Raw genomic sequence first — 72,089 nt, 5'->3', positions numbered from 1 at the left:
ACTGAGACCTCTGCTGTCACTCTCCTCAGTCCCTCCCCCACCTCCAGTACCAGAAGAGCCGTTGTAACCTAGTGAGCAAGGACGGAGGAGGGAGGACAAGAACTTGGTGGGGAGCTAAAGGAGGACTGACCATGGTCCTCTACCCTCCATGATAGGCTGGGACTGAGGGGAGGAATGTTTTATTTGTGTGATAACCTGGAACACAGCTTCCAGGCTTACTCCTGCCCAGGACTAGACATTTTAATTCCTAAGATTAGGCTGAGTAAACTTACCCAAGAGTGCCTGGGGGAACTGAGACATGCCTGACTGTTCACACAGGAGAAAGGAGAGTCAAGAACACAGAGGGGATGGAAAAGGTCTAGGACCAAATCTTCACTAATTGGCTTTTAAGAGGATATTTTCATTTTTACCAAATGTGTTCTGATGACAGCTTATGGGAGGATTTGCTTTTAATTTTGCTTCTGAAAGTTTTTGTTGTTGTTGTTAATCCTTACCTGAGGATATTTTTTCCCTTTTATTCTTAGAGTGAGTGGAAGAGAGAAAGGGGTGGCGGGGGGCAGGGAGAGGGAGAGAAACACTGATGTGAGAAAGACACATCGATTGCCTCAGGCAGCTATGTGCTCTTGACTAGAGTAGAACACCAGCCAGGGCTTAAACATTTTTTTTTCAAATTACTTTTGATTGGTCTGTGAAGTAACAATTCTTTCAGATTAAGTGCATATTTTTTCTTCTAATGTTTTATTCGTGTGATAATCTGATGGTGCTTAAGCTTATGTGTAGACTTATCGGGTAAAAACAAAATCTTGATACACAGCTCACAGGAAACAAAAAATAAACATAATTTCAAATTCTACTATCACCTTGAAACTTCTGAGATGATGAATCCTCATAGAGTTGGAGCAAGATTTTAACAATTTCATTTTCAGTTTGCCCCTCACTGAGCAAATAATGAAGTTCCCCCAAGAAGTCATTTGACTCAACTGTACCTTCTTTTGTTTGTACTGAGATGCTATATGTGCCATTTATATTACAGATTAAATTAATTCTAATTAGATTTCCTCTTAGAATGTGGATGAGGGAGGGTATGCATTCAAGTGTTTTTGCACACTTGTTTTTTTTTCTCTTTTTAAAAAGTTCTTTAAAAGATTTCATCATTCTGATGCAATCGAATTATATGGCTGAGAGGCAATGCTGTGCTTGAAGCCCACCTCCAAGATGAGATTTTTCAAAAACATCAGTTTTATTGAGGTATCCTTTACATACCGATAAAATGTACTCATTTTAGCGCACTGTTCAGTGAGCTCTGACAAATGCATGTACCCACTTGAGCATCACCACTTCTGAGACACGGAATCTTTTCACCAACCCGAAAAGTTCCCTCAGACCCATCCAGTCAATCCCCCTGACACCCGGGAGTAGGCAAAAACTGATAAGCCTTCTGTCACTCTCCGTTAGTTTTGCCTTTCCTAGAATTTCAAAGAAACCGAATTGTATACTCTTGTGTGTCAGGCTGCTTTTGTTCAACAGGATGTTTTTAAGAGCCTTCTGTATTGTGATGTACATCTGCGGTTCATTGCCTTTGGTGGATGCCTCACGATTCCATCTCCCTCCCTCCCTCTCTGCGTTGAGCTGTGATCGGTGCCTACACCTGGAGGATGAGACAGAGTGTCTTGGTCCCCAAACATGCCCTCTCTGAAATGTGTAACCTTGAGCCAATTCCACTCGGCCAGACTGTTCGCTTCGCTCGGTGTGGGTGATGATGGAATGTTATTCTGTACACCCAGCAAAGGTTTACATAAGAGACACCGGAAGGCAAGTGAGGGGAGTGCCCTCTGAGCATAAAGATGCCACAAGTAGCATGAGGAATAACAGCCCTCCCTGTGAACCCAGACATCTATGGTTTGAGCCTGATCAGGGAAGCCACCATCACTGTGCTCTATTTTTATTCTTTATGTCCTCATTTGTGGGAGGGTAATAATTCCAGAATTTATTGCTGTGAAAATGATGATTCTCTCCTTGATGGAGGGTTGTGTTTTCAAATAGGGACTAGGCAGCTGCAGCAGAAAGGGTCTTTAGGAAACATATTTTTTATCCCTAAGCAAGTATATACTCATATTTGTGTGAAGTCAAATGAAAAATAAATGGAGAAATAAATAATAGATAATAGATATGGAGGCAGTCTAGTAGCACACCTTTTCCAAAGCGCTCTAGCTGCCCTTAATATATCATTATTACGCTCCTTGTAGATTATCATTTGCTCTTCTGTGCTCTACAGTGATGTTCAGGGAAGACCACATGTCCCATGTTCGAAGGTTTTGTCTGGTTCATGGACTCAGCTTTGCCCGGTGACGTGACCTATGCCAGAGCCCTGCAGACTAGTTGGACATGGAAGGGGGGGGGGTGTCAGATGACCAAGTGTGCAGGAGTCCTCCTGTGGAGACTCTCAGTGATACAGAACCCACACACACACCAGGATTTCCCACACCACAGCAAGGCATTAGCATCTCCTGGTGAAACAGGTCCAGAGGCGTCTCCAGTGCCAGTTCCCTTGGTGACAGGAGCCACAGGTCACCATGGGAACAGTGATGCGGTGCCCTGACCACAGCACAGGGACACGATGCCCCATCACCACCCCGGAAGAGGATGTCTCAATGCGTTCCCACCACTCCTCCTGCTGAGGTCATCTAGGGTCACCTAATGGGGTTACTAAAGGCATGATTTCACTTTTCTAATTTGTTGTTCAACCAGAGGTTACAACTGTCCATAACTATCCCACTTTGGGGGAGAAAGTGACAGATGGTTTTGTACGTGGGAAACAAACAACTAAAAATATTCATAGTGTTTCCCTTTTGAACAGTAGCTCACAATAATCGCCAGCTGTCCCGTATTTGTCACACTCCAGGAAGAATCCATAACAATAGAGTGGGGTTTATCTTTTGTATTTTTTTAAGTGGACGTATCTCAATTAGTACAGTACTTCTCATTGTTGAAATGATTATTTGTAAAAGTGTTTTTGATAAGTACATCTGATCTTTTCTCACTTTAATTCTGTCAAGGGCTGGTGCAAAAATGAATCAAATTCTGCATTTAGTCCCATGAATTTTGTATTACTATCATTTCAAGAATGCCTCTTGTCACAGTGATTCCTGAAGGAGAAACTTCTTTTTCTCACAATTAAATGACAGCAAGTGAGCTCTTAATACATCGAAACAATGCAGAATGTTGTGTCTCATCTTTACTTCAAAAGATTGGTCCCTATGCATAGTCTATGCATATTTACTTCTGTGCACACAGCGTGGCCTTTTGGTCTATGCAGTCTTCATGACTTTAAAATGTTCTCACCAAATACGCCCCATCTTAGGACCCAATAGATGTCAGTGATTGCTGTCTTTTTGGAAACAGCTTATAAACAAAATATTCCTTGAAACTGTTAGTCATGAAATAGGCTATTCAGAATCTCAACAATAACCTTTCAAAACGTTTGTTTTACAAAATATCTGAGAAATACCTCTTCTACCCATTGTATATTCTCTTTGATAGTTTGTAAATATTACTGAGGACATGATTTTTTTGGGGAAAAAAACTTTTTCATATAATAGCGTTGAGTCAATCTCATCTTTTTCTATGGTTTACCCTTCTGGTCCTATTGGAATTTTGCCATGATTGATAATGTTGGGGGGAAAAAGTCAATATTCATCTGAAAGTTAAGCATATCTTAAAATAGCTACAGCTTCTTCAAAATCCCCTGACAGAGGATAAACGTGGGAGGGGGAAGTAGAAAGAGAAACCAGACTTCAATAAAAATGCCCTATTTTTACAAATTTTACAGGAACGCATTTTCTCAGATCATGTCCAGGATCTTCAAAGCTGCAGGTGTAACTGAGGCACCCAGAAGTTCAGGTCTCTTTGAATCTTGACAGGAGACTCTTCTCTTTGATAATAGAAACCTCTGCGGCTCCCTTAAGGTATAAAGAATAGCCTCCTTTAAGGATTGAAGGTATATAGTCAAAAAAGATGAACTCTCGCCTGTTGTTGGCTTCTTCCTCCAGGTGGGATGATAGACGTGGGAATCTGGGACATGGGAAGGGATGGGAGCAGCCTCTTTTTGTGCCACTCCTTCCCCCCCCCCCACCCCAAGACTTCTAGCCACCATAGAAGGGGAGCGGGGACAGAAACAGGTGGCAGGAAAGTTGCTCGTTCACTGGCACTGTTGTGTGTTGGCTTCATTCTCTCTAGACCCGGGAGGTATGGAAGGCAGGCTCTTGCTCCTGTCAGGGTGTTTTCATAACTTCTTCAGAGCTCCCCGCACCTGTCCCTCTGCTGGTTGCCCAGAACTGCCCGGTGATGTTTGCTGTGACGCCTGTTGCCACTCCTCTCTTCACCCCTCGTTTCAGGAACTTCACACATCCACTCCCATTGTGTTCTGACTTCTCTCCAGGTGCCTTAGTGGCACAGATTTCTCTGAAGAAATCGTCTTCATTAAATCTCCTTTCTATTAGCCACATTCTCCCCTCAAACTGAGTGTAGTTCTTCGAATTCCCTTTTGATATCTACATTGTAATCTGACTCACAACACACTGGATTATGCAATGTCTTTTAAAAATATATATTTTTATTGATTTCAGAGAGTGAGGGAGAGAGAGAGAGAAACATCAATGATGAGAGAGAATCATTGATAGGCTGCCTCTTGCACACCCCCTACTGGGGATAGAGCCGGGCATGTGCCCTTAACCAGAATCAAACCCTTCAGTCTGCAGGCCAACACCCTATCCACTGAGCCAAACCAGCCAGGGCTATGTACTGTCTTTTATATCTGGGTGCTTCCCTCCAAACCTTCCCTGAAGCATCATTACTTTTAGGTGATCTTAAAAGATTTGGAAAGTCTGTCTGATTATATTTCTTTGGGTTGCAAAAGATCTCAGAAAAGTAGGCTCTAGCAGATCAAAATGGGACTCAAATCAGTTATTGAATTTGTAAACACAGACTGAAGAATCTCAGAGGAGCCGAAGCTGGTTTGGCTCAGTAGTAGAGCGTCGGTCTGCGAACTGAAGGGTCCCAGGTTTGATTCCGGTCAAGGGCATGTACATTGGTTGCGGGCACATCCCCGGTGAGGGGTGTGCAAGAGGCAGCTGGTCAATGTTTCTCTCATTGACGTTTCTGGCTCTCTATCTCTCTCCCTTCCTCTCTGTAAAAAATCAATAAAATATATTAAAAAAAAAATTCTGAGGAAAGGGGGAAAGGGAGGAAGGGAGGAGGGAGAGATTAACCAAAGAATTGATGTGCATATATGCATAACACATGGACTCAGACAATAGTGCCCTGAAGGCCTGGGGGAGGCGGGAGTGGGCGGATGGGGTCAATGGAGGAAAAAGGTGAGGGAATCTGTAATACTTTCAACAATAAAGATTAAAAAGTCAATTATAAAAACTTAAGAAAAAATAAAATATTACATTAAAAAAAGAAAAAAAGAAAACACCATTATGATGTTGAGGTCTCATTAAATAGACTCTTTCTTCCAAGCTTAACTTCCTTATACACATAAGTAGAACATGAAAGCTTGTGCTTTTCAAAGCTTTTTCACAGTTTACATTACTGTAATTTCAGGAGCTAAATGAGATCCTTATTTTTACTTCTGTTCAAGTAGGGTTTTTCTTCCTGCCAGCCCCTTCATTCCCGTCTTGTTTTCCACACACATGCGGAGACACTTCCTTCTTCTGTGCCCTGTCCCAGCTGTACAGACTGTTAATTATTTGGGCAAGATTCAGAGCAAGGCTGAACCTAAGTGATTTGCAATTTCTATTTACCCTAGACAGCCTGCTTTCTCCACAGTACCTTCAAGCTCAGTCGAAAAGGCAGGCTTAATTATAGAAGTCACAAATAACACTGAACAAAATAATCTTTTCCAGCCTTTTGTGAATCTTTAAGAGATGATGAAAAAAAAAAAAAAAAAAAAAAAAAAAAAAAAAGGCGCCAGTTTTGTTTGCAAGAACTCCTGCCAGGAAAGGCTTTGTTATTTATTCAGCATGTTTCTACTCTCCCCTGTGTCTGAGCTAATTTTCCTTAAAGTCTTAAAGTGCTGTCGGCAGTGGTCCTCCTTTGGGCATATGGTAAATACAGTCATTCAATGTGTAAGCTCTGTTTGATATAAAACACCAAAATATCTCTGTAACCCCCCAAAATCTAGACAGAATGTGTGGTGATGGCCAGAAGCAGTGGGTGGGGCAGAGTGGAGGTAGGAAAACAGGGAGAACATAGAGGGAATCTGTAATAGTGTCAATGAAAGAAATTTCTTAGATAAGACTTTTCTAGGAATTCCATCTTCTGTTCCTCCAACTTAGCGATGTCGAACTCAATCAGAGAAGGGGCCAAAATCTAAAATCCAGCCTAAATCGCGGGCCGAATGGTTTACTGAACAGTCATAAACTGACAATGTCATAAACTGACAGCTTAGTGCAGTGATGACAGCGCAGTGCGGGCCACATTGCAAGGCCCAGCGGGCTGGATTTGGCCCGCGGGCCTTGTGTTTGACACATGTGCTCTAACTCTTCTCATTCCTCATAACAACCTTCCTTACTAGTGTGTTTCCTTTTTAAATAAGTCATTTTATGGAGTGAGCCACATTTTTAATTTTACACGTGGGCGGTATGTAAGCTGATTCGTTCCTCCCAACATGAGTCCTCTTGTTTCTTCACGATAGATCCCAATATTTAGCTGCGCCCTTGCCAGGACTGCTTTCCCCCGCCTTCTTGTCAACGAAGTATAATAGCTCTGTGTTCATTTTGAGCTGTGTGGAGATATTCCGTGTGGTAATTCCAAAAGTCCATTTTAAATGGGAAAGACTCTGCATTTTAGAGGAGGTAGCAGGCATCTCCACGTAAGATTCGAGAAGGCCTGGGAACTGTGGCTTCCATTGCAGCACTGTGCATAATAGCTCAATTTGAGAGCAAGCTCAGGATTCAGCAGAAGGAGATTAATTAGCTAAATTATTGTACCACCACAGCACCAAATCCTCTGCAACCAGTCAAAGCAGGTTTTTCAAGGGTACTTAATATAGAAACATATCCCATTGTTTACATTCCGTGACAGAATTAATTACACTATGTGTTTCCACATAATGGAAAATTACACGTCCTTAACATATTGTTTCTGAAGATTACTAATAACATGGGGAATGTTTATGATATTGTGTTCAACACAAAAGCATAGTGTTCACTTGTAGGGGAATGCCTATCTATGCCCGGAACAAATCCTGGAAAGAGGTATGCAAGGATGTTCACCGCTGCTTTGATATAGATGGTGAGGATACGCACATGGTTTTGTTTCCCCCCTTTCTTTAAATATAGTTAAAACTTTCTACAATGAAAAGCATAATCTTATAAGAATCAAAAATGAGACAAGCAATAATCGTTATGCTGAAAGGCATATGAATCAGTCTGTAGTGAGTTTCTTTCTGGGCCACCAGTTCTTTTGAGACCCAATTTCAATGTCAAACAGTTCCTTATGTGTACTTCCAGTAGGACATGATCTCACCCATCTAGGGGAAATGGTGATCAGCATAGACTGATGAACAAGAACAGACCCAGAGATAAGGAGCCATGGGTCAGACTGTTGGACCTCAGAGGGAGGGTGGGGATAAAAGGGAAGAGATCAACCAACGGACTTATGTGCACATGTATGAGCCTAACCAGTGGTCAAGGACAATAGGGGGTTGGGGGCATGAGTGGGGGGTGGGGAATTGAAATGGGTTGAAGACAAATATGTGACACGTTAAATCAATAAAGAAATTTAAAAAAATAAAAAAGCATAATCTTTATAACAGTGATACACTTAAAACTTATATTTCTAAGAACAAATACGAGGGCTGTAGAGATTTCACTCGAAATGAGAGTTGAGGCGGTTTCCTTGTTTGGCATTTCGGAGGTAATTGAAGAATTTTGCCGGAAGATTTTCAGTGAAGTTGACGGGGGTGAAAGTCAGTTTGCAATAGATTAAAATTTAATATGGGAAACTAAATATGCTAGTGAGTTTAAATCCTATTTTCAAACAACTCGCCTAGGAGAGGATGGAGAAAGATAAAACAGTAGCTAAAGAGGGACTGGAGGTTAAAAGGAGGCTGCATTTATATTTTATTAGGAGATGGCAGAGGATACACAGGCAAACGCTGTGAGTGCAGGTTAAAAGCCTGCACTTTCTCTGCGAAGAAAGAAGGGGAATTATCAGCAGAGGGACATGGTAGGTGGCAGGGTGGACCCTGTGAGGAGAATAATAAAGAATTGAAATCGTCTCTGTGAGGAACAGTGCAGGGAGTTGACCGATGGGCTGACGGTATTGCTGAGCCACATCTGAGTCTGGCTGCCACGGGGGCCCGGGAGGCGTGATGACACCAATCTGCTCAGAGGTGTGATCCAATCTGAACAGCCTGCGGGAGGCGGGATGCCCAGTGGGGAAGGTGGGTAACCGGACTGATCCAGAGCTGAGAGATTAGCAGTTTGGGTGGGGAAGTGGGACAGAAATTATAACTTCAGTGCCGGGAGCCGAGGGAGTTGGAAGGCTTTGTTACTTTTTGAAGGAGTTGAGGGGGTAACACTCAGATCAGATCATTCAGAGCAGGCCGTGGAGCAGTCATGGGTGTGTTAATTGCTAATGGGTTTCGCTTATCATCATGGCTTCTTGGCAGGATTTTATCATAAAGTTGGTCTGACCAAGGAATATTTTCCAGGCTCACTTCCTTGTGTTTGCTTCTCTCAGTTTCACAAAGGTGTTTGAATGGAGAAGCAGTAGCATATAGCACAGAAAGATGTGGGGTCATTGGCTCCTGAGAATCGAGTTGCTTAGATGGAGCTGGTGAGGTTTGCCCCTACAGGTAAGGGAGGCTTCCGGAAAGAGAGAACTCCCCACACATCCCCTTATGCTGGCTCCCAGAAAGCTGTACTTTTATTGAGCATCATCAGGATAATCAGGTTTTGTATCAACCATGAGCAAAAATGTGTGTGAAGACTGAAAGTTGATTTTCTCTCTCTGATTAGAGGAAGTGAGGTAGAGGCATAATGTATTTTTAAAATATATATATATATATATATATATATATATATATATATATATATATATATATAAATATACATTTTCTCATTAGTGTGATACAATAATTCACTGAAATTGTCATCGCATGCTTTTCCAATTACATTAGAAAGCAGACATTATTTCTGTTCTGTATCATCAAGAAAATTACTTTTAATCATTACTACCATTGCCTCTCTCGGCTGTCTGGTTCTTTCTAATCACATAGTCAGAGGGTTGCAGTAAGTCCATCATAAACATATACATGATTGGTGATGAGATGGAATGTCAGCATCTATGAAACAATGCCCAGATAACCAGTGGGATAGATTATGACCTCATAATAGGAGAGGGGCCACTATAACATATATAGTGATTAGTATTATAGATTAGTTCTTCCACATCTAATTATGGACTCATCTACATCTATTCAGTGGTATAACGAATAAGAAGACCTTGTGGATTTCAAAACATCAGCCACAAATAAAATTAAAAAAATGCTTCATAAGCAAGTGAGGAAAGTACACGTTAGCGTTTTCAGATCAATATTGGTACTAAATTTCCACAAATAACTACAATGTGTCTTAGAAAATGCCCCCAAAGGCAAGTACTTATTAAGAGAGTTTAATAATGATGATGACACTTACTGAGCATATACTCTGTGCCTGGCACTGTTCTGAATGCTTTATATGCATTATCTTATTTTTTAAAAATCAGATAAGTATTATGATTGTCATTATATTAAAGGAAAATAGACTAAAATCTTAGTAAAGAGAGGTAAGCTCTCATGCTAGAGATTCTATACCTGCCAGTACTTAACTATCACTTACCTTATGCAAGATTTTATATATCACTAGTGGCCCAGTGCACGAAATTCATCCATGGTGTTGGGGGGTTGTCCCTGAACCTGGCCTGTACCTTCTCCAACCTGGGACCCCTCCCTTTGGCGGATGTCCAACTACCGGTTCAGGCCGCATCCCACAGGTCCTCTCTCAATCCAGGACCGCTGGCTCCTAACCACTCACCTGCTTGCCTGCCTGATTGCTCCTAACCACTTAGCCTGCTAGCCTGATCACCCCTGACTGCCTCCCCTTCTAGTCTTTTTGCCCCTAACTGCTCCCCCTTCTGGCCTGCTTGCCCCAAACTGCCCCTCCTGCCATCCTGCTCACTCCCAACTGCCCCCCCCGCCCCCCCCTCATGGCCTGATTGCCCCTAACTGCCTCTGCCTCAGCCCCCCCTTCCATGGCTTTGTCTGGAAAGACATCCAGAGGTCTCTTGGAAGGCCTCCAGGACTAATTAGCATACTACCCTTTTATTAACAGATTATTTGTTACACTTACAATAAGGTGAAGTTCAATTTTATGGTTTTAAGAATTATCAGACTTTTTATGTAGTTATCCAATGGGATTGATTATTTTTGCTTTCCATGTTGTTATTAAACTGAGCTTTTCTATTTAGAGGCATACCATTTCAAAAATTGGATTGCTACAGGCAGGAAAATCTATGACTGTGTGACAGTGTCATTAACGGAATGATAAATTAACCTTATATATCTATCTCCTAAATACAGAACAAGAGACCATATTAAAACTTATTAATGCTATATATTAAAAAATATGATTATTAGTACATCCCAACGTTGACTGTAAAAGGAGGATGGTGTTGTTGGTTCTGATTTCCCTCTTCGCAGTCCTCTGACCTGTGAGGCTCCATGGAATTTTAAGGCACATTCGTCTAGTGAAATGCACAAATCATTGTCTCATCACCACTGAATGTAGCTGTTGGATATTTACAAATGGATCTAAAGAGAAACTTAAAGAAGGCTGTGTTTATTTTTATTAAAACTCTGCCTGCCTGCTTAAATTACTCTCCTAAAAAGCTCATGGAAAATATATAGAAGAATTTTCTTTAGGAAGCTTTGCAATACCCATTAAGTATTATATTATCTCACACAGGCTAAAGGAGTTTTTTATTATTAACATTTCCCCCTGGGGAAGGGGGTTGCAATAAAGTTTATCTAAATGGGGAAAATTGAACTGATGAAGCCTGGAAAATTACAACTGGCCCATTATTTGGAAACATGGAATGATTTTCCTGCCAAACCTTATGAATTGGTGGGACTGAATTGGAGATGACAGGGCATTTGTGGGAAAACATGAGCTCAGGAAGCATGGCTCCCAGAGGAAATTTTTTTATATTTAGTCCAAGGAATTATCAGTTGAACTCATTTGTAGCAATAAAACCTACAGTGGTGAAGAGGGTAGCATTTCCTGACCCACCCATCATGCCTTTCCTACAGCAGGTCCCCACCAGAAGACTCAACAGGGTTTCCCTGTATATACAACCGGCCTCTGCATTGATCCCAAGAGGGAAAGAAATGTTTTAAAAAATACTTTTCTCCAGAGACCATTTTAATAGGGACAGGACACTTGTTCCCATTTGTTTGGAAAGTTTTCGTTCACAAAATAATAATAATAATAATAATAAAGCCATCCCTCAACTTCCCGTGACCACTCACATTCACTGGTCCAGAGTCTTACTCTTACAGTGTAGTTCTTTTTGATACAGTTGAGTTCAACTTTATCCTCCACAGGACAAATTATATTCATGAGCACTGGTTATTTTGCTCTCACTACTTTCATTTATATTTATGGAAAATGGAAAATATAAAAATCGACTTATCCTATATAATAAAAGGCTAATACTCAAATTGAAGGAAAAAATAATCTCATGCTCCCCAACCATTCTTCCTCAGTGAAGGCTCCTCATGAAGGTTCTCTCAGCTCCCACTCAGTCCTATCCATCCTGCCTCCTGACTTGGACACTAGCTTGGCATTCAACTGACCAGAGTTTAGAGTCTAAATTGGTCCCTCTCACTTGTCTGATGTGGGACATGTTCCTTAACTTCTGTGAACCTCAATGTTCATGTCAAAATGCAGTGTTTGTAAAAATTAAAATAGATATTGTGTGTGAAGGTTATTTGTTCACACATTCTGTCATAATTACATATAATTAGGGAAGCTAAATAATAAATGCAAACTTGAAAGGACCAATATGCCAAGTTGTAGTTTATAAGTATTATATTAAAATGTTTTAAAAATGACAAGCAGGATAAGGTAAAAAAACAATGAAGTTTATCATAGGGCTGTCACAAGTAATATTTTTTTTAAAAGTAGAGTGTCTTTCATTTGCTTTCAAATGCAGGATGGCAATTCAAGATTCAGACGTTATGCTGTGTAAGCTTCAGCAAACTAGGATTGATGTGTATGTCACCTTTAAGTCGGCGAGAACTTATTTTTAAAAGCAATCTGATGAACAGAAATGAAACAGGCACATTTCAAGTTAAAACATAAAAATGTAATGGCTCTAATTCTCCTGATCATAAATGGAGCCTTACATGTATGGGCAAGAAATACTATTAAGAAATTACTCTCTGTCACACATTCTTCTAAATGTTTTATAAGCTTCACCTCATTTAATCATCACACAACCTTATGAAGTTAGTAATATCATTAGCACCGTTTTACAGATGACAAAACTGAAGCTCAGTGAATGTATGGGACTTGTCCGAAGTAGTAAGTAAAATAGGTAGCAAATCAGAATTGGACCCTCACTTTCTCACTGCAAAGTAAGGGTCATTGTCACCAGGAGGGCTCCCTCCCTGTGCCCCTGTGGTTATTAAACACATTAAAGCTGAAACCGATTTGGCTCAGTGGATAGAGCGTTGGCCTGCGGACTGAAAGGTCCAGGTTTGATTCCAATCAAGGGCATGTACCTTGGTTGCAGGCACATCCCCAGTAGGGGGTGTGCAAGAGCAGTTGATTAATGCCTCTCTCTCATGGATGTTTCTAACTCTTTATCCCTCTCTCTATCTCTCTGTGAAAAATTAATAAAATATATTTTTTAAAAATAAGATAAACACATTAAAACTGGCCATAGAGGGGATATTTACACCACAGTAATTGGTAGATGTTACCAGTCAGAGACCCCCTCCCTGCCACCAAAGCCCCTTGCCAAACATTCACCATTATAGCACTGAATTAAAGTCTTTTGCACCCTAAGGTGCACCAGTGTTCTTTGTAGATTTCCCTTAAGCCTGTCCTTGTGTTGACATCTCTTTGTGAGTCATTCTTCAGTTAGTCCTTTTGAGTCTGTCTCCCTTTTCCATCCTAAGGACACATTTAACCAATATTAGGGCAAACAGTAACTGAGCCTAGATTTTAATACCTTAAGTGATGCTTAAGAAAATTGAGGAATGAAGGATGCCTTTACATCAGCTGAATCTGTAATGTGAGTCATGAATATGCTAATGTTTTCCCCCTGCCTCTGACATTTTTAAAGGATTTCCTAGAGGAGACTTTTTCCAGGTGTTGAGGCGAGTTATTTACAATAGCTTGATTTTTAACTGCATATTTTGGGGTGACCATTGAACTTGAAAGCAGGTGTCTGTAATAATCCAGAATGCTGTTGCTTTTGTAATTTATACATTCCAAGCTCATCTCACATGTATACATCGGCAAGGTTATTACCTCTAGCAGGAGTAAGAAGTAGTCGTCATTGTGGTTGATAGGCAGATAGTTTATTAAAGCCGCAGCTGCTTTTTTATGCTGCCCTGTCATCCGCTTTCACCCGCTGAATTTATAGACTGTCCCATTTTCTCTGTCCAACTTCTGCTGCAAACACTATTCAATTTCTAAATACATGCTTCATGGCCCATCATATATTAACACGGATAAACCAACCACTGAGAGACAAAAAAAGAGAGACCTACTTTAATAAATTGAACTATAAACATACACCCAATTGGTTAATATTTATTCCACGAAAATTGATCTTCACTATCTAAGGAAAAGGACAGAACAAAGACAGCGCATCTGCAGGGAACAGGTGGCAGGAGTTACGGAACCAATGTCGGCGATGTACCCGCTTCCTTCTTATTCTTCCTGTTTCTTCCGTGAGACGAACTGGTTGGGGGAACCATGTGCCTTTGAAACTCCTCCTTGGTAAACTGCAGAAAAACGAGCCCTCACGGTAAATGTGCATAAGGGTTTTGCTCATAAACACAGGAACCACAGAGGCCACAGAGAGGTTTATGGGAAGAGAAAAGGCATAGCAATGTTTGTTTTCTCAAATAAGCATTAGGAGGAGAGAGATGAATTTGCACAAATACCACGTCCCACGTAAAATTAGCTTGTTTAGTAATTGTATTATTACTGAGTGAGGTTCAGAAAGCCATGCCGGTCCTTGAGCTGCAGCATTTTAGGAGGTTTTATCTGAGAAGAAGACCACTTTGTCTTCCCAGATGACAAACCCTCTACTTTGCTTTCCGAGGCAGTTAGCAGCCCCAAACCATGGACAGGCTGGGACCTGTGCAGGCCTCAGGGAGCTGCAACATTTGAACAGCACTGCTACCAGAACTTACGTAGAAAGACTCAAGACCGTGTGCCCAATTAATTTTTTTTTTTTTTTTGTGTGTGTGTGTGTGTGTGTGTGTGTGAGCGTTGCAATTTCAGTTTTGAGGGAAACGTCTGGAAATTGTTTAGCTTTGCCTTTTTTCCCTCCTTTCCAAATGTGCGAACCATATTCTTGGAGAGAAAAAAAAATCATCAGGATATTCATTTATCATCTTTACCAATGCTGTCTCCATATCCTTTTAGCTTCTGTTGATGGCTAAGTTTAAATGTTTTAATTCCCTCAAAAGCAAAAGAGGAATCTAACCAGAAAGAATCACAAAATCTAAACCAGGAAGCTACCCAGGTCTATAGCCAGATTTCCATTAGCCAGTTCTGGGTTATGCTATGTCCATGTTTGGAACTTCTGTAGAGATGGGCCAGTTTTTAATGTTGCAAATTTTAATATAAAGTTTGATCCCTCGGAATTTTTTTCTCAGTAGAACTGATCACTTCCATGAAATGGAGCCATTCCTACTTTGCGTAGAGAAAGAGCTGTAGTGTTTTTGTTTGTTTGTTTTTTACTTTTTAATATTCTAAAGAAAAATTTTTTTATTACAATATGAAGAGTAAATATTTGGGTTAACCTTTCTCTCCTAGATGTGTTCATCTATCCTGGGCAAATGCCAATTCAAAATATCATCCATTTTTCCTCTAAGTTTAATATTTAGAAATGCAAATAGAATAATGATTTTACTTTTATTTAAATTTATTTTATTTAGGGACTTGATTTTTCATTAATATCAGTAAGATTACATATACCTGATTTAAATAAATTTCAGATACCAATATTTATTAATTTGCATTCATGATTGACTTTAGATGTGAGACCTCAAAGCCCTCTATATTTTAGAATCACTGAAGTTATTTTTCTCCCTGCATGTGACCTTTACACATCTCAATTCCAATGTCCCTTTTTAAGTGGCTTAACCCTTTTAGTTCCTAGGAAAAGCCACTGTATACTGTAGTATGTATTTGTAAAGACATTTCTGGGTGAAATCTTGATAACCATGAATCCAGTTTTTCCAAACCTGTTAGTTGTCCCTTTATTGAGTCTGCTGGATCATCCCAACCCTGACTTACTGGCAGATTGACGGGCTCTTTTATGTTTCTCATTATGTAGTAGAGGTTAGACACACTTTACGACCAAGTGATTGCAAATTGCTGTTTTATTGTAATGGTTACCATTCACATGAGAGAATCTATGTGATTACATTGTTTAAACATAGTCTTGCCACTAGTATTTATTTTACACACACACACACACACACACACACACACACAATTTAATCTTTTGTCATATGTGTTGCAAATTATTCCTGGTTTATTATTTATCACTTAAATTTTTCTAGTTTGTAATTTGGCATTTAATAGATGTGTGTGTGGAAAACAAGACACCTCTGGATTTTAAAATAATTTTAGTGACTCTAAATATTTTGCATAAGTTTATTGATTTTCTTCTGAGTGTGGCTTTTAGTTCATTCCCTAATATTTTAAAATTTGAACAAGTCTAAATTTGTAAACTAATTATGGAATAGTAAGTTGGAAATGTCACACTCTGAAGTGATTCTAGATAGATATTAAAGAAGAGATTCAATAAAGGCCCCCATTCCATAAAGATATTAATGTTTTAAATTACAAAGAAGAGATTAAAAGCCTTCCGTTTCTTGAAGGTATTAATTTTTCAAGTTACATGTTTTCCTTATTTTATCTTACATCAAAGCCTATTGCATAAAGGACTAAATCCCAACATAAACACATAAATATCCTTGGAAAAAGAGCGAAATAGAAATAGTGAAATGCTACAAGAATAGGAGTTAAACTATGATTTTAGTGGTGAAGTAGCAGGATTGGGACGCTGGACCTCAGAAGCTGGTCGCCTTATTGCGTCAGTCACTTAACCTCTGGGTCCTTGGCTCTACCACCAATAGAATGAGTGTAGGAGTGTCTCACTGGTTTCCAAGCGATGCTTGAAAGACTCTCTAGAGCTTAGAAAAACCCTGAAAGGGTCTGTGAAGCAAAAAATAAACTTTGACTCAACCATATCTACCACAAGAACCTCCAGTTAACACTCTGAGAGCCGGAAACTAAAAACAAACTTCACCTTGTCAGGTCGCCTCTTCCCACCAGGGAAAGCCAATATGCACTATGAACTGTGGTTAGGTGTGTACACTTGTCTTTGATAGATCCAGGTCTTCCACAAACATCTGATTATAGGACGAATGTTTTCAATTGCACACCTGGGAGCTAGGACCAGCCTTTGATGCTGCTGTGGTTATTTATATAAAGGAATAGATTGGCTTTGCTGAATTCACCGACTTCCACACTTTGCCTCTGAGTTTCTGCCATTTCAAGGCCGTCTTGATTAAGATGTGGGAGGGAATGAAGCTTATTCATGTTGGATTAATGAAACACTGATTCGAGTCGAGTGTTCCCTTGCCGTTCCCTTGAGGACTTCTCCGCTTTTCTAAAATCCTCGTCTTCACTCCTTCAGTTTAATATGATTATTTCCCAGGCAGTACTCATAGAGTGTTTCAAACCACGCATGTGGCCATTTTATATCCGTTGCAGTATCGGGAAATTATGGTTTCATTATCTCTCGGACTGTTCTTTTGAAAGAAAAATGTGTGTGTGTCTCCCCCATTATACGTTTTGGAGGCTTTGGGATGCTATTGAGATTGAAGTTCTGTGCTTAAAAAAAAAAAAAGTTTCTAAGAGAAGGCGTGCTTTGAATTTTCCTTTCTACGGCCTTTTTATTCTTTTCTTTCTTTTTTTAATTTCTCACATGGTATTCTGAAGCAGCTACAATGACTCTAGGGAAATGGATTCAGCTTTGTGAATATGTTAAAAGAAATTATCAAGTACTGCCCTTCATCTAGAAATATCATTGGGGAGAGGGGGGAATAAACCTTTGCTAGCTAGCGTGGCGCCATGAGCAAAAGGAAGTAACCAGCACCATTGCCTTCCACTGAAAGCTCCAGACTGTGCTGTCTCTGAGAAAGGAGCTCTTTGTGTACTTCTTTCACACGGTTCCCTCTGTGTACACCCCTTCCTGAGGCCCAGGGCACCTCAGTGATGGCGTGCAGACACCCGTGTGCCGGAACATGCATGATGTGCCGTGTTTAAAGGCTTACACTTGAAACCCGTATGATGTTTAAACATCCGCTCTGGAAAGCTGAGTGGCCGCAGGTACCTTCATTGAGATCCAAAGATGGTTGAGACTGCTACATGCCACCCAAAGGTGGCCGCCAGGGCCCGCCGTCATCTTTGGGGGCAATGAGATGGATTGTCCCTGTGGAGTTTCATGGATGGCTCATGGGTCACATGAATAAATGATGCTTTAGAATGACTCCACCACCCCACCGGTGGTAGCTTACACATCATTGCTTATATGTCGCTTTGAGCTCTCAATGTTTTAATCAACTTGCTAAGTAAGAAAAGCTTTCAATTGGGGGTCTCTTCCTGATAACATGTTCTACAAGAACTCTGAGAAATATCAAGCAGGTTATCCAGAGACTGGCTTTTCTATATTTTTGTTATGCACCATTTTCCTATAAACCATCACACTGAACTCTTGTCTTTCAGTCAAAAAATGGTGAGGAGAAAGGAGGGAAGAAATTAATGAAGAAGTTGGTGCCTTGGTTTCCCCTCCTTGAAAGTTTATGAGAAGGTAGGTGAGTCACTGGCTATGTGAGTTTTGGGAATTACTTGTCCATTAGTCTAGCTATACGTATTCTAAAAATATATTCCTACTGATTTCAGAGAGGAAGGGGGCAGGAGAGAAACATCAGCGATGAGAGAGAATCATTGATCAGCCACCTCCTGCATACCCCACACTGGGGATCAAGCCTACAACCTTGGCATGTGTCCCGGCAGGGAATTGAACCATGGCCTCCTGATTCATAGGTGACACTCAACCACTGACCCACACTGGCCAGGCAATCTAGCTATATTTTTAATGAGCACAAATAGTAGGAAACCACATTCTGTGCTATTCTGAAATAGTGGAATCCTTTTATATCTGAGTGAATGCAGAATCTGACTACATCCTGCTTATTTATTTAGGTCCCTGTTTATACTTTTTGGTATTTTCTTTTTATATAAATTATTAATAAATTCTGCATATTCAAAGACAATAGCAATGTAAGTAAATTTCAATGAGTTTACCAAACCTCTTGCTTAATATTTTCACTATTTTAATAAATACATTATCCTATTTCTATTGAGGTCCAAGTTTCAAATTAAATAGGAAAAATAATTCAGTAATTACTTTATCTATTTTTTAGCCATATAAAGGTAGGTAGGTAGGTAGATAGATGATACAGATATGGAAGACATTCATGTATATCTTCAGGATAATATAGATATTGTTCAGTTGAGTCATTTTTTTAAAACTGAAACTGTATATTTCCATAGCTCTTATGCAAACTTTGAAAGCTACCTTCTCTGATTCCTCCATGTAGGGTTTGAAATGTCAACACTCTACAAGGACTCAGACACACTCCCCATTCCCTTCACGATGAGTAGTGATTGCAATGAGATTTGAGATATACCAGCTTCTCTTCTCTCTCCAAAGAAATGGGGAGATAAAAGCAAACAGACAGCTGACATTAAATTTCCAAATTAAAGGTGAAAATGGGAACTTCTTACCTGCCTAAATATTGTTTTTCATAACATTAAATTTAAATTCTCTAAGAATAAGCTCCTTTTTAAAAAAAGTGCCTTTAAATCGTATGCTTTCATGCCATTAAACATTTATTTCTTTCAAGTACATCAGGAATGTCATTCATACTAAGCCCTATACCATTTTTAATCATAAAACAACAACTGGGCTTATTGACTATGAATGTCTTCTGTAGTGTGATGTATTATAAAATGCTGCGCTCTGCTTTTATGGAAAAGAGTCTTTTCAGTGGAACTCTGGCTTCTGCACATTATGGCAGCTCTTTTCCGGTCACATCCAGTGAACTGAGACACCTTCACTCTGGTATCTCTGGAGTCTCCTCCCCTGAATCTGTCCTGTGAGCATGCATATTCAGTGATTGAATGTCCCTGAAGAAAAACCAATATGGAAAGTGCATAGCCTTTATGAATACTCTGGGTTTTGGTTGTTTTTCAGCATTTATGTATCAGGCAAAAAAATCTTCATATGTTCACTTCTCAAAGAAAGGTTAAGTAGACTTCACAATCAGAATAGAAGTGCTGCTATTTTTCTCAAGGAAGTTTTATTTTGGCATATGACGTACATAATAATTATCTTCCTCAATTAGCAGCCCATTCAGGGTATCATTGCTACTAAGCTTATGTCACCACTTGCCTTCTGAATGGTCTGAATATCTGATCCAGAAAAATAGTAAAAGGCTCTCTTTCAAGTCACTGAATAAAAATGTTTCTTTGTTAAACATCTGAATTTATAAATTGTAAATCAGAGCCTATTCAAATGGTAGAAAGTATTGTTAACTCCAGGGTGAAGAAAGGCAAGAATTTTTATTATGCTTGGAGAACTCTCTTCCTACTTTTCTCTTGTCACTTAGTATACAAATGCTAAGTATAAAGTCACCATGAAAGGAGATGATAGCTACTTAAGAAGCTTTTATTGGGGCAAAATAGTTCTAGTCCAAAAAAAAAAAAAAAAAAAAACAAAACAGAGTAAAATGGGATCTGGGCCTCCTGTGCTGAGGGATGTGCCAGGAGCTTCCAGCAACCAATATTCCCAGCGCTGAGGTGTGGGCACCAGGGCCCCGAGGGAGCACCCTAGGGGCAGTGCTCCCACTTCTGCTCCTCGGGAGCCATATAACTCAGCGGCAGTTAGACAGCTCCCAAGACCGTGTGCTGTGAACACTGGAGCCCAAAATGGGAACAGATGCACATGGTCGGATTGTCCGTCTTCACTCCTGTGTCTCTTGCAGGAGGAAACTACCCATAAGGCCACGGGCCGGAGGCCATCCTGGTGCATATCTGGCTGGCTGCGGGGCAGTTCCAGCTTTCATCCACTTCTCTGGCTGGACCTGTCACTCCAGGTTTGAGAACCTTAACATTTTCAGCGAAAGCCTCCTCTTTCAGCATCAGCGGTGATTTATGGGGGTAGACTTTTTCATACGGACATATTGAGGAGCTGTCAGATGGTGTTGATTAAGTACTTGGACTCCGGAGGCACACTGCCAAGGTTAAAAACGAGAGGGGAAAGCATGCCACCTTGGAGACTGTCAGCAGCTTCTCTGTGCTTTTGTGTAGTTGCCTACAATGTGAGTCGGGGATGATGATGATGATGATAGCAGCTACCTTAAAGGGTTGTTACATGAAATTAATCTGTATGTTACCTGGCCAAGTCTGGAACATGGTAAACACACATTAGTTACAAGAACACTGAAATGTAGTAAAATTATATTCTAAATAACTTTAATTATAGACAGTAACCTGTAGTCATACTTGATGGATTTTTATTATTGTTAATCCTCAGCTGAGAACACTTTCTCCATTGGTTTTTAGAGAGTGGAAGGGATGGAAGGGGGTGGAGAGAGAGAGAAACATGGATGTGATTGAGACACTTTGATTGGTTGCCTCCTGCAGGCACCCTGACCAGGCCAAGGATTGAACCTGCAACCCAGTATGTGTCCTTGACCAGAAATCGAACCTGTGGCCATTAAGTGCATGGGCTGATGCTCTAACCACTGAGAAATTATGGCCAGCACTCAGGGTATTTTTACAGCATCCCTGGTTACAGGTACAAACATCACAGAGAGTCGAGAGATTCAAGGATGGGGCCTCAGACACGTGAGGACTTATCCTTACATCCTCTCTAACCACCAAGAGAAATCAATGCAGGGTGAGAATAGGGGGTCTGAGAGTGCAGAGGAGGCATCTCCAACAGCCTGAGAAGCTCCGAGGAAGGTGAAGTGAGGGGCCAACTTGTAGGCTATGTTGTCTAGATTGTATTCTGGTTCTCTATCACTGTCTTCAATCACCACAAACTTAGTGGCTTAACACAATGTAACTGTTTTTTCTTAGCTTTGTGGAGGTCATAGATCTGAAAGGGTCTCAATGGACAAAACCATGTCAACAGCGTTGTGTTCTTACTGGAGACTCTAGGAGAGAATCATTCCCTTGCCTTTTCCAGGTTGGAGACCACCCCTTGGCTCCCAGCCCCTTCCTTCATCTTCAAATCCAGCGACTGTAAGGAGAGCCCTTTTCACATCACCCTGCATTAGTCTTACCTACTGTCAGCCTGCACCTTCCAGTCTCAGGACCCTCCTTATTGCAATGGGCCCACCTGGATAATCACATCATAAGGTCAGCTAGTTAGCAACCCAAATGCCATCTGCAACTTAACTTCCCCGTGGACATGAAAGGGATCCTAACCCCAGGATCTGGCAATTAGGACCTGCTCCTCTATGGGAGGTCTTCATTCTGAGCACCAGCGAAGTGCAAATGTCAGTTCACCTAAGGAACAGGGAAAGAAGGAAGAAACACAACACTGAGGATTGAAAATGGGCTTTAATATACACTGATTGGTGTAAAGGGAAAAGATCCGCGTATTTCTTCAGTTAAGTTTTCTCAGCTAAATTGGCATTAGCAAAATGCCTTCTTTTTTCTTCTTGAGAGTCACAAGGGGTGATGCAAGCGTCTGATTGTTAGCAAAATAAATGGGAGAAATTGAAGAATGATTTCATCTTTGCAGCTCTGCATAGATTTTATTTACATTATTAGCATTAATCTGTGAGCTGCACATCCTTTCCACTCTATTATTCTTACTAGAAAAATTCAGCTTCCAAGTCATTATAAAAATCTAGTTTGGTTATATATGAGCTTACCCTACTACTGTTTTCACTTTAATATGAAATTATAAGGTAAAAACAGTACATAATTATAGTTTTAAGAACATCAAGCAGGACATGGAGTGTTTAATAATTTACAATTTCTCCATACTTCCCTATTTCAGTCCCAATTCTTAAATATAATTGCAATTAGTAATCGCAATTAGTATTTGCTGTGCATCTTTTCTTCTAGACATTTAAAAAATTTTTTTATTAATTTCAGAGAGGGAAGGAGAGGGAGAGAAATATCAATGATGAGAACCATTGATCGGCTGCCTTCTGCACTCCCCCCACTGGAGATTAAGCACACAACCTGGGCATGTGCCCTGACCTGGAATTGAGCCATGACCTCTTGGTTCATAGGTCGATGCTCAACCACTGGGCCCCTGCAGCTGGGCAAGACATTTTTAGGCATGCATATGTGACATTGAATTTTCAGGATGGACAGGTCTAGCCTTCTGCAGCACGGTGTGTGAATATGCCCAATTGCTCATTTGTGATGACTGTTTAATAAGGAAATATTTATATATTGATGACATTTCATGTCTTTCTACTCTTTCAGAATCACTTTTATTTATGTACCTTAGTTGTTTTAGCAGAGTGTTAAGATTTATTCTTTGTGTAGTGTACTTTTTCCTCCTCTTGTTTTTTTTTGTTTTGTTTTGTTTGTTTGTTTGTATTTTTGTTTTTGTTTTTTTGTGTTTTTTTTTGTTAGTGGTCTCTTCTCAAGAAAGGTAATTGCTTGTAGCTCAGTGGTTTCCTAACACATCCCCTCCTTTTGGAAACGTCTTTCTGTCACATCCTTGAACACACTGTCCCCGGCTCTTTCTGCTTCGGGGACATCAGCTTCCGGCCACCTTATCTTTCACCTTCTCTGTAGCTTTGCCAGTGCTGGGAGTGAAGTTGCCTACCTGCTACAGAGCAGGTTATCAGGAAAGTCAATTGGTGTCTTATCTTTAGTAATTTGTGAAATTTCTACTTTTTCACCCTTGTACTACAGGGCCATCTCCGGCGGGGACATGGCATGAATTCTAAGTCCTGGCACAGCAGCTACTACCTGGTCTAGTAAGCTCTGATAAATTATTCGCCACTTTGGGCCACTATGTTGTTATGTACGAAGAGGGCTAGCAGAGAGGGCTGGATTTCAAACCATACTATGAGCCTTCGGGTTCCAAGGGGCAGCCTGAGAGAGAAGGTTGGGGCGGGGAAGATAATAGGGAGCTTGCCTACTTTCATTTGCTTGGATTTTAGAAAATACAGGGTTTGATCCTTATATAAAATACTGAAATCCAATAGACTAAATATTCTCTACATCTGTATCTCTGAGAAGATACTATAGAACCTCCTGTTTTGTGAGCTAGACACAAAATAGCTGTGGAACTTGCCTAAAATCAAATTAGGCCAAGTCGTAATTTACTGTTTTAAAAATATGGAAAGATCTCTTTGATTCTCCACATTTCAGTAGACTCAAATGCTTTTAATTTGATATTTGTATTATCAAAAAGAAAATATATTAGAAATCATTTTTAAATGAATGCTTTAAATGAATGCTTTTAATCATTGTAACAATTCATATATCTTTTGGAAAATGTTTTTTGTGTGTGTTTTTGTTTTGTTTTTTAAGTTAACAATTTTTCAGTATTCTCTACTTTCCCAAACAAGACTAATTTCTCCCAGTCTTGGGAATCTACTGACTCAAAACTTCCACAACTATATTTTTATATTTATTTTACAATTACTTAGTTGTGCTAGACTAGAGATGATAGGATAATTACCAGGAATACATGTAGCTGGACCTTTCAACTCATGTGTGCCTGTGTACCCCTGTGTTCCTTGCTTGGCTGCAACAATGTAGTTTGGGCAGATTGATTAATCTCTACGTCTCTCTTTTCCAGAATCTCTAAAATGCTTTCCAGAGTTGAAAATTATAGTTTATATGCTAATCACTTCTTTCAGTGCCTAGCAGATAAACTGCAAATGGCTTTTAATATTAAACCCTTTGCACTCTGCTGTCCCCTCTCAGGGGACATCGGAATTCTAGCATATCACTCGGATGTCCCCTCTCAGGGGGGACATTGCAGTTTATTAGTGATTACGGGGAATTGAGTTAATTCAATGCACGTTTCCGCCGCAAAGTAGCGTCGAGTAGCTGGTAGCCAATGTCCAGAATGGTTCAGAGTGCAAAGGGTAAATTACATATTGGCTCTGTGTTGGACCAAGAAAGTCAAACTTTAACCTCTAGTATCAAATTTAAGAAAAAAAATACTCACATGCATATTTTATAAATTTTATCATTGTTGAAAGAGAATAACTTAGAACTATTTAGGCATTTTCTATTTAATATATATATTAAAATTCATGAAAGTGCATGGTTGTTCTCCTTGTTTGGTCTGAGAATATATTTAATCCAAAGAAAAGAACATCAGTACAAACACCACCATGGAACAGATAGTACATTATTTTGGGAACAATAAACAGAGGGAGCAAAACAAAGTAATATCAAAAGCTTCACTTCTTCAGAACCCAGAGCAGGCATTGCTGAATTGATAGCATCCTTTTTATTTTTTTTAGCTATGCTGCATTATCTTATTATTCTTAGTGTCATCCTCCAGGCAGCCCCCATTCTAATGTAATGTAACAAAGAAGGGCTCAAACATACATAAAAACTATCAATGACTTTATTTCCTCCATATAAAAGTAAAGCAACAAGTAGTAAACTAAAAAAAGTGTTCATATAACTCAAACATCTTTAGGAAAATTTTCCTAAAATGAATAGTTATTATAATGAAGTAAGAAGACTGGAAAATAAATGAGATAGATGTTGAGCTTATTTTTAAAATCTGATTTAAAAATATTTTTTTTGCCAAAACAGAATAATTATGAAGTAATGAAGACTCGGTAAGATACATATTAATCAACTATAGAATTTGAATGTGCATGTAAATTTATAAACAGTGTGAATGAACTTATTTAATATTCAAAGATACAAAGTAAATTCCTAAGTATTGCCATTTTATTTAATTTTCCTCAAATCTCAAACAATTTTTGTAAAATATATTCCAATTTAAATAAATTCAGAATATAATTTCATTTAAAGACGCATTTTTTACAGCACATTTATCTAGTCACTAGATGTTACACTGGAAAAGCATGAAAACAGAGCCAGTAAATCAAATTAATATACTCTTTCAAATGTAGAATCCCAGAATATTGGAACTAAAAACATTTTTAAACACTAACTGATCCAGCCTTCCTCAGCTGTGCTTTTCTTTTTGTACTAGTATTTTCCCTTCAACCATTTATATTTTTATCTTATATGTAAGACATATGTATTCTATGTAACAATATGTATTTCTAAAAATCACCTGAGATTTATTTTAAACAGGATGATATAAACTAATTTAACGTCTTCTTTCCCTTTTTTAGCTATGCATAGAAACTTTTAATCTACAAAATAGTCACAAATAATGCAAATATTATGTTTTAATACAGGATGTATTGTATTATATGCATAAGCCCATACACAAAGAATAAGATACAATTTTCAGTGAAAAAATACAAGATTATTACATAGAAATCCATTTTGACTAACATTTGAAGGGAAGATCTTTCATAAGTCTGCTACAAACTTGGTAAAATAAGGTAAGTACTATACGTTATAGCAATTACAGTTGAATGAGGACTAAGATGAATATTGTAATCCACACTGAAAAATTAATACAGCTTTCTATACTGGTTTTCCCCCAAATTGTGTTCCTTGGATCATTAGATTTAGAGTGGGTTAGTAAGTGTTTCAATGGAAAAGGTATTTTGGTCAAAAAAGTTTAACTATTTGGGTTAGACATTTCTAGCCGGCACTGTTACGTCATATATGAGCTCAGGTGCTGTCACACACAGACGTGCTGTGTCTCCAGAGGGAAGGTAGACAGCTGTGCCCCATTCCCATTGACCAGGGGGCTTTCCTGTGACAGAGGATGTCACACGAATTGTGTTCCTTGGAAGATATGTCAAAATGTGTTTGTGGGTGGTTTTTATTTTTAATGTTTTACATCATCTTTCCATATCTGTTATTAATTACATTTTATGTGTGATGTGTTCACTTAATTCCGTAAGACTTCAGTGGAAATATACGTATGTATACACTACTGGTTGGATCATTTTCACCAAATGTAGCCTGTGAAGGAAGAACTACTCGGGTGCATTTTCAATGGTGATCGGTACAAGTAGTGTTAGATTATTTTCCAAGAAACAAAATGCATTTTATAGAATGACATGCTTTTGGGAAGCACTACACGTATATTAATGCACACACACACACTTAAGTATAAATGTACATCAGGTGCTCAAATACCTTGTTTCATCCAACATCACTTCAGTATGATGTCACTGGACTCCATAGGAAGTTAGCTCTTATTTATATCAGCCTATGGGAAATTGGTCTTAGTATATAGCATTTTCACTTAACATTGCAAAAATCTGTCAATGGTGTTCAGGGATGGGTTACTTTATTAAAGAAATATATGCAGTTGAGATCAACCATTACCCCCCACCCCCTGTTGTCTGTGTCCATTGATTAGGCTCAAATGTATGCACCTGATGTACATGTATGCATATGAGCCTAATCAATGGACACAGACAACAGGGAGTGGGGGGTAATGGGGGAATAAGGACATATATATAAAAATAATAAAAAGGAATTGTGAGATAACCAGAAACACCCCTCAAAAAAAAAAAGAAATATATTCAGTTAAGTACAGTTTCTAGACAGCCTTTTCCTGCAGAATAATAATTCCTTTGAATCTACACTTAGCTTAACAATAACAATTTAATTTCAGCTTGCCATGTGTCCATGATAGGCACTTCTTGAGGAAGAATCAGATCATGAATGATCGTGCAACACTGAAGGTTAGTCCAGGGACTCCTTATTGTCACTGTTTGCTCTACAAGGTGAGGATTTATAGGTAAGTCAATTGATTACTTGTACTCTGAGGTCTTGATTTCACACTTCAATAAAGAGCAGAATTATTTTCCAGCATTGTTTCCTTATGGGAATTCCTATTTGAAAATTAACAATTACTCTCAAGAACACTGTGCACATCTTAAAGTGCATAAAAGGAGCAGATTTGTGGGGAAACTGTCTTAATGAGGCAACTTTTAGGAAGGAGGCAATTCAGGAGAACTGTCAGAAATCTGCCCCTAAACTCAGTGGGTGTTATTCTCCAAATGCAAGTCATTTTGTGTGTTGTTTCTTTGAAAATAATTTAACACCATTGTTCTTGTTTACTTGTGCTGATCCCCATTTAAAACGTATCCAAGTAGTTTTTCTTCCTTCACAGGCTACCCTGGGTGAAAATGATCCAAGCAGCAGGTCGTATGTGTGATGACACACACGGAGTCAGAAATCAAACACACACCAATTAAACGGCATATTTATCGTAAACACCTTTGCAGGCTGTCTCTCTGGTTGCATTGTGTCTGCTGTAATTCACAGTGTGCCACAGGCTTAACTCAAGCTGCATATAATGAAACTTTTGCTGTTTTATTTTAATAGATTTAAAAACAAAACAAACAAACAAACACCCTTACCTGAGGATATGTCTGTTGATTTTGGAGAAAGGGAAGGAGAGAGAAACATTGGTTGGTTGTCTCCTGTATGTGCAGCCTTTTGGTGTACAGCATGACGCTCCCATCAAGTGAGCCACCTGGCCAGGGTAAGAGATGATTTATTATTATTATTATTATTATTATTATTATTATTAATTATTACTCTAATAGCTATAGACTCATAGAATGGATTTGAGTGAAAAATACTTTATTTTAGGCCATTAAGCATAGTAGCTACATATGGCTATTTAAATTTCAATTCACTGAAATTACATCATGCTGAAATTCAGTTTCCAGTTGCACTAGCCATCTTTCAATGTGTAATAGCCCTACGTAGCTGGTGACTGTTACACTGGATTGTGTAAATATAGAACATTTACATCACAGGAAGTTCTAATGGACAGCCCCATCCAGCCTGTTGTTCCCAGAGGAGATCCCAAGGTATATGGAAATCAAATAGGTGGGCCACTATATTCAAATGACTTCTTCAAGTGCATAGTAGTTAAACCACAAATTTTTTTAAAAATCTGGCCATGTATTTTCTGGAATGTGGTTGTGAAATGGGCAGGGGGATTATCAGCATTTTTTTAAATTGGATTGACTTAAGTGAAGTGTTGGTTAATTTTTAAAAGTTTTCTAAAATGCTTTGAGATACATTTTACAAAGTTAAACACATCCATTTCAAGTATAGATTTTCATGAATTTTAAAAATGTATGCACTACCATGAGCATCCACATCTCAAGACCTAGAATGTTTCATCACCTCAAGAGGGTCCCTTGTGACCCTTTCTGTCAAACCCACACCAAGGTCCAGCCTCGGGCAACCACTGATCCTTGTGTCAAGATAGATTAGATTCCTGTTTTCTAGAACTAGAAAGTGTCTTACGTTTCTATTTTATGGACTCTTTCCCGTTTGGTTTACTTCCTATACATTCACTAAACTCGTGTTTTTTTTAGTTCTTTATGTAGATTCTTTATTAATTTATACATAGACAATCATGCCATTTGTAACTAAACACTGTTTTACAACTTCATTTCTAACAGCATCATGCCTTTTATTTCTTATTTAGTCAGTCCAAGGCAACACTTAATAGAAATTTTAAGCGTGAACACCTTGTGTTGTTCCTGACATTAGAGGGAGATGTCCAATCTTTCATCCTGAAGCAAGAGGTTTTATCCGTTACCTAATCTATCTCTGAGATTAGACCTTATGCAAATGGGGAGCTGGTTTGCAGTCTCTTTAAGGCAGATGTCTTTGTATCTGATGATGTTGGAATTTGAAGTCAATAAGACAGGCAGTTAAACAGGAATGATAAATGTAAACAGGCTCGAACCCACAAACATGGCGTGGACCTAGGAGGATTGGGGGGACCCTTGTAAGTTTGCACCGTCCTCCACCTTGATGATGTGGGTGTCTTGCAGGGACAGCTGGTGCCCTTGTCAGAGCTAAACAGGCTTTGGCTCAAAGATCAAAGAAACTGGAGGAGGAGCAGTGGCAGGGCTGGCTGCAGTCCCAGGAATACACAGCCACAAGTTCCCTCCAAGCACTGCTTTCCTGTGCCCTACAAATTTTGGTGAGTTGTGTTTTCATTTAGTTCAAAATATTTTAAAATTTCTCTTGTGATTTCTTCTTTGGCCTATGTGTTGCTGAGAAGTGTCTTTTTAAATCTCCAGGCATTTGGGGATTTTTCAGCTATCTTCCTAGTATTGATTTCTAGTTTAATTCCATCATGGTCAGGGAGCCCACATCGTATGGTTTCTTTCAAATTTGTTAAGGTGTGTTATGGCCCATAATGTGGTCTATCTTGGTGAATGTTCCCTGTGAGCATTAGAAGCATGTGTAATCGCTCTTGTTGGATGAAGTAGTCTGCAGGCTACATAATATCCATTTGATCGATGGTGTGTGGAGTTCAGCTATGTCCTTACTAATTTTCTGCCTGCTGGATCCGTGCATTGGTGATACTCGGTGTTGAAGTCTCCACCTCTAACAGCAGATTAATCTATTTCTCCTTGTACTTTAATCACTTTTTACCTCATGTAGTTTGACGCTTTGTTGTAGGCACATACATGTTAAGGATTGTTATGTCTTCTTGGAGAATTGACTCCTTTATCATCATATAATGCCACTCTTCAGACCTGGTAACATCCCTTGCTTTGAACTCTGCTGTGTCTAAAATTAATATATAATAGGTACTCCTGCTTTCTTCTCATTTGTTTGAGCCTGATACATCTTTCTCCATCCACTCATTTTAAACCTATATTTAAAGTATGTTTATTATAAAATACATATAAGTTAAGCCTTGTCTTTTTGGTCCACTTTAACAATCTCTGTCTTTGAATTAATGTATTTAGACCCTTAACATTTAAAGTGATAATTGGTATAGTTGGATAACATCTACCATATTTGTTACTGTTTTCTACTTGTCCTGTTCTCTCTTCCTATTTTTGGCTTCTGTTCTTGTGATTTTAATGAGCATTTTATATGATTCCATTTTCTCAGCTGTACTTTCTTTTTTCTAATCTTTTTTAGAGGTTGCCCTAGAGCAGTGTTTGGCAAACTCATTAGTCAACAGAGCAACAATTGAAATTTCTTTTGAGAGCCAAATTTTTTAAACTTTAACTTCTTCTAATGTCACTTCTTCAAAATAGACTCGCCCAGGCCGTGGTATTTTGTGTGGAAGAGCCGCATGTGGCTCACAAGCCGCAGTTTGCAGATCAGGGCCCTAGAGTTTCCAATATACAAAAATCCCATTTTCAAATAATGTACTTTACAATGTGAGTACCTTAAAATGATAAAATAATCCTTTCTCCCATCCTTTGTATTATTGTCATTTATTTCATTTTTATATAAGATTACATAAGCACATTAAACACATAATTAAATACATTTTTTCTGTTTATATGTTAGATCAATTTAGAATAAGAAAATTAACCATTTTTACTTTGCCTTTACTTTTCCAGTACTCTTCCTTACTTTGTACAGATTTGAATTTAGAGAGAAATAAAAGAATTTCTTTCTGAAGTAAATAAATCATTTTTAACTTATCTTGCAAAGCAGTCTACTGGCCAAAACAAAAAAACAACTATTTTTGCTTGTCTGAAAAAGTATTTCTCCTTCACTTCTGGGTACAGAAGACCAGGCTGGTGAGTTTTTTTCTCTCAACACTTTAAATATTTCACTCCCCTCTCCTCCTATTTGCATGGTTTCTGAGGAGAAGTTGGACATAATTCTTATCTTTGATCCTCTCTAGATAAGATGCTTTTATCCTCTGCATTTTATCAAGAATTTTCTGTCTTTGATTTTCTAAAAATTGGATATGATGTGCCTTGGAGTAGTTTTTCTGCCTTTTTTTTTTTTACATTTATCCTTGGAGTTCCCTGCACTTCCTGGATCTGTGGTTTAGTGTCCTTAGCATATTAGTTTTTTTACATCCCAGTCTGATAATTCCAACATCCCTGACATAGCTGAGTCTGGTTCGGATGCCCTCTTCTAACAATGAGGTTTACCTCTGAGTATTCCTTGAAGCTTTTCTCCATATCTGGACATGATGTGCTGGGAGGAGGAAGCCAGCACTGGTTCCAGCATAGGCTTCTGCTCTTGTCAGCTCTGAGTCTCTTAATTTACCTGTCTGTGTCCCCAAGTTTGGTGTAGTACTTTGCCCTGTGACCTCACATCTCTGACAGATCTAAGATGAGTTATTGACTTTTTGATTTATTGTTAGGATGTAGTAATGACTTCTAAGCTTCTTACATGAAGGGCTGGAAATTGGAACACTATTACAGGCATTAAAAATAATTCAGAACCCATAAATATAGAATAGAAAGGCAGAACCCATACTGTAACTAACAGGGAGATGTGTATTTGAAATATTTGAAATGAAAAAGAAAAACAAAAAGACTTTTTTCTACAAAATACCATTTTATATTAATTTTGGAGATTAATTCTACTTTTTCCCAATTCTCCCATCTAAGAAAAAATACAGGTGTGTTTGTTTTGTTTTCTTTCCTTCATAAAATAGAGGCCCGTTGTGATGTTGAGCCCCACAAGGGCATAGAGTTCGGTGAAGGTGAACATTGCTGTTGGTCTGACGGAATGGATACAGGGAGCCTTTTAAAAATAAGCTTTCCTTTCCACCATGACCAGAAGTAAGGAGGACTGAAAGCTCACTATGGCCTTAACCATAAATATCCTCAAATTATAACTAGTGAATCTGAGTTGTTTGGGGTAAATATTGAACCTGTGGATACTTACAAAAATATTTCTTGACTTGTTAACCTTTTCAATTGAAAAGTGATTGCACTTAGAAATTAAAATACTGAAATTCAAATAGTATTTAAAGGTGTACAATGAAATAAATGACCTCTGTTTCTATGAGCGTATACTAGATGCCTTTTTTTCTTAGTCTTGATAAGAGAATATGAAGCACAGAGCTCACAATTGTATTCAACTCCGTGAGGAAACCATCAGGAATAGAAGAGAGCTCACTTAAAGCACAAGGGAGAAACAGGGCAAGAAAGAAATGTCTAAACAAGATTGCTAAATTATGTATAAGACTGGCTGTCTCAAGGCCAATAAATTAAGTTATCGATATTTCCTGGTTAACCTCTAACTGTATTGAGCGCTAAACTACCTGCACATTTATCACTTGTGGATTGTTAGTCAAACAGACTGTGACCACAGAGTCACACCTCCAGGAGGATCGGACGAGAGAACACTTTCTAAAACGCTCTAAAACGCTCTGACACAGTGTCAACAGCAGTCACCACTGCGCCCCTTTCTGGAAGCAGCTCCAGAGGTCACCTTGTTTTCTGCACCGAGGAGGCCTTTTGGGTTCAAGAGGGATAAAGTGATAATTCCCATCCCTGGCCCATCCTCACAGGAGGCTTATTTACAATGTACAACCCAGACACGCCGGGCAGCGCATACTAAGAGGGCTCCTTCTTCGCTAAGAAATCAGGATGCAGCAGCCCCAGAAGACTCTCATTTATCTTCCAGCTAGTAAATTCCATCAGCGCGCCGACAGGAGGACAAGACAGCCCGGATTGTGCCCGAGGAGGAAGGAGCAGGGTTACAGGCCCACACGTATGACCAGCAGCGCTTCTGTGAGTTGGCTAGTGTTTGTTTCGGGTGGGGGTAAATATTGCTTTTTTAAAGTGAGAAAATCACGACTTTCACACAAATATACAAAGAAATGCATGCCATAGATTTTATAGAACCCATTAATTAAATAGCAAGCCAGCAAAATGCCCCCTTGGTTCCAGATAGGCCATCAGGAATGCTGGAATGAATTTACAAGCAGATGCTAAACTAGTCAACATTTATAGGACAATAAACAGTTGCATTCACTAGCATTTCTATGGAAAAACAATTTTCAGTATTACGTTTCCTGCCACCCCAAAATACCTCAAAAACAATGCTCTGGAAAACCCAGAAATGTTTTGTGTGGGTGGGTATGCATTTCAGAATGTTTCATCATTTTTTCAGGACAGTGGACACTTTTAACAGGTATAGACCTAGTAGGAGACTTGCTGGATTGGGGGTCTTTATATGTTCAGGTTTAGTGGCTTATTGATATATTTGTTTCTTGAGTGATGTGCCAATGTACACTCTCCACCCATCAGCTACGTGGAATTCTTTATATGCTCTTGAAAATTAGGAAGTTCTGACCCTCAATCCAGACTTTGAGGGTGAAGCTTGATTTTAAGCAATCTCCTTTGTAGTTCTTGACACATCCTAACTTTTCAGAGTGACAATTTGTGGTATAATAAAGAATAAATCAGTAACAATTTGTGGTATAATAAAGAATAAATCTATTTTTTGTCTCTGGTTCCAGGAACAGAACTTCAAAAACCCCTAAGGCTTCCTGAGAGAGAGGAGTGTCTTCGTTATGCTAATAAGGTAGGTCCCTAGATGGTGTCAGGATGGGGACTGGTCCTGAAAAGACCAACCATGTGGTTAGAGCAGTGGTTCTCAACCTTTCTAATGCCGTGACCCTTTAATACAATCCCTCATGTAATTTTGCTATTGTTATGATCATAATGTAAATATCTGTGTTTTCCAATGGTCTTAGGCGACCCTTCTAACAGTTAGACTCTACAGCAGCCTACAGGTTGCTAACACCATCAGAAAACACAGATATTTACATCAAGATTCATAACAATAATAAAATTACATGAGGAACTGTATTAAAGGGTCGCGGCATTAGAAAGGTTGAGAACCACTGGGATGAAACTTATGGTCAGCCTGGCCTTTGGGAAGTGGGGGCACCTGCAGATTGCGTTCAATCACATGTCCAGCGATTTAATAAAAACTCTGGACATGGTCTTAGTGAATTTTTCTGATGTGTTAAGATGCTGCCTTATACCACTTGGGGCTGGTGCTAGATGCTGAGTATATGTAACTTACGTGTTAAACAAGTGAAATGCACTGATCTAACCCAAGTCTTCCATCTAGCTTTTGAGTAAATCATTTTAGAAGTATAAATTCTATGAGCATGGGCCAGTTATGGTGGGGGTTGGGAAGCTTGATGCTTCTGTCCATTTGGATAAATTCTAGGAAGTTGTGACCAAATGACGGGCACATTATTGTGTGTAGCAAGTTAAGACAAATGGACCATCTGCCTTGTGATCCAGACAGAGTGCACCGACCACCCTAACAGGATTAAGAGGAGTATAGTGAGAAGGAGCTTGAGTTGTGATTTGTGTTTCATTATCGCCAATATGAGGAGGGATCTAGTCTGTAATTCACAACTATTTAATTGTGAGGCTTAAATTCATCAGAGAAAACATTTATCTCTAAGGAATTAGATTATCCCACGAGGAAAACAAAAACCTTAAAAGAACTGATATTAGGCATTCATATCAACACAGTGTCTTTCAACATCGGAAAAATACTTTATATAAAAATTATGTTGGACTTTGGATAACCTGGCTAAGATATTTTGGTTTTATTCTTTGCTCACACTGGGGAGTTGAGAAGTTTGGATCGGAGGAGTGAGAAGAAAGCAGTGCCACAGAACTGGATCTACAATAAGCAGGTGAATCAGGGAAGGTCAGTACAGACAGACAATTGACATTCACTCCATACAGCTATCAGACTTTGGGTTCATCAATTTATTCAAAACGTTATGTGTTTTAATTTCTAGAATTGTATTTACTACTTATTCTCCCGTGCAGAGTATGCTTTTAATAAGAAACTTCATGTTCATTTTCAGGCAGGTACACAATTTCTGAATGATTAAATAGAACTAGACATCGTGAAAACCCTTATTGTTTGAGAATTCTGGCCAATTATTAGCAAATTCACTATCAATTTTAGGAAAGAGGAGCCTCTTCATATTGCCACAGTGAAAATTGTACCCATGTTGGTCAGGCACCAAGGAAGACTGAGTTCTAAGCAACTGCGGTAGAGGAGAGAGACACAGTCCGAGCCCAACTTCACCGAGACCAAGGGCAGGAGTGAGGAAAAACACCCCCCATCTATTTCTGGTAACGGAATTCACCCAAAGGAAAAGTCAGCTCTCGTGATCTTTGTGGCAGAAGGTAGCTTTTGCAAGCAAGAGCAAAGCACATGTCAAAATTAGGCTCACGCATTGTCACAGGAACTGGGGAGAGTAGAGGCGCTATCTTCAGTGATGTCTACATTCTTAAAAGATGTGTGAACCACAGGGGCAGAAAGGAATGTCCAGTAATGAGTTTTCTAACATAGATGTTCTAGATAAGGGAGGTCAGAAGAATCCTGTGTAAAATTTGTCAAGATGAGGGGAATATTAAAGCCATCTTAGTAAATACATTTAAGCTTCTTAAAATGTACTGAAACAATTATATAGAGGTGTAGTGTATTATTCAGATTGTAAAGAAAAACAGAACCAGTAGGAGGTCTGTGTATTCCATGATTTATAATACAGGATGTCCCTCCAAAATGTATACACACTTTAATAGCTGACAGCTCAGTTTTGAATATGAAATGTATTTCAATAAACACTGCCTTTATAATTATTCAAAAAGTGTATATACATTTTGGGGACACCTTGTAGATATGCATATATGTGTAAATATATACTACACACATACGTTAAAAATATACATAGATACGTGGATGTTTGTCTCTCTCTTTATATATACACATATATACACATTATATATATACATATTATATATATATATATATATATATATATATATATATATATATATATATGGAGGGGGGAAAGATTGATGGGAAGGATTGTGAAGGAAAAGGTATTGGTTGCTTCTCTAGTCTGAAGGCAGAATGACCTGTTCTTTGGGGTCCACATTGTGGAGTGGGTCATGGAGGATCATCTGTTTTCCTCAAATTCCACTGATTTAAATGTTAATCTTCAAAATACCTTCAAGTAGCAGCATCTAAACCGATGTTTAAATATCTGTGTACCATGACTTAGCCAAGTTGATGCATAAAATAAACCCTCGAGGGCAGGGGGTACACAGAAACCCCCTCAGAAGCTCTGACGACAACTTTCTGAAGGGTGTCTCTGAGAAACGTCCAGTATCACTTACACTGAGTAAATTGGTTACCTACTGGCAAAAAAAAAAAAAAAAATAGAGCTAACTTGCGATAGACTTGGTTCTTGTGAAATGTGATTGTTTCAGAGAAGCAGAGACAAGCACAATTTCTCTTTTCTGGATAATGAAGCTTGCTTTGAAATAAATGACTATCAGGAAAGTGCCCCGAGGCAAAGAAGATGCAGCTGCGTGAGAAAAGGATCCAATTTGGGAAGCAGGAGCAGTGCTCCCTGTGGTCCTCTTACCTTCCAGGTAAGAAGCTCTGACCTTCTGATGATAAGAGTATTATTTCTATAACTGCAGGGGGCCCGGCGACAATCTGAGCGCAGAGAGATCTGCAGTTTCCATTTTCACTGTGAAAAAAGTGGGATGTGGAAATATAGCTTTCCTTAGAGTTAGTCTACACACCTACCGCCCATGATAAGCATTAGATGTCGTTAGCCTTAGAAATGATAACTTGCGATATTGTGTAGTGCTCGGTACTCGGGGAGAGTGGGAGATGGGAGAACAAAATAGAAGGGTGCATTCAAGCACTAAATAGAGATGTTAAGAAAAGCTTGCAGCAGATGAAGTTATTATTCACCGGGTGTGTTGCTGGCTATCTCTCAGATCATTGGATACACCTTAAAATGCAAATTGCTTCTTTCTAGATATTGGCAATTTTTCTCCATCCGGGGGACTGAAGATCATTTTGGCTCTCTACCCATTTTGGCCCTGTTTTTCAACTTCCAAAGCCCTGTAAAGGTAAAATTATTTTAAACTGTCTCCTCAGGTTCCTTCGCCTCTTGGAGTCTTTGCTATCCCATGCTGTTTGGCTCTGAAGAGTCTACTAATGAAAGACAATTCCTAACACTAAGGAAATTAAAGCAATCTACAGACTTGTAGGAACATATTTGCTAGCTATTTATTCACTTCTCAAAGCTCAACAATCTGCATAACATGGAATTATTACTCTGGTTTTCAGAGTCCATGCCCTACATTCCTTTTTCCACCTCCAACTCCTTCCTTTTTTTAATTCATATTTAATACTGAAGAGTCACAGAATATGCCACCTGAAAATATGTCACTTTGGCATTAGTATTATTTTTGAGCTGAAGGCAATTGAAAAGTCCATACAAGGAAAGCTCTCTGCCTTCCACCTAGTGGCCTAAAAGCAGGGCATAAATTTATAAAGGTGTCCTCTCTTTTCCCTATCAGGAAGGACACAAGTTAATCGCTGAGACAACTCTAAATTCTAGATCCCAGTGAGCCCAGAGATGGCACCAGAGGAATCTACAGAACCAACGTTACTAATGAGCTCTTATCTCCCATTAGCGTTCCCCCATATGTTTACCATCCCACAATTTGCTGCCCAAGAAACCCCAAATACTTTGTCACTTTTCTAAAAAGTTATTGATCTTTGGTTAAGATGCCATCTAAGCCATGTTTGTTTTTTTTTTAAAAAAAAATACATTTTGATTTTTTACGGAGAGGAAGAGAGGGGGATAGAGTTAGAAACATGGATGAGAGAGATTCATTGATCAGCTGCCTCTTGCACACACACCCCCTACTGGAATGTGTCCACAATAAAGGTACATGCCCTTGACCAGAATAGAACCTGGGACCTTTCAGTCCGCAGGCCGTAGCTCTATCCACTGAGCCAAACCAGTTTCGGCTAAGCCATGTTCTAATCTTTGCTTTGAGTCACTTGTCAGTGTTTTCCCTGTGTCAGAGATGCACATGTTAATAACATTCGCTTTTTCTATTCGCTCTGTCTTTTGTAGGCCCCCCGCCAGAGAACCTAGGCAGGTGGAGGAAAATGTTTTCCCCCTCTACAATATTAAAGTTCACTTTCATAAACATTACCTTTTTTGTGTGTGAGAGATCACAAATTTATTCGATCATTCGCACACCCAGTGGCTGAGCCTGGATGGCTCCAGCAACCAGTGATGGAGTCAATGGCTTGTAAAGGACTTTTGGTGGGATTTTTTTTTTTTAGGGCGGAGACTTCTTTATGCATTCCCAGAGGGGCGAGAATGGAATGTGGTCACCCACCCACTTAGAATGCTAAATATCTGGTTCTCTTCATTTAAATGTCTACATTAATGAATTCTAAAACCTTATCAATGATATAACGTTAAAAAAAAACTAAATTGTAGAATTAAACCTGATTTTAGGGTTTTAAAACCAAAAGTTTAATTCATATATATATGAATTAAAAAGAATGGGAGTTAATGGGAAGAGTGAAATTCAAAGTTGCCATACTTCATGACTACTTGAACTAAGTAGGATATACCTAGGTTTTTAAATTACTCTTATACTTTACAAATATGGTAACTATATTTACATGTCCATATAACATTTTGTAAATGAATATATATATATATATATATATATATATATATATATATATATATAGAGAGAGAGAGAGAGAGAGAGAGAGAGAGAGAGAGAGAGAGAGAGACAGAGAGACAGACAGACACATCAGTTTGCAATGGCTGATGTCTGATTTACATAGAGCATGGGGCTATTATTCTATCTTCAGATTATTTTCCTTAATCATTGTTGATGTAACTCATGAATTGGATTGCTTTTGAAATACACTTTCTGTAACTTAATTTAGTTGGGAATAAACACTTGGACAGTATTATGTAATATTACTTCAAGATCCTCTACATAGAAGCCTTTCTTTAAATTGTGTAAAAGGAAATCATTTTCCCAACGGCAGCACTTGCCTAGAGATTTGTAGCCTTATAATTTGCAGACAAAAATGAAAACTGTTTCACTGAAATTATTCTAACCAGCCAGCACCCTTAAAGAATCGTAAACTTTGAACAACTCAGCATAGGCCAGCAAGACTAGCGTTGGACCGGATTATAGACTCTTTCCTGACCAAGGAGCGATACCATTGGTTTGAACTAACAGTGAACAGACCCGCAGATGCCCCACCCCCACCCCTTTATCCAGAGGAATAGGCTACAGCCCCTAATCAGAATCTGCACCATGACTTTCCCTTCATCCAGCTGCTCAGCGAGATTCTCCTCTGGTTTGTTCCTGAACCCGCTCAGGTTAGCTGTGTAATACTTTTGAAACCGACACTCAGGGTACTGATGTAACTTACACTTTATTTAGATCTGAAAATATAGTTCTGAGAATGAAACCCAAGTTATCTTACTTTACTCAGTATTTTATCCAATATCAACTCTCCTGATTATAAAATTGTTATGTGTGTGTTTTTCCCCCCATAAAATCTCAGATTTTTTTGTCAATAAAAATTCGAAATGGAATTTTTTCCTTTCCTTTATGCTTATTACTGTAACACCAGTGGTCTGCAGATGAGGTTTGTTTTGTTTGCTCTTGCAGTTCGAGCCTTTTGAAGCATTCCTTGCCAAAACCTTTGTTTCATCCTCCACTGCCTAACGGTACAAATCATGAATGCATCCAACTGAGCGCAATTATAGCAAACAGAGCTCGAGGAGTGCCTTCCCATCTACCTGCCTCCCCAGGAAAGGAAATAAATTGGAACGGACTTCCTGTGGGCTCCATGGGAGAATGCGGTAAGGCAAGGATTTAAGTTATATTTTCTTAAACTGGTGATCCATCCCCAATCTGAATTGGTTGAACACTACAATCACCATTATTTCCATTTCATTTAATGCCCATAAAAATCGAATTCACTTGAATCCAGTGATTGTAATCACAGAACATTTACAGTGTATTTGATTTGTTGACGGGTTTTTGTTTTTGTTCCACATTTTTTTTTTTTTTTTAAAGAACATGAACACAGGACTAAAAGTAAAAAGGATGCTAAGTCTTCCATCAGAAGCTGTTTTCAAATTTCTTTCCAGTCCAAGCTCACATACTAAATTTATACAACTATTCTGCTGTATATGGTTATATTAACAAGCATTTTTCGCCATTGCCATATATTTTGTAATGACACTGAATGGATTCATATTGCAGCAAGTCAACTAAGCAGAATTTCCTTAGCCATGCGTTCATTCTGTGTAGTAAACATTTAAGCTGTTCCTACTTTAATTGTATTCTTATATATGTATATATACACACATATATATGTATATATATATGTATATATAATCTGACTTACATTATAATTTGTAGACATCACATCTTTTTCCACAGTTTCAGTGACTATTTCCTATCAGAAACAGGACACTTAATACTGACAATACTATTATGTATTTCACGAATATTATCAGCTGTCCTAGTCCTAATAATATCATCCTGCATAATTTTTTGGTCCAAGTCAAATCCAGAATCATATCTAATTGTTATGCATCTTTAATAGGAGCAATTTTTAGCCTTTCTTTTTGCCTTTCATTATCTTGGATTCTTGAAGGAAACAGGCCAATTATTTTAGAGAAGATTCTCCAACTTATATTTGCCTGTTGTTTCCTTCTGACTGTCCCAAGGGACGCATTTTGAACGGGAGCATACAAAATTGTTACGGAAGACCCAAGAGGCCACTCTGTCCCTGGGTGGAGATCTAAGTTGATCACCTCATTAGGTGGTATCTACCAGGCTTCTTCCCTGTAGAGTTCCTATTTTTCCTTTGGTGATTAATAAGTAATTTAAAGAAGATACTTTGAGATTATGTAAATATTCTGTTCATTAAAATTGAATCCTCTATATTTAGCATCTATTAATGATACTTGCCTGAACTGCTGATTACTGTGATGGTTACAGAAAAATGATAAAGTGGTTTTATAATAAAACATTATATCTGTAGTTATCAGTCTGCTGTTCACAGAGCTTTCTCTCCTCCCTGATTCCATTTATTTATATTGGTAGGATCTCATTTATTTAATTCCGCAAATTTTCTGTTCCTATCATCATTTTGATGCTCATTGTTCCAGATTTTCCCAGAGAGAGCCCCCTTCAAACCGCCTCTTGACATGTCCCCATAATACTTTAAACACTGATTTAGTTTTTGGTACAACAGTTTTATTTCGTACTTTTCCTTGTCCAACCCTGAAGTTAACCATTTCTATAAGAATTCCCAGTTCCTAGTGGGACATGACCCAGAGCCGTGGTCGGCAAACTGCGGCTCAAGAGCCACGTGTGGCTCTTTGGCCCCTTGAGTGTGGTTCTTCCACAAAATACCACGGCCTGGGCAAGTCTATTTTGAAGAAGTGTCATTAGAAGAAGTTTAAGTTTTAAACATTTGGCTCTCCAAAAAAATTTCAATTGTTGTACTGTTGATATTTGTCTCTGTTGACTAAATGAGTTTGCCAACCACTGCTCTATAGAAACTGAGGTCTGTTGCTTGGTAAGAACATGGCTGAGAACTTGAACCTGGACTCACTTCCTCCCACATCCCCAGTGAATGAAACACTACTCCAGAGGGCGCAGCTGACAATACAGGGCTCCCCGCCTCCAACACCCCCAGTTCACAGGCTGGGATTACAGCTATCTCAGAGGCCTAGGGCACTGGCATTCCTGCTTCCCTTCAGCTCTGGGCGAAAACACCTCTTTTCTTGGAAGATGTGGCTGAGAGGACCAGGCTCCCTCCCTCCCTCGCACAGGATGGAGAAAGCACAGAGCAGGCCCACAAAGCATGGCCCTGCTTGTCCTTGCCCAGATTGCTCTTACGGTGTGGAAGTTTCATGCCGGAGGGAGAGGCAGATGGATTAGGTATATTGGCCTCTCCACACCTACTGGTAGCACAAGGTGCCGCATGGGAGAAAGAACGCTGACCTGACCCTCAGCTCCTGTGGGCATCGCGGGTTAGACAGACGATGCACCTGCCGTTCTGCCCGAGGGGCTGGCTGCCTTGGGAAAGGAGTGAGGAGAGGCTCATAACTAAAGACACAGAGGAAACCACGGAGCTCTTGGCAGGGAGTGCCTAGAGGGAGCACGGAGCTCTGTGATTCTAGTAGCAAAGAGCAACAAAATCAAAGGAAGACGGGGTCATGGGAGACACGCCAGGTTCACGGTCAGTTCTAAGGCTGTGGCAATGCTGGCTGCACCCTGGCAAGAGATATTAGAACACAGTATGGCAGATGTAAAAACAGTCCCCTAGTCACACACCCAAGGCTCACCTTCATGAGGGGATTAAGCACAATCTCTGACCAAACACTGGTGGAACAATGAGCAACGAACTGATTTGAGGCAACCCTGAGGAAGCAGGGCTTAAAAGCAAAGTCGCAAGCTTCCCTGAGCGTTTTGAACCCCGTGTGCGCGCCCAAGACTGTGGCCTTCCAGGAGTAATCTGCCGAGATTTCCAGGCTGCAAGTGCCTGCCAAACCTGGTGCAAAAACCTGGACCTTGAACTGTAGCAGCACTGCAAAGCCGCACACCCAGGTCAAATGGTGGAGGCTAAAATCCCGATGGCTGAGAGGACCTAGGCACAAGCTTAGGGCAAAATTGCCTTATGCCGACCCAGGGGTAATGACATAAGCATCTGACGCAACCCACCACCTGTCACACTAAAATATAATCATCATAAAAATCTGAGCACAGACATTAGATATACTAGGTAATTTTTCTGTTATGTTAACACAAAAATTAAAGGATATGATGATGGGTCATTAAATAGTAGATAACAAGAAGAAGAGAGACCTTCTAGAGAGAGGACGATGCCAAGAAGACTTGGACAGGAAGGAAATATTTACAAAAGACATGTTTGGCAAAGGTCTGCTATCCACAATATACGAAGAATTCTTAAAACTCAACAAGAAACAATCTGATCTAAAAAATAAGACACCTCACCGAAGAAGACATGCGAATGGGAATCACATGAAAAGAGGTTCCTCGTTGTATGCCATCAGGGAGATGCAGAGGAGCAGGTCCCAAGTCCGGGACCCTGGCAACACCCAGTGCTGGTGGGATGTGGCGCCAGGGGGCTCATGCACTGCTGCTGACACCATTTGTGAGACAGTTTGGCAGCTTCTTAGGCAGCTGAACAGACTCTTACAATAGGACCCAGTAGTAACATGCCCTGATCCTCACCCAAAGGAGCTGGATACCCGTCTCCACACAAACACCTGTGCGTGGGTGTTTGTGGCAGTTTTATCTGTAATAGTCAAAGCTCAGAAGCAACCAAGATGGTCTTTCACAGGTAATGGATGAGTAAGCTGTACATTCAGACAATGCTAAAATAATGCTAAAAAATAGTGCTGTGAAAAGACACGGGGGAAACTTAGAAGCTTATTACTGAGTAAAAGAAGCCAACCTGAAAAAGCTGCAAGCTGTATGATCCCAAGTATATGACATTTTAGAAAAGGCAAAAGTATGGAGACAACAAAAAGATGATTTTTCCACGCACGTGGGGAGAGGGGGGTGAGTAGGCAGAACACAGGATTTTTATCTGTATGACATCATGATGCTGGATACATGTCATTATACTTTTGTCAAAATTCATAGCATGTACAAAACCAAGAGTGGATCCTAATGTAAACTCTGGACTTAGGGTGATTATGATGTGTCATTATAGACTCATCAATTGCCGAAAATATATCACTCTGGTGGGGGTATTGATAATGCATGTGTTGGGGTCTGGGGTTTAAGGGAAATCTCTGTGCCTTTTGCTGTGACCTAACAGTGCTCTAGAAAGACATTTACTTGACATTGGACTTGAGGATCTGGTCAAAATTAGCCAAGAAAAAAACAAAATGCATATAGGTGGAAAGAAAGAAGATAACTTCTGTTCAAAGATGCCATGATTGTTATGTTTAAAATACTAAGGAATAACTAAAAATAATGTTAAACAAACTAGTTCAAGAAGGTAGCAGGATGCTGGAATAATCATTTAAAAATCAATTGTACTCCTTTACACTAGCAAGGAACAATCTAAAATGAATTAAAAACAAAAATACTTCCGCCCAGGGCACAGTAGGAAATTGCAATTTCCAATAAGAATAGCCCCTCGGCTTGGGATGTAGCAAAATACTTGTTTAAATATGGATTTTGTTGTAAAGATGATGCAAATGTCCCTGAAAACCAGTGTCTTCTATGTGAGAAATTCTGGGGAACTACTGAATGAAATCAATTTGTGGCCAGAAGGAATCACACAAGTGTGAAGGGAAATTAGCAGGAACATTTACAACAAAGAAAGACAACTTGTTTTGGAGTAAGAGACCCCAATAAATTAAGTGTGTCAAAAATGGTTTGAGGTTTCCTTAGAATCTATCTAATCAGATACATTTTTAAAGAGCATATGGGCCTAGCCAGTGGCCATGAACAACAGGGGGTGGGGGCATATGTGGGGAGGGGTTTGGGATGGGAATGGGGGGATGAGGACAGTTATGTGATATCATAATCAATAAAATTTAAGAAAAAGAAAAAAAAGAGAAAAAGAGAAATATGTTGTAGATGAGGCCACATCAGTTTAGGATCTACAAGAAATATTGCCGAAACCGGTTTGGCTCAGTGGTAGAGCATCAGTCTGCGGTAGAGCATCAGTCTGCGGACTGAAAGGTCCCAGGTTTGATTCCGGTCCGGGACATGTACCTTGGTTACAGGCACATCCCCAGTAGGGGGTGTGCAAGAGAGGCAGCTGATCGATGTTTCTAGCTCTCTATCTCTCTCCCTTCCTCTCTGTAAAAAATCAATAAAATATATTTTTTTTAAAATACAAAGAAATATCTAAAAAGCACAGCCTTAGCAAAAAAATGTGTAAAAATATGCATTTGATTATACTAACACACACTCCCTAACAATTCACAAGATGTCTTTTAAATCCTTTTAGAAGTTTGAACAATGGGTGAAAGCCATACCCTTGATTTGATCCTTGCTACATACGCTCCGTTGTCCTTTACTGAGCACAGCCCTGGATTTTACCTTCCACCACTGGGTGATAAAAAGCAGCTGGCTCTTCCAGCTGGATGCTCCTTTGCTCCCAATGTATTTCAGACCACCGTTTTATCAACATTGTCATCACACAGTAAGATGAATGCCATTATTAGAGCCTTCAAAATCAGTTTACTTCTAGCCTGCCTCCTAACTATTATGCTAATGCTACATGTATTAGTTTTCATTAAGGCAGCCCCTGGTCCTGGATATAATTATTTGTATCAGACAGAATGGGTCAGGTGTGGTAATAAATAACCCCGGATTTCAGTGGCTTAGTTATGTTTCCCCATCACAGGTGGCTTTGCACATCTTAATCACAGGGATACAGGCTGATGGGGCAGCCATCTTTTCAAATATTATCCAACTGGGGGGAGGGGAACCTCCGGAGGGTCTCAGAGCAATAATTAGATTCTGTGACTCAGAGACATAAGTCACCTCTTACAGGTTATCACGAGTCGTGTGTCCTCATTCCACCACGAGGGTTTTAGGAAATGTGCTCTGAAAGCAAAGAGCCGGTATCTAATTGGTGATTTACTCATTTATGGGGGTGTATGTCCATTAAAAGTCATCGGGATTTCAGAAAGTGGTTAAATTGGAAAAGCATTTTTTACATCAAAGAGTGCCGGGCAAAAATGTGTGCAGATGTACACAGCATGAGAAAAATGTTGTTCTTCATGTGCTAAAACTGGGGTGAGACTTACATGATGTAACACAGGGGAAATGCATTTCCATTTCTACTTAAATAGACTATCTTCCTCCTAGTCCCTCCGCTGTACAGTCACAGTATGGTTCTACCTTGTGTCACTTAGTGCGAGTCCCTTTCACCTACCAAGATTTATCATACCATTTTCCTGTCATTTAACTGAAATACTTGCTGTCTCAAGTTTGCAATGTCGGCCACACAGAGAATTAGACAATAGCTAGTTAAAGGGGATTTTAAAGTCATTTAGCAGCATAACCCTACACATTGCTTTTATTAATTTAGCCTCAGGCTGTATAAAGCAAAAATCAGCAGAATTATAAGCCACTCAGTTACCAAATAGTCCTGCCAGGCTTAACCACCAGACACACACCATACAACACACAGATAATGTGTTATAGAATTGTATATCCGGAACCTATATGTATAATTTTATTAGCACCCCCAATAAATTTAATGAAAATGAAAAATAAAATCAGGCAGTTTAGAATCAGCAATGATGTTGGTTGTGTTTTACATTTCCTTGGATACAATAAAGTCAAGGGCAATGACTAATTACTCATTAACCAAAATGTCATAAAACCATTTTTGAAAGATTTCCATTCACAATAGCATAAGAAAAATATGTTATGAAAGGAAATTTTAAAATGTTATGTCTTAAAGGAGCATGGTATTAATACAGATATAGTCAAAGAGAAAAATAAGAGAATACTGACCTCAGATACATACTCAGGTGTCTGTGGAGACCTGGTTTGTGAAAGAGATGGTATTACAAATGACTGGGAAACTATGGCTTTTTATTAAATGCTAATAGGAAAATAGAAATCCATAGGAAAAACATATACACCCTTTGCTCATATTACACGACATAGTCAAGCCCAAATGTTCAAAATACTCCTGTGAGTAAAGCTAATTGGAAATATCTAGGAAATGTATAGATAATTGTCCTCAGAGCAAAGATGGTTTTCTTAAACAAAGCACAATAATAAAGGAAATCCTACTACATCTGTGCAATAAAGAAAACCATAAACAGATTCAAAACACAAGACAGAGACGAGGAGTGTCTTTATAGCTTATCCAAGCAGGCAGTATAGAGAAATCCTAAAAATCAATAACGCACAAAATGTGTATGAGCAATTCACCTGAAAGGCAGTAAACACGTGCAAAGGAAATGTTCAACCTCACCGGTAATAAGGAAGAATGCAAATCGAAGCCGATATTTCAGTCTACGCAGAAGAAGCTGTAGTATATTTTGAGGAAATTGATCTTAAGAGAGAATCAACAGATTGTGTTATTAATGGCCACTATGACAAGGAGAGAGAAATACATATTCTGCTTTGATATTTATTTGTAGGCTTTTTTTTTTTTTTTTTTTTGCTTCCTTCACTACATCCATTTTTACTATAAATAGTCCAGGGACAGACAGCAAAGGGGATAAAATCAAAGCATGGCAGAAAATAACGTGTGCAGCAGTCTAACAGGAACTGAGCGGCGTGTGGCATCGCGGAGCTGACAGCCCTGAGGAAAACACACACCTACACCAGACATGTAGCCTGCAGTCATGACACTCCTGGCATATAATTTATCAGGGCGCTAATTAGATGAACACCAACAAGAAACATGCCAAGGAGGTTTTTGAAATGCTGAATGGATAGGATAAAATGCTAAATATTCTCCTTTGAAGTCAAGATATTTGTTTGCATAGTGCTGCATAACCTACCACCACCCCTCCCCCACCCATAGGGGTTTAATATCATATTTTATTATTTGTCCTAGTTATGTGAGTTGATTGGGCTCAGCTAGGCAGGTCACACTTGGGGTTCCCTATCTAGTTGCCCGCAGAGGGTGGCTAGAACTGGCAGCTCCCATGCCAAGCACATCGGTGAAGGTAGCTGGGACATCTGAGGAATGGCCAAGGAGGGCTTACATGGCCTGGTTTTCTCCAGAACAAGGCTGCCATGGAATCTGCCAGCTTGTGACTAGCCTTCAAAATCCCCGAACATCAATTCCATTGCATTCCATTGGTGAAGCAGGTCACTAAGGCCCGCCCAGATTCAAGAGGGCTGAGGGCGTGGGTGGATTGGACACCGTATCTTGATGTGAGAAGCAGCATGTGGGCACAGGGAGGGAAGGAATGGTGGGTGGCTATCTTTGGAGACTACCCACCACACGAAATAACCAACATTCCTTCTCCTTTACTACCCAGTGTGGATTACTAAAACGATTCTGAAGGATCAGCCCCTTTGTGTGTCAGCACTCAATGTGAATGGACCCGATCTTTCAGCTTTTACTCCAAGGCAGGCGTGGGCACAGTCCCACACCAACAGAAGTCTGAGTCATGAATGCCTCCACGGGGGCTTAATCACAAGGAACAACAACAGGCTGTAATTATTGGAATCGAGAGTCTAGGTCAGTGGTCAGCAAACTCATTAGTCAACGGAGCTGCAAACCACAGCTCGCAAGCCCCATGTGGCTCGCGAGCCGCAGTTTGCTGACCACTGTACCACAGGGTCACTGGCAATCAAATCAAGTCTAAGGAACTTCCTGTCGAGATGGCAGAGTAGGTAAATGTTGTGCTCCCATCCTCCCATGATCAAATAAAATTACAACTAAATTATAGAACAACCATCATTGCGACCCACCTGAAGAGTGGCTGAACAGAAGTCCTATAGTTAAGAAGAATCCACAACAAGACCGGCAGGAGGGACAGAGAGACTGGGAACAGGCAGGTCCCATACCCAGGGTGTGGCAGTTAAGATCTGGGAGCAATCGTTTGCTGCAGAGGTCCCCACATGAGGAGCAAGGCGCCCCAGCTCCACACGAGATGCCCCAGCCTGGGGCACCAGTGCTGGGAAGAGAAGTCTCCATAACATCTGGCTGAAAACAGATGAGGACTGCACCTGAGTAGGACAGAGGGCTGTTGCTGCTGCCCTGGGCATCCCTCTGGAGGGGACTGAACATGGACTTGCTTTGTTCACAATCTCACTCCTGGCTCCTTGTAGGGGCCACAGCTCAATAGGTGCCAGGGAAATATGGGAAGGAGCTGATGCTGACTCGCTTCAAGGGAATAGCTGGAGGGGCAGGGGTAAGGGCAGCTCTCTCCGGGGACAGGAATGCTGACAGGCACCATGTCTCCTTGCCCTTCCTCCACCCAGCTGCAGGTGCAGGCAGGTGCCAAATCTCACCTCTCCCTGGTGATTCCCTGAGACCCCACCCCAACCAACATGGCATCCAGACAAACCCACTTCCAGCAGCTTTTTCACATAAGCAGCTTGCCTCAAAGCTTGCTGGGGACATTCCTAAAATCTCTGAAAGGTCCACAAACCCCAAACAAACAATAGCTGGCTTATACCTCTTGCTAAGAAGCCCCAAGCCTGGCACAAACTACCAGATTCAGCTTGCATTGTTACTTACATCAGGGGGCCCCAAACTTGGCATAAGCTGCAGCCAGTGTTGTTTTGAAATGTAGCTTCAAGTAAGTGGCCAGAAAACCAGCACAAGTGGCGGTCTCAGCTCACATTGTGGTGTCCACCAAAGAGGATCAAGCATGGCACCCTGGAAGCTGACCTGGGTTCACAACATGGCCTCTTCCAAGTGCCGCCGAGTGGCAACCATCCACAGATCACGTTGCACTTCCCACCAGGCAGCCCCACGCTGGGCACAGATGGCAGCTGGCCTTGGTCTGCACCAAGGCTCCTCCTGAGAAGCTTGGGAACCAACATATCCAGTGGCTACACCATAACATTACCCAACCGGCTTCACAAAAGACATACCCATGCCCAGCTGGTATGGTTCAGTGATTGAGCATCGAATCGGCCCATAACTAGGAGGTCAGGGTATGATTCCAGATCAGGGAACATGCCCAGGTTGTGGACTCGATCTCTAGTAGGTGGTGTGCACGAGGCAGCCAATTGATGTTTCTCTCTCATCAATGTTTCTATCTCTATACCCCTCTCCCTTCCTCTCTTGAAAATAAATTTTAAAAATGTTTTAAAAAACTTGATACTCAAAAGACAGACTCAGCTAACACCAGGTCCCTGATAAAGCAATTCCCATTCTGTGGGTTAAATCCCTGCACAACAGCATGTCCACTATAGTCATGGTCAACCATTTAAGCCACCAGCCTGACGGTCAATCCCACTCACTGATGTGCCCAGAGTCATCAAAGCTCAAGTTGTAACAGGAAGGAGCACGCAACCCACAAAAGAGACACTCCTGGGGTACCCACCCAGCTCTGGTGAACAAGGAGAGAGTGCCACTGGGCCTCACAGGATATCTGCCACAGAAAGCTACTCTTCCAAGACTGGGTAACACAGCAGATCTACCTAACACAGAGAAACAAGCACAGGGAGGCAGCCAAATAAGGAGACAAAGAAGCATGTCCCAAATGAAAGAGCATGACAAAACTCCAAAAAAATGGACAAAACAAAATGGAGCCCATTTTGTGGAAGGATGAATGAACTGAGGAAGAACTTCAACAAAGAAATAAAGAACATGAAGACCTGTCAGAAATGAAGACTACAATATCTGAAATAAAGACTGTATTACAGGGTATTAACATCAAATTAGAGGAAGCAGACGACTGAATCAGAGATCCAGAAGACAAGTTAGTGGAAAACCCCCAAGCAGAACAGCAAAAAGAAAAAAAAAAATCAATGTTAAAAAATGAGGTTAATTGCCAAAACCGGTTTGGCTCAGTGGACTCAAGGGTCCCAGGTTCAATTCCAGTCAAGGGCATGTACCTTGGTTGTGGGCACATCCCCAATGGGAGGGGTGCAAGAGGGAGCTGATCGATGTTTTTAACTCTCTATCCCTCTCTCTTCCTCTCTGTAAAAAAATCAATAAAATATATTTTTTAAATGAGGATAGTTTAAGGGCCCGCTAGGACAACCTCAAGCATAATAACATTCACATCATAAGGGTATCAGAAGAAGAGAGAGCAAGAAATTAAACCCAATTTGAAGCAATAATGACTGAATGCTTCCCCAACTTGACAAAAAAAAAATAGACATACAAGTCCTGGAAGTGCAGAGTCCCAAACAAGATGCACACAAAGAGGCCCACACCAGGACACATCATAATTAAAACGCCAAAGGTTAAAGACCAGGAAAATGACTTAAGAGTACCAAGAGAAAACGAAGTAGTTATGGACAAGAGAACTGCCATAAAACCATGAGCTGATTTTTCAACAGAAACTTAGCAGGCCAGAAGGGAGTGGCATGAAATATTCAAAGTGATAAAAAGAAAAGACTACAAATAAAATTACTCTACCCAGCAAAGCTGTCATTTAAAATCAAAGGAGAGATCAAGAGTTTCCCAGATAATTAAAAAGGTAAAGGAGCTCATCAACTCTAAACCAGTATTATAAGTAATGATAAAGGGACTTTTTTAAGTAGAAGAGAAAATTATAGAATATAGAAAAGAAAAAAATTCTCATTGACAAAGGCAAACAGTACAAGCTGTGGGTCAAACAACTGTAGAGGTAGTACAAAGGTTAAGAGGCAAAAGTAGGAAAGTCATGTGTAATTATAACAGTAAAGTAAGGGATTCATACACATATGCAGTAAAACGTATCAAGAATTTTATGCTGTTGATTTTGCAAATGTCTTTAAAACTTAATGCCACATTAGAGAAATACATATTATAAATAGCATATTATACATATAATATATATTATGTTACTAATTTGTCATTTATAACACTATACAGTGTTTATTACCTACAGATCATGCCACATAACTCAGATCACTCGACCTACTCCATTCCACTCAAAGCAAATCACAGATCAATCTATGTATAAACTATCTTGAAAAGTGCAGACAATTCTGCAACATCATGGTGAAAAAATAATTTCCCTTTGCATTACTATAGTTACAAGCATTTGGTTTTTGTTTGTTTGTTTGTTTGTTTTTTCTTTTACAAGAAAGCACAGCCAGCTTTCCTTTAACATTTGCATTTAGGGAATACCTTGTTCTGAAGGGGGATGGCAGTTGTCATAGAAACAATCAAGAGATACATTTATCAGGGAGGAAAATATTTACCTTAAATTCCAGCCCACCTTTCCCTTGTTGTTGTGGAAGGCAGTCGCTTTTAGGGGTGAGCTTTCTGTCTGTGCCTAGGAAGGGCCTTCCTGACCTCCTCCTAGGTTTCCCAGTCTCAGGGCTCATTCCTTTGGGACATGGTGAGGCTGAGTGTACGTTAGCATCCTGCAGCCTCAACTTGCTGCTGGAGACCGTGCTGTCTCCTCGCGATTGATTGATTTTAGAAATTATGTGATGGAACCAAAGAGTCTATTGTTTGTGTTTGAGGGGGAAAAAACACCCATGGTATTTCCCAAAGCAAGTAATTATCTTCAGTAATATTTATCCTTGGTGTATTCAGAGTTAACAGGAAAGCGCAGGAGTAGAAGCAAAGAGACATGTGTAAACACTTCATTTATTTTCCTCTGCCTGAAATTGCACTTGTTATTCCTCTAACAAGATGATGCTTCTTTCTTGTTTAAAATACAAAACTCTTCATATTCTTAACTCTCCACAACTTTGCCTTCATGACCACTGCTTTAAAATATATTCCTAGCAGAAACCGGTTTGGCTCAATGGATAGAGCGTCAGCTTGGGGACTGAAGGGTCCCAGGTTCGATTCCGGTCAGGGGCATGTACCTTGGTTGCAGGCATATCCCCAGAAGGGGGTGTGCAAGAGGCAGCTGACTGATGATTCTCTCTCATCGATGTTTCTAACTATCTCTCTCCCTTTCTCTCTGTACAAAATCAATAAAGTATATTAAAAAAATAAATAAATAAACAAATAAAATATATTCCTAAATATATGTACCTATTTTAACTGTCTATATTTACTTATACTTTATTGACTTATCATAATATATCATATATTATTTATTTATAAAATTAAATCTATATTTATATTCTAAATGTACGTATTTTTTTTAAAGTCCATAACTTATTCTACTGTCTTCCTAAAATAGATTTATGGCAAACATTCAAAGAACAGAGAATATCATGGAATTAAAGTAATGAAAATCTTAAGTAGGAAGAAATCAGGTGACGTTAAAACAAAAATACAAAATTCAAGGTGAAATCTGCTCTGGATCAGGTTGCTAAAGGGGGTTAGAGTGGCTTCATCTACTGCATCATCCACCTGCTTGGCCACGCCCTAAAGATGCCATCCAAGTCTATGCTCCCAGGAAGCACCGTTATCCCCACGTCTACAGAGAGCAACGTGCCCCACGAGCATCACAAACACCCGGTGCAAAGCACTTAACCTTTCCCAGAACATTTTATACGGAGCCACATAGGTGTCACCTTGTATATTAAACACATCCCTCAAAATCGCAATGACAATGATGGCAAATTATGTTTTAGGGGAAGCACTCCATGATGGACTCAGAGCCTGGGCTCCTGGCTCCATCCTCCTCTGGAGACAGAATTCAGGGCACCAGGGGAGACGGGCACATCACAACAAACAGGTCTAAATATGTCGTTTCACTCCACTATAACCTTTGGTTAGTTTCCACAAATCAAGTTATTTTTACTGATAATTATTGGAGTGTGTTCTATTTTACCCTTTGTAAGTACATTCTACCAGCCAGCCAGAGTAGAATTCCATTATTTGTTAGGAGAAGACATTACAAAAGCCACAGGACATGTAAAATTAGCCTTCTGCCTGCCCATAAGCAGAGCCTGTGACAGTCTAAACTGTTCACACACACACTCAAAAGATGAAAGCCTCAGAGCTCCATGTCATAAAGCACAGCCTTGCAGGTTAGGGCAAATATACAGAGGCCATTACTCTCTAAATGAGGAGCCAAACAATAACAAGGTTTAGAAATAAATACTGTATCCTATTATATTCAAGAGTAACTATATGGCAAGTATACCTAGGCCTGTAGCTGGAATTATGGATTTCAAAAAATTATGAAAAAGTACACAGGCATGTGTGCACACACACATTACATGCATTCCTGTGTGCATATGAGCATGGTTGTAAATATAGCCTCACTACTTTTTATTGCAACTTGAAGCCAGAGGAGGTGAATAAGCATGCACACATACATGTACACACACATCTTATACTGGTGCCCACTGTCATTTAAAAAATGTGAAAGAAATTTTAACTAATCCAAAAGCCAAATAAATTTACTACCAGATGGTAATTCAGTCTTTAGGAAGAAATTTGTTTTGTGGAATTTTCAATTTTATTCGGAGATGTATTTAACTCATTTATCTCAGACTAACACAAGTGTTTAGACCAACAGGAGGAGATCTCTCTATGAGGAAACTAAACGAGTGAGCTTGCTGGGTGGGGTCCAGTCATTTTCACAGTCTAGCTATGAAACAGATCCCATACTAGTCACACAGCTTGGTGTGATAAACAATGAATAATCCATGTTTTTATGGAGAGGGGAAGACATGAAACAGATCATTCCACAAAAGACACTGAAACTTCACTCCCATGAGCTTCTGTGAATGAAGAGTTCAGGTGTAATGAGAATTCGTGACAATGACTTTGCATCAGGCTTGTCCACCTCCTGCAGCCTCACAGATGAGCAGCGCCATAGCAGGGAGAAGCCCCACGATGACTCTGCCAGAGCTTTTTTACCCTCATCAGATATGCTGTCAGTGATTCGACACATTACTTGTAGACCTACTATGTTCCTGGGGCCTTCCCGGTCTTCCAAATGAGTTTGATATTTAATAACAAACAGACTTCAAATGGCATATTTATTATTTGGTCCAGTCTGCCCTAACCTCCAGGCTATGAATCTTCTCTTTTTCCCCTCATTAAATATCTTAGAGAACACGCTCCAATTATACCCAACAAAAATGACATGACATGGCTTTGTCGAAAAAGAGAGAGTTGCTAGGTAACCCTTAAATTCTGAGCTCAAAAAGATCCTGTTTCCTTTCTAGCAGAAACACTTCAAATTATGTTCTTTCACTTCCTATTAGCCTTGATGTAAGTTTCACTATATATTGTTATCATCTTCTGAACTTATTTTGGTTATGCCCATCCAGATAGGGGAAGTTTAAAAAGAAGAGTGGAGGTTAGAGTCTCATGTAAATTTGTCCTCCAAAAAATTCCACACAAAAATACAGTCAAATAAAAACATTCGTATTTAAGAATCATATCTAGTGCCAAATGTAAGAGGCAGGTCCCAGGTGGCAGCATACGTGGACACTGAGCTCAGCCCCTTCACAAAATCACATCGAATATACCCCTATATTTGGAGCAAATCCTGCTGAAAGCCAAGTACGTATGAGCCAATTGAATACCTTCTGCACAACAAACAAGAGAAAAGGACCATGGAGAGAAGGTGAGGCCGCAGTCCAGTCAGCGGCTGGTGTGCACCACTGTTTACATTTCCCTGGATGTGGACAGTGGGCAGCAGACCCATCCGGGTTCTCTGGCAGACCTTCAGGTGCTGCAGCAAGTCCCCAGCCACCCAGCTTGGGGCTGGGCCCAGCAGGAACAGGAGGGTGCAGAGCGAGCTTGTCAGGGGCGCTGCCACCTGGAGATTGATCCAGCAGGAGCAGTAGGTGCTCCCACTGGGCTGCACACAAAAAGACACTCCTCCCCCTCACCCCGCCCCCCCTCACCTGGAGAGTGCCTGCCTGTAGCACTGCTTTGTCCAGGAAAGCACAGAGATGCTGGGACACTACTGGGTGCTCACATGGGGCTTCCAGTCCTGGAGAGAGAGTGGAGCCAGCAAAATGCTGCCACACACACCGGCCATGCAGGGCTGCCCTGTCCACAGAGAGGGCAGAGCTAGCGGGGCTGCACACACATGGGACTGCCCCGTGGAAGGAAGCACAGAGCAAGCAACACTGCGGTACCCAGATGCAGGGATGGGGAGTGGGGTACTGCTGTGCACACACATGCTCCCAGAGATGCCCCACCTGGTGAGAGTACAGAACACATGATGTATGGCTGTGCATGTAAGTCAGGCCACATCACCAGGAGAAAAGGCGGGGCTGGGCAGGCCAGCAGAATTGCCCTACCATGACTCTGCTCTGACTATGGACAATTAAGCCAACAGGGCAGGCATGCAGGGCTGCCTGTGTGCAAGGAGAGGGTGCAGCTAACAGCACACGGAGCTGTGCAGCCAGGAAAGGAGGAGCAGCAAAGTGTGCAGTGTGTACACACAGGCCTGCCGCCGCTGGAAGAAGAGGTGGAGCTGGTGAGGCACTGAGAGGTAAACCCACAAAGCTCTTCAAGAGCTGAGGCCACCTGGACCCTGCTCCGATCACAGACAGTTAAAGCGGCAGGGCACACCAAAGGCACACTGACCAGCCCAGTCTAAATCGGGCAGCTCCACCCAGATTAGCAGGGCAAGGAGCATGCACACACTGGGTTACCTCACCCGGAACCCGCTCCCTCTGACAGGTGATGCACCAGGAGCCACATGCACCTGCCCCGATTACAACCAGCCAGTCAGAACAACTCAACACACAGAGCATCTTTCAAAACCAGGAGAGGCAGCCATTCTATGCCTCTCATAGAAACAAAGCCAAACAAAATGGGGAGGCAGAAGAACCTGCCCCAAATGAAGGAACAAGAAAAAACTCCAAAGAAAAGCCCAATGAGATGGAGATAAGTAATTTGCCTAATAAAGAATTCAAAGAAATACTCATAAAGATGCTCAACAAACTTGAGAATGCAATAGAGAAACTAAGAGCCCTTCAACAATGAGATAGAAAAAATGTAATAACGGACCAATCAGAGATGACGAATACAATAGCTGAAATGACAATACATTAGAAGGAATCAGATTAGTTAATACAGAAGAATTAGCCACTTGGAAAAAGTGGAAATTACCTCATCAGAACTGAAAAATGAAAAAGAAATTTAAAATAAAATGAAGATAGTATAAAAAATCTCTGGGAAAACACCACACACCCTAACAGTCACACTCAAGTAATTCCAGAAAGAGATGAGAAAAAGGGGAAGAAAGAATATTTGAAAAAATAATCTCTGAAATTTTTCCGAATATAGGAAAGGAAATAAGACATCCAGGCCCAGAAATCACAGTTTTAAACAAGATGAACCAAAAGAGAACCACAGCAAGTCATATTATAATAAAAATGGTAAAAGTGAAAGATAAAGAGGCAATCTTAAAGGCAGCAAGAATGAAAACACAAGTCACATACAAGGGACACCCCATTGGCTATCAGCTGATTGTCATGAGCAACTTTACAAGCCAGAAGACAGTGGCACAAGATATTTCAAGGGCTGACAGGAAGGAATCTACAACCTTTATCCAGCAAGGTTATTATTTAGAATTGAAGGAGAGATAGTTTCCCAGACAAGCAAAAACTAAAGGAGTTCACAGCCTTATAAGAGATGTTAAATGGTCTTCTTTATACAGAAAAGTCCATAACTAGAAATAAGAAAATATAGGAAAGAAAAAAAATCTCACTAGTAAAGGCCAATACATAGTAATTACAGTGAATCAACCACATAAGAAGCTAATATGAAGGTTAAAAGATAATAGAAAATTAAATATAACCACAAAATGAAACTGGACTACTCTCTTATATCATAAACAAAAATAAACTCAAAATAAAATACTTAAATATAAGGCCTGAAACCATAAATGCAAGTAGTAAACTATGACATCAGTCCAAGTTTATGGACACATTCTCCTTGATCAAGGGAAACAAAAGAAAAAAATGAACAAATGGGACTTCATCAAACTAAAAACGCTTCGGCACAGCACAGGAAACCATAAACAAAATTAAAAAAGACTTACTGAATGGTGGAATATATTCACAAATGATATATCCGATAAAGAGTTGATATACAAAATCAGTAAGAAGCTAATACAACTCAATAACAGAAGTAATCTGATCAAAAAATGGGCAGAGGACATAAAAGGACAATTCACCCAAGAAGACATACGGATGGCTCACAAAAAGATGCTCTACATCAATAATCATCAGGGAAATCCAAGTTAAAACCACAATGATACCACCTCACCAAGGGAACTTCATGAAAGTTTAAATATAGAAATAATCTGACGTTGGGAAATAAATTTAGTGGTCTATTTCTCTAACTCTCATTTTCTATATATACTTTATTTCCAAAGTTAAAAGGTTTTCAAATTTTTTTTATTGTTGACAGTATCACAGAGTCCCCAGTTTTCTCCTTCCCCCTTCTATCCAGCCTCTTCCCAACCCCAGGTCTTCCCCACACTGTTGCCTGTGTCCACGGGCTGTGCATACATGCATATGAGCTATTTGATTAGTTTATTCCATCCTTTTCTATATATCCTCCTATAGAATAAAAGGGTACTATGCAAGTTGACCCTATCAGCAGAATGACCAAGAACAACTGTCCATTATGATGTGCCCTGACCACCAGGGGGCAGAAGTTCAATGCAGGAACTGTCCCCTGGTGGTCAGTGCACTCCCACAGGGGGAGCTCCGCTCAACCACAAGCTGGGCTGATGGTTGCAAGGGCAGGGGCTGTGGCTAGAGCCTCTCCTTCCTATTTGGCAGTGCTAAGGCTAAGGATGTTCGACTGTGGCTTAGGCCTGCTCCCCGCAGGGAGGGCTCCCAGGCCGCCAGAGGGCTGTCTGACTGACAACTTAGGCCTCATCTCCAGGGAGTGGGCCTAAGCTGGCAAGTGGACATCCCCCAAGGGCTCCCGGGCTATAAGAGGGTGCAGGCCGGACTAAGGGACCCCCCCTGAGTGTACAAATTTCCGTGCACTGGGCCTCTAGTACATTAATCAAGAATATGATAAACTGAAGAATTAATGTTTGTTTTTTCAGGGATTGGTTCATCGATTCATTTTTGAGGAGATTGCTGTTTTGTGTTATTCCTTATATAATTGACAAATGATAAAATGTGGAAGTATCCAGTATTGCAAAATATGGTTGTGTTTTCCCCAGATATCTTTGTCTCTGTCTTTCCCAGATATCTATGTTTTTCCCAGGTATCTTTGTCACTTGGATGTTTCTTTGCTTACTTCCTGGAACAAATGGATATTTTTGGCTTAAATTGATCACCACCTGCTCACAATGCAACATCTTGCATTTTTCAATTCCTAAGCCTATGGAAGCAATGCTTTTATAAATATAAATGTTATTTGTTGAGTAAATTGTGCCTGTCAATGGTTGGAAATTGGCACAGAGAAGTACAGGGAAAGATTACAGTTCTATTTTGTAAGAGAAATAGCACCTATGACTGGATAAAAGCTTTCCTTCTTCCTGTTTTATCGCTGGTGCTCTCACCGCTCTGGAAAAGGGGCACAGAAGAGGGAAGATATTGTTCCTGTAACTAAACTAAATATTATTTGAACATAAAAATACTATAGGCAACATCGAACTTTCTCTAAGCCAACCGGAAACTTCAAATCCTTTCAATGAACTTAAGAGTTCCCATTAGGATTCAGCTTCAATTGTACTTAAACTCTAGGTTTCTCTTCCACACCCTTCCTCCCAATTTTTTCTATATACTTTACACCATTGTGAATTTTTCTTCCCATTTTTAGCCTCAGTATGTCCTCCCTCCACAGACTCCCAGCCTAAAGCCATCCCTTGGAAGCGACTATTATACGAATGGGCATATCAGGTCACAGTCAGTGGCCTAATCATTTGAGACCAACTTTGGTAATAACCTAGACTCTGTGTTCTTACACCATTGCCTATCTTCCTAACTTTCTTCCTTCTTGACCTATAAAGCAGTGACATTTCCTTACTGACCTAGGAAGCAATTTTATTTTTCATGCTATTTACTTTGTCCCAATTGCTCAGTGAATGAGTTCATTTTCAAAGTTGAATGAAAAATAAGCACCAAGATATGCAGAGGGGAAAAGTTGAAATGCCTATGTCCTGCCCTTATACTTTCTCTTGAGGTGCTGTGTTTTTTAATTTATTGCTGCAGAACAACTTGCCATAGACTTAATGCCTAAACCAGTGGTCAGCATACTCATTAGTCAACAGAGCCAAATATCAACAGTCCAATGATTAAAATTTCTTTTGAGAGCCAATTTTTTGAAACTTAAACTTCTTCTAACGCCACTTCTTCAAAATAGACTCGCCCAGACCATGATATTTTGTGAAAGAGCCACACTCAAGGGAACAAAGAGCCGCATGTGGCTCGCGAGCCGCAGGTTGCTGACCACAGGCCTAAACAAAAACCAATATATCACCGTACAGTTTTTGTGGGTCAAGAATCCTGGACACAACTCAACTGGGTCCTCCGTCTTAGGGTTTCTCACAAATCTGACAATCACGTTGCTAGCCAGGGTTCTGGTCACCTGAACTCCTGTGGTCGCTGACAGGACTCACGTCCCTTTGGGCTGGTGAGCTGGGGGCACTTGTTTTTAGCTGGCTACAAGCTGGAAGTTATCCCTGTCATGCAGGCCTCCCCTAATGGTCACTTGCTTCATCAAAGCCAGCAAGAGAAAGCATCTGCTACTAGAATGGAAGTGACATTATCATGGACCCCAATCACGGAAGCAATTACCCATCACTTTTGCCATATTCTGTTGACTAGACACAAGATTCTAGAGGCCAGCCCATACTCACAGGGAAAGGACTACACTAAGGCTTGTGCCTGAAGGCAGAGGCCCTTGAGGGGTCATGGAAGCCACACTTATTTCAGCATCAACATGGGTGAAAAAACAACAACAAACAACATTAAAGACTTCCATGCCACTAGCCGCCTATGGAAGCTTTGTCCAAGGGCAAGTGGCTGTTTTCACACTGAATAACATCTGTTTCTGGAGAGGTAGCAAGCACAGTCTGAACCTTGCTCAACGCTCCAAGCTTTTATTTGTTTGGACAGCATTGGAGAGCCGGCTGCTGGCAGCCCAGGCTTCCCAAATTGACCTGGCCGAGGCAAGAATTAGATTTCAGGGAGAATCTTCCCACATAATGGCCTTTTAGCCATTATGTGAAAGAGTAATCGGGCACCCGTAATTTATTCCTGCCTCCTCGGGGACCCCTGGAGAAGTTTGACCCTGACCAGAATTCTTTGCAGATATTGACTGATTGAGTCTAGTAGCTGAAAGATAAATGAGGGTCCCTGAAAGGGTTTGCTACGCACTGATTACTGATGCACAGATGACTTTAGCTCTGGCTCCCGGTCCATGTAGATTGTTTATATTAAATTATCCTAAAACCACAGGCTGAAGCCGTGCCATGTGTCTGAAACTCCAGAACTTAGCTGCTTCCCTGAGTAACTTGTCACATGAGTGAATAATCAGTTCTTGTTAAACTCCAAAACCAAAGCAACACCCTGGTGTACCGGGGAGAGAACACCCAGGAAGTCGTATGTGTGGTTTAGAGCCTCCTCAGTGAGGTGCCTGTTGTTGCTCCTGTCCCCTATCTACTGATATTATGTGTGAAGTCTGGTGGTTGGCCAGTCAGACCATCTTTATGAAGCAACAGGAATAATCAAGGTGAAGGCAACTCCAAATGGTCTTTGGAGCAATGTATCTACTTTTAAACAGTTTCATTAAGATAGAATTGGCATACAAAGACAGAACATATTTAAAGTTCCAGCACTTTAAGTATATGCTATGGAAACCATTACCACAATCAAGATAACGATGTATCTAATTTGACGCTGCTGACCTAAACCATAATAGATACTATGATGTAGGGTGATCTCCAAATTTGGAATCATTGTGTTATATTGCTACCTAGGGCAGGGGTCGGCAACCTGCGGCTCTTTTGAACCTTCGCTGCGGCCCCCAGCAGGTCCTACACTAGCAGGGCAGATAGCAGGGCGGGGCGAGGAGCTGTATCACTTATGTCGCAATGGTTTTGCGGCTCCGAGGTTTTTTTTTTTCCTTCGAAAACGGGTCCAAGTGGCTCTTTGTGTCTTAAAGATTGCCGACCCCTGACCTAGGGGGTCAAGAAAATACTCAAGTCAATAAGCTTACTTATTATTTGGGGGATTACATGGTGGCAGAAAGGTCTAACCCAGTGGTCGGCAAACTCATTAGTCAACAGAGCCAAATATCAACAGTATAACGATTGAAATTTCTTTTGAGAGCCAAATTTTTTTAAGTTTAAACTTTTTCTAATGCCACTTCTTCAAAATAGACTCGCACAGGCCATGGTATTTTGTGGAAGAGCCACACTCAAGGGGCCAAAGAGCCGCATGTGGCTCGTGAGCAATGGTTTGCCGACCACTGGTCTATACTATTGAAAAGCAAGGGGAGACTAAGAGGAGAAAAATATAAAAGAAGAAAAAGGGGTAATAATTGCCTCAGTGTGCTGGCATTGTTTCATTGCTATTAAAATACAGGATGGAAGAGGAAGACACGATAGATCATGAGCAGGGTGTTGGTGGTATAACTAGTATAATCTTGTGGCTTGAGAGGTGGAAAACTAACTTCATCTCTGGCCATGAAGCCCACAAACCTTAAGCAGCTCCTCCCAATTCCCTGCACATTACTCAACGTGGAGGACACAAATCCCAGCACCATAAGCATCATGGTCGGGAACGAAAGATACACCGAGTGTCTGGATTCACTCCTTCAGTTAAAACCGTAACGTTTTGAAAATAAATTACTAAGGGTTTGGGAACTAAACCTCAGCAGGGGAATCCAAGGAGCTAGAAAATGGTGCTGGTGCATGGCCTCTGGACAATATCTAAACTATTTGAATCATTAGCTCCTGGTGCCCAGGGTACCATGGTCCCCAATGTGGGGGAGGCTTAGAGCTGAAACGTGGAGGGGAGCAAGATGCTGTGACAATACCCGTATGAAGGCTAAACCCTCATTCAGAAAACATGATGAGAGAGAAGTGCTCTGTGTCTCCTTTACTGAAACGCGTAATTGGGATGGATGCCGCGTGCGCATGGGGGATGGGCCCCTACATTCTTAAATCATATGCGTCCCATGTCCACCCTCCAGTTGGTTTCAACTGAAGTGCTAAATGAGAATCTTTGTGATTCCCAAGCCCTGCTTTGCAGAAAATATTAAACAATGTAGAATTCTAGATGTACAAGGAGAGATTAATGCTTTCATTAGCATTAATGGTTGAAGTAGGGATATTGATCTCTATTAATTCTCTTTAGAATAGTCCTTTCGAGCCAAAAGGCAAAGCAGATGATTTACAGATACTGAGAGTGGACTACCGGGGATTGATCTAGGGAGATCTTCCCTTAGCCTCAGACACAATATAGATATGATTAAACAAAACAAAACAAAAAAGTACTTCCAAGAGCAATGGCCAAAGGAGACTAGTATGCAGCACTATTCGCGATGCTTTCTTTTTCCATTCCCATTTCAGAAGCCAGTCAAGAAGAGTTTGAGCTCGTGTGGAAGTACCTCCAGGTTATATGAACAGCGCTTGCATGATGCCCCTTTAAGTTATCAGTGTACTGTCACGATCTAGTGGGACTGCACTTGGCCTTAACAACCATCAAGGGTACATTGGTATGGCAGATAAACCCCATTACAATTCAATACCTGTCCCCATCTCGGAAAAGGTAGGAAACTACATGAGCTAGAACCACAAGAGGCTGCCCTGAGAGCATGAGAAATAATTTATGGTCTGATCTCGACCCCACCGCTACACAGCCCAGAGACTGGAGGAACTGAGTTATGGCAAAACCACATCTCTCGTTTGGAGGTATTGTTTGTGGACTCACGAAATCTCCAGAAAGAAATAGGAGACAGAATGGATTGTGCCCTGACAGAAACGAGCAAATAAAAGATTTATGAAGGGCTGTCAATCCCGTGGTGTCTCCTGAGCCTCATGACCCCGATGCACAAATGACTGTAGACGTGTCAGCAACTAGAACACACACCGACCAGAGCCTCTGGCAGAAATCAATACTCTCCTCAGTGGATACGGTGGAGATTTTGGACTTGAAAGTGGTCTGATGCAACTGCTCAATACAGCCCTTTAGACATACAACGGTAAGCTTGTTGCTGGGGATTGGTAGAAGAAATTGTTCCTACCATAGGAAAACTTCAGACAATCCTGAAACCAGAAACGCCCGTTGTGACTTGGGCGACTGATGCCAGAGAAACATTCACATGGAGGAAGCATGGCGAGGAGGCTCACCGAGGCATGGAAATGGTATACTCGAGAGGCCAAAAGACCTTCACCACATCTGTGCACAGAGTTCTTCCCTATAAAACCCACCCAGGTCCTCTGGGCCGTGACTGCTGGATCGTCTGGACCCCAATTCTCCCTCCGCCTTGCAAAGTGGCTGCCACGTTTACCGACTGCATTTCCTCAAGTCATGAAGCTGTTTGGAAATCGGTTCTGACATGGTCTGTAAACCCTGGTGGGGAGGAGGAAACAGCTGCAATGGCCTCTTCAGCAGCTTTGCATTAAGCCAGAAAAGATTGGCTAAGCCACGTGGAGACACTAGAGGGAGCTCTCCCTCAGGAGACTGGCCATGGCTGGCCATCAATTCAGAGACAGGGTAAAAGCTCTCTGAGAATGCTTCGACAGTCTATATTATTAAACTCATCAAACATCAATCTTGGCAGCAACTCTTGGAAAGAGCGTCTGCCCTTACTCAGGGGACATTTTAATAATAATGAAATCAGATTCTACTTAGGAGGCCATGGTGCTAGTGGCAACGTGTCGCCAAGACTGCAGTCCAATAAGGGGAGTGACAAGCTTCGGACGACTCCTGAGCACTTGAGATGTGTCAGGTCCAAATAAGGTGTGCCAGGCAGACACTGCGTGTGGGATTTCAAATACAGCATGAAGATGGAATGTGACATCCTTCAACAATAATAGCTTATCGGTGATATGTCAATTCAATATGATTTTGGATATATTTGGGTAAATACAATATATTATTAAAGTTCACTACAACTGTTTTTATTAATTGATTTTTTAGAGAGAAAGGAAGGGGAAAGAGAAAGATCGATGGAAACGAGCAATAATCTATTGGCTGCTTCCTGCGCGCCCCCTACTGGGGAGTCAAGCCTGTAACCAGGGCCTGTGCCCTGACCGGGAATCAAACCAGCAACCTTTCAGTGCATGGGATGACACCCAACCAAAGGTGCCATCTTGGCCAGGGCACAAGTGTTTTCCTTTTTTAGTGGACCTTCAGAAACGTTTAAATTATATATGTGGTGTGCATTTTAGTTTCCCTTCTGTATTGTTTATTGTAGATAACTTTGTAATTTATGGCCTTCGGCTGGGCAGAGCCATTGTAGGCACACATGTACCCAGAATAAGGCCACAGGAAGATCAAGATTTATAAACGAACAGACCCCCAGATTTGGCTACTTCCCTGTACTAACTTGTTCTATCTATGCCTGGCTCTTACCACTAAAAACACCACCACCACCAACAACAACCAGAAACAAACTATCTTCTAATTTGAAAAGGGGACTTGGAGAGGCTTTTATCTGTCGGGTCCAGGCCTCCTAGATAGTCATGTGGCGCATGCATCGTGCCTGCCTGTGTCCTTTGTTAACTCTAAATGAATCTTCACACTAGGAAGGACATGTTTCCAGTGAATTCAATGGACCATTTGGGCTTTGTGTTTGTGCAAGGGTTGAAATGACATTTGTTGTTTGTACCATGTTTTTTTTTTGTGTGTGTGTGTGTGTGGTTTTTTTTTCAGCACGATCTGTAAGACATGGTTCATGCTTGGCCTTGGAAGACAGCCTTATGGAGTGACCTGGAATCTGTCCCTCCTTGCAGAGTTTGAACCGCCTACAGCACCGACAGCTGCGCCTGCGAATGACCAGCCCTGAAGTCACGTGGCCTGCCCTGCACCTCAGTCCGTGACCTCTGGTCATAACTCTTGGACTTAGAAACCAAAACAACACCCAACAGAACCATTTTTCTTTTTAAAAAGGAGGGTATTTTTTTAATATGGTCATTTATTAAGATGTATTAAAATAACAGGACTTTTATAAAGTAGACCAGAAAGTAAAAATAATTATAAAAAATGAAAGGATTTCTAGGTAGGTTTCCTCAGCAAGGTAAGAAGGGAAGGACCTGGTTTGCTCAGAAAAACTCAGGCATTTGTCACACTTTCACTGTAGGAAAGCAGACATTTGAAAATAAATAAAACATAAAAACTTATTTTAGGAGGAGTGGCAGAATAAACTAGATGAAGAATGATGTGTCTGGGGGAAATTTTTAAATCTTAAAAACCAAGATAAACTTAGAAAAGGGTGGAAGACTGACAGAAGATATCATAAAAGAGGGTCATGTCCCATAGCTTCTAAATTCAAAAATCACCGAGAAAGGGAGGCTGCTTCAGACATCACAGCGAGCCAATGCGTGCATTAAGGGGCCAGCACCCAGGAAGCCACTGAAGGGGGCTTCAAGGAGAAGCTCAAAATATTAGGGAAGATTTAAACAAGTCATTGCAGAAAATTAGACAGATGTAAGAGACAGATTCACAGTCAAATATTGTTAGGGAACTTCACAGCACATAAAACTCAAGGAATTATTGAACAGACAAGCAACTGGATTTTTCAGGTGACCTGTTTTCAGGGGATTTTTAATTTATAATAAGATCCTCAGGGCAAAAGAGTGTAGGGTCCAGAAAGCAAGACACAAAGTTGATATGACTTCCCAATTAGTAAATCCCCGAATGGAAGTCATTTTCATCTTTCAAGTTGAAGGGAAGGTGTTGAGAATATTGAAATTAAGAGAATTGTTACAAAGCTTATATATTCCAGGGCTCAGCCCCAGAATTATCCTGTTTAAAAAGCATTCAGATGAACTCACTCTAATTACACCGATATTTGCAATTCCTGGTTCAATTAAATATACATATACCTAAACAAATATGACCAACATTTATCTATGTCTGTACTATTTTACCAAATATTTTGCTTATCTAAGTGAAGAAACATGTTTTCCTACAATATTAAAATAAGTTTTGTGTTTTTTCTTCTCTACACCCAGTAGCTTTCGATATTGAATTTATCCTACACACTAAACACTAAACATTTTTGTTCCGTATTTTTGTCTTCCACTTACAAACACATTGTATAATGCCAGCATCATATCAAAACATTTAAAAATGTTTATAATATAAGCAGACTACAGATACTATTATTCATGTACATGAAAGTGAACTTCCTTAACAGAATTTTAGAAAAGAGGATATAGAACTACATAAAATTATAATACACAATGACAACAGGATTTTTATCTCAAGAATGTAAGCTTTGTTAACACTTATGATAAAACTTACCATGTGCCTCGGCAGTTTTACTCCTATGAATTTACCCAAGAAAAATGAAAATTTATGCCCAACAACTTCTACATAAGTATTTACAACTTTATTCATAATAGACTCAAACTGGAAATATTCCAAATGTCCTTCTACTGGTAAATGGATAAACAAATAATAGTTTATCTGTGCACTAGAGTTCTATCCTGTATAATAAAAGGGTAATAAGCAAATCGACCAAATGGCCAAACGGTGGGTGGAAGGACTGGTCGCTATGACATGCACTGACCACCAGAGGGCAGATGCTCAACACAGGAGCTGTCCCCTGATAGTCAGTGCACTCCCACAGGGGGAGTGCCACTTACTCAGAAGCCAGGCTCTTGGCTGGGGAGCTCAGCAATGGTGGTGTGAGCCTCTCCTGCCTCTGCAGCAGTTGGACATCCCCTGAGGGCTCCTGGACTGCTAAAGGGCACAGGCCAGGCTGAGTACCCCCCTCCCCCCAGGTGTACAAATGTTGTGCACCGGGCCTCTAGTTTGGTGATAAAAAAGCAGGAAATCTAACCTTCTGTGACAGCATGAATGGACCTGGAGATTATTATGCTAAGTGAAATAAGCCAGCCCAAGAAAAAAGAAATACCACATGATCTCACTTATATGTGGAATCTAATGAACAAAATAAACTGGCAAACAAAATAGAAAGAGGCATAGATACATGAACAGACTGACAGCTGAGGGGAGGGGGAAGGATGAGACTGGATGAAATAAAGTGAAGGGATTAGCCACAGAACATATATGCAAAGCCCAAGGACATAGACAACAGAGGGTAGGGGGTGTGGTGGCTGGGTGGAGGGAAAGGGTGAAATGGTGTCAACTGCAATAGTGTCAACAACAACAAAAAAAGAAGAGGAATGGACTACTGATATACCCTATAACATGGATCAATCTCAAATCACTACCGGAATGAAAAGAAGGCACACACACACACACACACACACACACACACACACACAAATCCATATTTTGTTATTCTATTTACATAAAATCATAGAACAAGATAAACTAACCTATCGTAACTGTGAGAAGATTAGTGCTTGCCTGGAACTGGGAGTTGAAGAGGAAGACTTTGAATGGGCACAAAGGAACACTTTGAGGGCGACAGAAATGTTCTGAGTTTTTATTGGAATGATGATTATATGAGTGCATTTATTTGTCAAAATCATTTAACTGTATATTTAAAATTAGTGCATTTCCATTGTACGTTGATCAGCTTAAGTTTAAAAATGTGGATAGCTACAGAAAACAACTCTTTCCACTCTGGAAATAGCCAGAGGAAAACAAACCATGGCCTTCAGCTCATGAGCAGGTCCGTGCCTACAGCTGCTGGTCATGTCTGAGCAGAGGGAACCTGAGGAAAAGCTTAGAGTTTCTGATAGTCACGCCACGTGTGTCTTTGCACTTAAAGATTTGAAAACTCGTAAAAACCTAATAGCAGGCGGAACAGCTTCTAAAATGTTTTAATAATGTGTTAGTCATAGACTTTTTCTTTTCTCTTCTCTCATTTATTAACGTTCTGTTTGAATGTAGGACACGTGCTTTGTAAACTGGGAAGGAATATTGTCTGTGCTGCGTTTCAATTCGTGCCCGGTGTTTCCCGGGTCCAGGTCATTGGCATTCCGAGGTGAGGCCTCCTGTCCTTTTCCCCTAATTATGCCAAGTTATTTCACGCCTCAGTTCTCTCCCCTCACGTTGCTTTCCGGGCCTGAAATTTTGTTCCTTCGTCTCTGCTTGGCTGGCTCCTACTCATTCTTCCAGACCCAATTTAAAAATTGCTGCTCCAGAATCACCGCTCTGTTCTGATGAGGTGTTCTTTATTAAACTTACTCATCACACCGCATTCCACTCCTTCAAGACATTGCAAACATCCCGATCTTGTGTATTTATAAATAACAACTTCTGCTGGCTCTCTGTTCTCTCTCTGCTCGAAGTCCTGTGACCGTGTTCCTTTTTAGTATGTACGAAGGCTGTGAGTACTGCAGTTGTTCGCTGCTGATGGATCCCAGATATGTATTTATAATGTGGCTTAATCTACAAGTGAACAGAGAGGATTTTTTGTTCATCCTCACCTGAGTATATTTTTTCCATTGATTTAGAGAGTGTGGAAGGACGGGGGAGAAACTGGGGGAGGGAGGAGAGAGAGAGAGAGAGAGAGAGAGAGAGAGAGAGAGAGAGAGAGAGAGAGAGAGAGAGAGAGAGATATGAGAGAGACACATCAATTGGTTGCCTCTCATACATGCCCTGACCAGAGCTGGGGATCAAACCTGAAACCCATGTATGTGCCCTTGACCGGGAATCAAACCTGTGACCCTTCAGTGTGTGGGCCAACACTCTAACCACTGAGCATGCCAGTGGTTTTTAAAGGCAGGGACCCTAATGCTGTCCAAGTTTATCTCTCTTGTTCCTAAAAGAGTGGCGAAAACAATAGCAGCAACTATTGTTGGAGAAAAATGTACCTTGTCTCCCCCCATTGCTAGTAGGAGTGGGTGCTTGGGGTCCGGTTGGAATAAGCATTTCTGGGGGCACCCAGAGGAGATGTGTTATGGTAGAAGTTTTATTTCAGAGGAATTGCCTCCCTAGGTTTCCAAATCCCATTTCCCCTAGTCCAGTGCAGAAGAAGTGCACCTGGGGCTTTATTGAAGCAAAGCCAGTGTCCGAGTTTCCTTTCCCTGTTGGCGCTGGAGCCAGGACCAGCATTCGGCTAGCTGCTGTCATCAGTCCACTGCCCGGAAAGCAAGTGACAGGAAGCCAAGCATGAGCCTTGAGCCAAGCATGCCAACAGGAACCAAGAGCCTAGGAGCACAAGCTTCTTCATTTAGGGCTGTGGTCGGCAAACTGTGGCTCACGAGCCACATATGGCTCTTTGGCCACTTGAGTGTGTCTCTTCCACAAAATACCACGGCCTGGATGAGTCTATTTTGAAGAAGTGGCGTTAGAAGAAGTTTAAAAAATTTGGCTCTCAAAAGAAATTTCAATCGTTGTACTGTTGATATTTGGCTCCGTTGACCTATGAGTTTGCCGACCACAGGTTTAGGGGATTATATACCCCACATGCTCACACCCTTGCATTGGCCATGCCCATTCTTTGTTCCAAGGTGGATTGACAGGAAAGTATCTTACTTATGAGGTTCTCACCCCAGTGTTTTACAGGGAATATGCCTATCATGTCTGGTTTCCCTTTGCTCCTTTCCTATTATTAATATCTAGCTAATTACAATAGTCTCACAGAAACAAAACAACATACAAAAACTAATCTGTTATCTTTGGAGGATAAGAAAATAAGTCATTTTTTTTTAAATGTTAAGTTAAAGGAAAGAATCAAGCATTTATCTTACTTAGCTATCTGAACTGTATCACGAGGTAGTTTAAGGGTAGATCATAAAGTGTCGTTTATAAAAATAAAAAAAAAATCCAAAGAAAATAAAAAAGAAACCCTGAAAATTAAAATACCACCATATTGCAAAACCCAATTAATTAAATTAAAAAGGGATCTTATCATTAAGCGCCAATGGCCCCTCACACAACCAGGAGTGAGTCAGCTAAGCACAGTGCCTTCTGGTTCGAGAGGACACCACTTAGTCCTTCCGGAGGAAAGGGACATGAGTCTCTTGAGGCCTCAGATCCTGCAGCAAACATTCCAAGGAATTCAGGGGAAATGTGGAACCACACCATGAGTACATAAAAAATAAGGTCCATTCTTTGGAAAATCGTACAGGGCAGATGTCCTGGGATCTTCACTAGATACATTTATTTTAAATAGACAGGAATAAATTATAAGACATGGGCAAACCTTTTCTACCAGAAACACTAAAGGGAGTCCTTCAGGCTGAAGGGAAAGGAAGCTAGAAGAGTAACTCAATGAAGAAATGAAGAGCCCTGAAATGGTTTCTGAAGGTGCAAATCCCAGCCCTTTTCATGAATAATAAGAAAAAAACACAAGCCAAAACCGGTTTGGCTCAGAGGATAGAGTGTTGGCTTGCGGACTGAAAGTTCCCAGGTCAATTCCGGTCAAGGGCATGTACCTTGGTTGTGGGCACATCCCCGCTAGGAGGTGTGCAAGAGGCAGCTGGTCGATGTTTCTCTCTCATCGAAGTTTCTAGCTCTCTATCTCTTTCCCTCCCTCTCTGTAAAAAATCAATAAAATATATTTAAAAAGAAAGAAAGAAAGAAAGAAACAAACAAACACAATCGGCAACCTTGCAATAGAAAGGAACCTGATAAAGGGCACCTACAAAAACTCAGAGCTAAATCAATAATAAACTCTAAATGCTTTACCCCTAATATAGCAAGACAAGGACGTCTACTGTCACTATTTCTATTCAACACTGTACTCTGGAGGATTAGCTACAGTGTTTACACATGAGAAAGAAACAGAAGGCAATCAGATTGTATAGAAAGAAGGAAACGGTATTTGTAAATGACATGCTCATGTGTGTAGGAATTCCTAAGAAACCCATAAAAATAATAGAACTAATAAATGAGTCCAGTATGCTTGAAGGATATAAAGTCAAAATGTAAAAATTAGTTGTACATATTTCTATAGACGGGCAATAAACAATATAAACACAAATTTAAGAAATCAGTCCCATTTTCAATAGCACAAAAAGAAAAATATACTTAGATATGCATCTAACCAAAAAGTACATGTATATACTTTAAAGTATAAGACATTGTTAAAATAAATTAGAGAATATGTAAATAAATATAAGGACATCCAATATTTATGGATTAAAAGAAAATATTAAACTGAAACCAGTTTGGCTCAGTGGATATAGAATCGGCCTGCAGACTGAAAGGTCCCGGGTTTAATTCCAATCAAGGGCATGTACCTTAGTTGGGGGCACATCCCCAGTAGGGTGTGTGCAGCAGGCAGCTGATCAATGATTCTCTCTCCTTGATGTTTCTAACTCTCTATCCCTCTCTG

At 40.4% G+C, this 72,089-nt stretch overlaps 1 long non-coding RNA gene across 3 annotated transcripts; it reads left to right on the top strand.

The window, feature by feature from the left end:
* Positions 1–34,059: 34,059 nt before the first annotated feature.
* On the top strand, positions 34,060–53,112 carry LOC311609926. 3 transcript variants are annotated; one of them, XR_014792855.1, is made up of 7 exons: positions 34,060–34,976; positions 35,071–35,143; positions 35,244–35,467; positions 36,557–36,721; positions 37,120–37,213; positions 39,812–40,005; positions 52,945–53,112. It is a non-coding gene; the product is annotated as an uncharacterized lncRNA (long non-coding RNA). The 3 variants fall into 3 exon arrangements; XR_014792857.1 differs by lacking the exon at positions 52,945–53,112 and having other exon boundaries at positions 39,812–40,604; XR_014792856.1 differs by lacking the exons at positions 35,071–35,143; positions 52,945–53,112 and having other exon boundaries at positions 39,812–40,604.
* Positions 53,113–72,089: the final 18,977 nt, after the last annotated feature.

Source organism: Pipistrellus hanaki (assembly GCF_964339955.1).
Source record: "Pipistrellus hanaki genome assembly, chromosome: 15".
Classification (NCBI taxonomy): Eukaryota; Metazoa; Chordata; class Mammalia; order Chiroptera; family Vespertilionidae; genus Pipistrellus; species Pipistrellus hanaki.
The sequence above is the reverse complement of the archived record's forward strand: the minus strand, read 5'-3'. Positions and strand labels throughout refer to the sequence as shown.